The sequence below is a fragment of the Salmo salar genome, chromosome 12 (assembly GCF_965601325.2).
Source record: "Salmo salar chromosome 12, fSalSal1, whole genome shotgun sequence".
NCBI classification, from domain to species: Eukaryota; Metazoa; Chordata; class Actinopteri; order Salmoniformes; family Salmonidae; genus Salmo; species Salmo salar.
In genome coordinates this window covers 24,831,525-24,903,613 of record NC_138302.1, presented here as the reverse complement: position 1 = coordinate 24,903,613, position 72,089 = coordinate 24,831,525, and the positions used below count along the sequence as shown (strand labels likewise).

The 72,089-nt window shown below is 44.1% G+C and overlaps 3 protein-coding genes across 5 annotated transcripts in view; 1 reads left to right on the top strand and 2 right to left on the bottom strand.

The window, feature by feature from the left end:
• Positions 1 to 19,063, top strand: part of LOC106564574 (ral guanine nucleotide dissociation stimulator-like 1) — a 19,171-nt gene extending 108 nt beyond the window's left edge. Inside the window, exons 1-18 of one of the 2 annotated variants that reach the window (XM_045691106.2) lie at positions 1 to 959; positions 2,592 to 2,808; positions 7,774 to 7,944; positions 8,122 to 8,270; positions 9,498 to 9,542; positions 9,634 to 9,803; positions 10,019 to 10,173; positions 10,269 to 10,556; positions 10,724 to 10,827; positions 11,027 to 11,111; positions 12,491 to 12,559; positions 13,516 to 13,602; positions 13,795 to 13,827; positions 13,941 to 14,158; positions 14,766 to 14,901; positions 15,177 to 15,449; positions 15,645 to 15,759; positions 15,995 to 19,063. The exon at positions 1 to 959 is cut by the window's left edge and continues 108 nt beyond it. In XM_045691106.2, the coding sequence (XP_045547062.2) occupies positions 2,623 to 2,808; positions 7,774 to 7,944; positions 8,122 to 8,270; positions 9,498 to 9,542; positions 9,634 to 9,803; positions 10,019 to 10,173; positions 10,269 to 10,556; positions 10,724 to 10,827; positions 11,027 to 11,111; positions 12,491 to 12,559; positions 13,516 to 13,602; positions 13,795 to 13,827; positions 13,941 to 14,158; positions 14,766 to 14,901; positions 15,177 to 15,449; positions 15,645 to 15,759; positions 15,995 to 16,149 (2,439 nt within the window). In that variant the 5' untranslated portion in view covers positions 1 to 959; positions 2,592 to 2,622 and the 3' untranslated portion in view covers positions 16,150 to 19,063. Of the gene's footprint in view, positions 960 to 2,591; positions 2,809 to 5,097; positions 5,507 to 7,773; positions 7,945 to 8,121; positions 8,271 to 9,497; positions 9,543 to 9,633; positions 9,804 to 10,018; positions 10,174 to 10,268; positions 10,557 to 10,723; positions 10,828 to 11,026; positions 11,112 to 12,490; positions 12,560 to 13,515; positions 13,603 to 13,794; positions 13,828 to 13,940; positions 14,159 to 14,765; positions 14,902 to 15,176; positions 15,450 to 15,644; positions 15,760 to 15,994 lie in introns of those variants that run through there. The other variant, XM_045691109.2, reaches the window with a different exon arrangement.
• Positions 19,064 to 46,115: 27,052 nt separating this feature from the next.
• LOC106564531 (uncharacterized) lies at positions 46,116 to 57,008 on the bottom strand. Its single transcript, XM_082958761.1, has 2 exons — positions 56,735 to 57,008; positions 46,116 to 49,747 (listed from the first exon to the last, which is right to left on the bottom strand). The coding sequence occupies exon 2, from the start codon at positions 49,475 to 49,477 to the stop codon at positions 47,828 to 47,830; it is 1,650 nt and encodes a 549-aa protein (XP_082814887.1). The 5' UTR covers positions 49,478 to 49,747; positions 56,735 to 57,008; the 3' UTR covers positions 46,116 to 47,827.
• A 10,818-nt stretch (positions 57,009 to 67,826) lies between these two features.
• On the bottom strand, positions 67,827 to 71,525 carry LOC106564532 (uncharacterized). 2 transcript variants are annotated; one of them, XM_014130661.3, is made up of 3 exons: positions 71,264 to 71,525; positions 70,891 to 71,029; positions 67,827 to 70,330 (listed from the first exon to the last, which is right to left on the bottom strand). In XM_014130661.3, the coding sequence occupies exon 3, from the start codon at positions 70,218 to 70,220 to the stop codon at positions 68,925 to 68,927; it is 1,296 nt and encodes a 431-aa protein (XP_013986136.2). In that variant the 5' UTR covers positions 70,221 to 70,330; positions 70,891 to 71,029; positions 71,264 to 71,525; the 3' UTR covers positions 67,827 to 68,924. The 2 variants fall into 2 exon arrangements, with proteins under 2 accessions (XP_013986136.2, XP_013986135.2); XM_014130660.3 differs by lacking the exon at positions 70,891 to 71,029 and having other exon boundaries at positions 71,264 to 71,523.
• Positions 71,526 to 72,089: the final 564 nt, after the last annotated feature.

The window sequence follows — 72,089 nt, the reverse complement described above, 5'->3', positions numbered from 1 at the left end:
CACACCTTCCAAATGACATTTTTCTTTCTCTTGAAGAGAATGTTCTGACAACCTGACTGAACATCATTCAAGGCATGCTACCTCATGCCCTTATTCAACCTGATGACTTGAGAGAGACCAACAGGTACCCTCCCTCTTTAAGATAATTAGCTAGGCAATCAATTAGTCATTGTACACCTGTGTTTTCCTAAATTGAACTACCCTTCCACTCCACACACTCTGTCAATGAGGCCAGTGTGTATGCATGGACTTCTAATCAAAACAATGTTTATGAAATGACCATCATGTGAAATGATAATGAAACATGCATCAGCCCTGGTTAAAAATCAATGCAAACAGGTAATGTGGGGATATTCGCAGGTAAGAAACAAGCCATTGTCTATATAGTTGACGGTCAAAACTGGTTTCATTTTAATAGTTGTAGGCCTTAGGCCTAGTATTTCCTTATATATTAATTGTCAGAAATACAGGCACGATGCACACAGAGAGCCAGTAGCATGGCTCATCTCTTCATTGTTGATGGTTTGCCAACAAGAAAACAAAAGCGAGGCGGCAGAGTTGGGGGCTCGCTCACTTTTAATGAAGAGATAAGTTAAGCGGAAAGATATTGGACCTGACAGATCTGTAATCAACAGATTACTTATACAGGACCGTATTACACAATGGAGAAGAGGAGAGCAGGGAAAGAGAAAAAAGGGGACCACCCGCCCTTCTTTCTCTCTTTCCCTCTCTCTATCCATAGTTCAGCTGTTAAAGCACCAACCAGTACAATCAACAATCACTGAGTGACCATTCAATGCCACTCTCTCCAGCTCCAAGCTCCCCATCAACACAGTTTCCCTGTATGGAATGCTCTTGTCATCACTCAGAGAGAAACTGTAAAACCATCATGGCTCCAAAGATGAATCTGGGCTGATCTGCCAAACTGCGGTTTAGGAGAAGCTCAACAATCGAATGCAGTAAGTTACTGTACTTTCTATTTGTGTTTCCTAGCCTGGGAATCGAGTCTGTTTTTGCTTTAGCCAACTCCTCTCTGTGTTCATTCATTGCCATGAAGAGTTGGCTACAGAACTCTTAAAGTCTAGGTCCTTTTGGGGGAAGGGACGGGTTGAGATGCATATGAAAAATAGTCAATCAGATTGTGACCAATACTGTCATTCATTCATGTTCATACATTATTGCGGAGCATTATTTAAGTCAACCCAAGTGACAACCAAAATGTAACCATAAGTTGTTAAAGCACCAACCAGTACAATCAACAATCACTGGGTGACCATTCCGTTTTGTCTTCTAAATATTTGATTGTGTATATTTTTGGCACCACTTATGTTAATGACTCAAAGATGGAGGTGTGGAGTCAAAGGATTATATGGATAAAAATGGCTGTGTTGTTATTATTATAGGTCATGCTATGCCTCCTTTCCCTATTTCTCCGTAAAGCTGGTAAAAGAAGCCCCATTTACAAAAGGGCATGTTGTGACAACACATGTTGTCTGGCATCTTCTTGTTGACACAACAGATATATTTTGTACTGTTTGTATTTACTTGATCTGTCTTAGCAAGAAAAGGCTGGGTGGTTCTTAGATCTGTTTGTAGTCTTGCCAAATCATATGGCATCTCAACACAGTTTCCCTGTATGGAATGTTATTTTCATGACTCAGAGAGAAACTGTACAGCCGTCAATCGTGGCTCCAAAGATGAATCTGGGCTGATCTGTTAAACTGTGGTTAAGGAGTAGCTCACCAATCAAATGTAAGTTACTGTTTGTGTTTCCTAGCCTGGTAATATAGTCTGTTTTGTTCTTCAGTCAACTCCTCTTTGTGGCTACAGAACATAGTCTTGCACCAGGCTATGTGTTGTCTACACCTTTGGGTGAAGGGACGGGTTGAGATGCATGTAAAAGACTATAGTGAATCGGATTGGTGTGTATGACCAGCCTCACTCATATTCACACAGTACACTATTGTGGACCATTATTTAGATCAACTTAAGTGACGACAAAACTGTAACCATAATATTTTGTCACTTATGTTAATGCCTCCAAAGGTGTGGAGTCAACAAAGGATTATATGGGTTTAGAGCGAACAAAGCCTGTCGGTAATGGAAAGAGCAGTGATGACGTAGACAGATGGTGACTTGATTGACGTGGTCATGGTTTCAGAGATTGACTGGAGGAGTTGTCTAAAATTATTTTGGGTATTTTTCCTGTTCTTAAAAGTAGACAACATTCCCTTTTCATGGAATTGGGTCAGAAAATGGATGTCATTGTGCTTCTATAAACCAATGAATATGTTAGGGTAATGAACAGGAATTCAATGTTCCAAAATATTTGCTATCCAGCCCTCTAAATGCCATTAAGAAATTCCCATAAAGTACTGTACTGTTGAATGACTCGTCTTCTTTATTGAACGTCTTCCTCGCAACATAAGATTACTGAATTTCCAAGAAAATTGGCAAAGTATCGGAATGTAACATAACAAAGGATGACTTTCATTCTGTCCTGTAGATCTGTCAGTCATTTATTGTCACTTGTCCTTCATAGTTGTACTATAGTGTGGTGGTAAGGGCTCTCTCTACTCTCCCCTTGTCAGGTGAGAACCTTGATGACTCTACTACCTGTGGATGAGGATGCGGTCTACACTCTCTCTCTGTGGAGGAGAAGGGGAGGGCAGGGGCCTGAAAGCCCGGGTAGGCAGGATGAAGAGACTGCTGTGCCTTCGACACACCCACCGTGTGGACGTCCTGACGGACATGGAGCCGGGGCTCTGGCTGAGGCGCTTCCAGCTGCTGGACGCAGAGGTCACTGAGGTGAGTTGGTGGAAAGGTGATGTTTGCTCTTTCGTTATAGCTAAGGGCCAAAGAGAGTGGAGTGGGTTGCATTGAGTGTCAATGCGTAGAGGATTAAAGGTCTGTCTGACTCAGTATTGTGTAATGTATTAATTTAGGAGGTTAGATTTGGTGGCATGGCGTTTCCCCCTTCCAGTTAGGTAAAAGAGTTGCTTGAGTCTCAATGTGTAGAGGCTGAAGGGTTTTGTCTGACTGATACCTTATTTAGTTATTGTGCATACACATTTGAGCAGTCAGTTAGCTTGGTAGCTCCATTAAAACCAAATAAATTTCAGGTATTAGACCTACAGGGACTTGGCAAGTGAAACCAGTGAGCGGGAGCTTCCTGAATATGACAAACACTTTTCTTGTGTCAGAATATCCAGTTGTTGCCTTACTTTTGGAAGCTTCCTCTTACCAGAATTGATTTATAAGAGCCTGACATCTCCAGTGACGTCAGTTGCAGAGCTAGGGTTGAGATTTATAGGGGCCAGCTTTACTGTCTAGGTTACTGCGTAAATGGTAAGAGGGAGGGGTCATCAGTGTGCTGTATAACAACTGTCATGTACCTCAGTGTGAGGTGGTTTTACGTCAGAGCAGATGTGGTTCTCATGTAGGCTGCTGCTTTTGTTTCCTTTTTCTTCAGTAGTTTGGGTTGTTGAACACAGTAGCTATTTTGACACTGAGGAGGAAGGAAGTCCACCAGGAAGTGTGTCTGTCACTTCTGAAGCGTGCTGGTTTTAACATGCCTCTTCTGATAAGGGCTATAATTTGGACAGGACCCACAGTTGTAATCCGTATTTCATACCAACAAAAATATTGTTCCAAAAAGACAGTTTACTCATGTTATCGATTATACAAAATCGAGATGAATTTGTTTTGAAGTCATCTAATTGGACAATTGTTGTGAATTCAGTGTGTCTCATTAACGTTAATTATTCACCCTGCCCCCTCGGCTACCCTCTTTCATTCTCTTTGTGCCTCTGGACTGGCAGAGTGTGGCATTAGATGGTCATGGTTCAGATATTCAGAGGAGAGAGGGGGAAAAAAACTCATTAAGCAACAGTTACCCATTCTCCCCTTTTGAAACCCACAGTTTGCTAATGAGGGGGGTTTATAATAGAAACCGCCATTGATCAAACGCCATCTGCTGAGCTAGAGATGGTTGACACTTTATCATTGGGGCGGTCAAGGCGCTTTCTCATTGGGACAATTTAGGGATAAAAGTAGATTAGACTACAGTGACAATTGTATAATCAGATATGAGTACTGAAAGGTTGGGAGGTCGATCCCTGGCCGAGTCATACCAAAGGCTGTAAAAACGGGACCCGATGCGTCTCGAGTGGTACTCAGAATTAAGGAGATATGTTGGGGGTAAGGCCCTGCGATAGACTAGTGTCCTGTCCAGGGGGGTACTTGTACATTAAGCTGCCTCGCGCTACAGAAACAGGAGATAGGATCCTGCTATATGAGCTGTTCTTTCTGGCTCGCACAAGCCAAGGCTAGAAGAACATTGGGACTATAGACCTACTGATCAGCTCAACAGAAACCCTACATGTTTCTCTTCACCAAATTATAAATATGGTCTGCTTCTACATCATTTTGGAACTTTCAGCCAGCCAGTAGAAAAGGACAGCAACAGGTGACACTGGCTTGGAACACTCAATAGGAACAAAACAGACTAGTTTTCTGTGGAATTTCCAACCATGCCATACCTCTTACAGACACCATGGGTTGAGAGCAGTCCTGAGAACTGTCCCGACTGGATTTTAGAATAGTGGCAGTAAGGTATGAAGGAGATACCAGGAGCAGTCACCTGAGAAGCACATTACAGGCACATGGTTCTTGCCTGAAGAATTTTCTCAGACTTGTGATGGTTTAAGAATTCCCAAAACACTAACAGCAAAAAGCTCATAGTGCCTCCAGTTTTTTTTTTAACATACTGTACCTAGAGAATAGAAAGAGGATTAATGCATTTAAGGAAAAATGCAAATGTTCCCTTTATGGCTATAGTAGGCCTACAGTAATCAGACATCATCTATACCTACTAAGATGGTGCAAATGTTTGTTTATTACATTGTTTTAAATTATTTTAATTTGCCCAAATAATCTGAAAAAAATACTACAAGTGTGAAAGTTGTGACTGACATGGCCTGTTACCGTCTGTTTGTGACACTGCTATCACCAAATATGTTGACGTAAAAGCGCGTGGTATCGAGATTCCCGCCCTGCCCTCACCTGCTAGTACAGTCTCTGCTCTCGCGCTCAGGTGCAATCAGTCACTGCGACTTGCATAGAAACCGGCTGTCGCACAGCTCATAGCGAAGCTCACACAGACAGCCTAGCCGCTACACAGCCTATCGACTTTGAAGCCTGCTTAGAAGTATATTCATCTATTAATGTCGTTTGAGTTGCTACAGTATATAAAATATACTCTATATTATACGCAATTCAGAATTGTTCTTTTGGTCGGATCAGCGACATCCCAGGTAATTTGCGGAACTAGGCTACTGGCTGTGCCATCCAATACTTATTTCGGTCACTCACGGATTACTTCATTGGAATATCAGTACCTACCAGCAGCAAAACAGAAGAAATGGCTCCCTAAACTACTGGAAACTTTACCTTCGTTCATCAACTAAAACGATTGGGAAATATGGGGAAATGGCGTTTGTCAATGGTATTAGTCTTACCTTTATTCATTGCTTACTGTACTTTTGAAATGTCTCTGTTATTTTAGGTTACTTGGTCTACTTTTGTCGCATGCAATCAATTAATTACACAGCCTTTTATCCTGTGAGATTTTACTATTTAAAAAATGAATAGCCTAAAATAATGAAACCTCCTTAATTTATCAAATAATTAATACATTTACTGACAAAGCAAAGAATCAAAAGTATTATTATAGGGCCATATTGTGATTATTATTATTTTTTTCTCCTGCTAATAGTATTTTGTTTTCCATATAGTGTAATCACAACTTTAACTCAGTATTGTCTTCAAGATTTCATATTTAGGTTTTTGTCATTTTTTAAATTATTTTGAAGGTGCTTGAAGGTGCTTTTGTGTGTATGTGTTCACACACCAGACAGGGACAAAACATTGAGGTAGCCTATTGGTCCAGACCAGTGTACCATGGAGAGTTATCAACAAAACTTGCATGTCTGTCATATGGAGGACACAGATATGGAGGGCACAGTAAATAGTGGCCCTTGTTCTTGTTCCCTCTGCAGCCAGCCAGACTCAATTAGGTGTTGTATAATGACAACAGAACACTCATTTGGAGCCTGTCAATGTTCTTTACGACAGACTATGGATATCGACAGGCTTTTAGTGGCTGTGAATAGCATCAACCAGAGACGGATATAGAGAGAGTTTGGACGTTGCCGTCTATATGACTCAGTTCCAATATGTCTGACCGGGTGGAAACTTCCTTGTTTCCTCATCCTCTATTTATGGCTTGATTCTCCATTGTGTGTCAGTGGGATACTAGCTAGAATCTTCACCCTAGAAGTTATTATATGGAATTCATGGGCTCTCTCCAGGGACTGGGAACTGCTAGATGTTACTGAAATGTGTTACTCCGATTTTGTTACCGATGTGAACAGAAGACCGAGATACTGAGAGGTACTGTAGTGCTCTCCAGTGCATGGGTAGGCAGGCCCCATGGATACAGTGAGTTCTGCTTTGTCTAAAAGCTACAGGTCTGGGTAGGGTCTTCTGTCTGTCTACCCACCCAGTCGGGTCAAAGTCTAGGGACTACAGAGCTGGTAGCGCCACACCCTACCCACTCTACACTCTGCCCTATCAGTGAAACTGAAACCTGATCCTCTGGTTACATGGTGAGGGTATAACCTCTGTCTAGTCTATACGATGTTGGGCTAATATGGGCTATGTGGGCCTCTTTCTGTATGTCAGGAAGTGTCTGGCTGTGTCTCAAATGGCACCCAATTCACTATTTAGTACACTACTTTTGCAATTGTATTTATTTGACCATTTAATAGCGCAATTGAACAACACATGGATGCAATGCATTTAAAAAACGTTGAGGAGAACTTAAATGTATTTCCATTGTGGTTCTCTTTGATGGATATTGAATATTATCTTTACTTTGCTCTGGATGATGGAATGGGAGTTGATGTAGTATAGCTTGAGTGGAGGGAGCAATGATGTTGCACATGTCTTGCTAAAAACGTTCCACATTTTAGACATGGAGGTCTATAACTAGCAATTATACATTTCAAAATGTATAATGTGCTCCTATACCAGTCAGATGGGATATAATCATACATTATAGTAAATTCATCTGTTACCAAAAACATGTCTAGCTGAAAACATGCCACATGTTGACATTTAGGTCCCTAACATTGTGAATGTATAATATCTATTTAATGACGTCACATACCTGTTGCTGTACAGGCATGCAGTCTAATAGCAGGCGCCTCTGCAGCATTTACATTTGCATAGATGGATGTCTAGCTAAAAACATGCCACACCTTTTACATTTGGTCCCTTTACATTGTGAGATGTGCAATCAATGTTTAAAAAATTCTCATACCAGCTGCTAGACAGACTAATTGATGCCTCTGCAGTGCCTGCATAGATTGAACTGATAATTCTATGTTGTTTGAAAGCAGCATCTGTGGAACGCTGCTATTGACGTAGCTGTGCTTAACCTTCTCACTTAAACTGCTCATTGCCTGAATGCTTTGAATGTGAACATCTCTACATGTGACTTGTGGTGTTTGTCACAGAGCATGAGGAAAATGTAGGCCACTTCACTGCAGTTGAAGTTGAACGTCTATGTGAATTTAGTGGGACCGTCAAACTATTTTGATTAATTCTGTGTGTTATGGCACTTTTGGCTAATTGGTCAACAACCCTTAATGTGCAATTACTATTCTATTCTATTGAAGTCTCACCTCCACTCCCTTTGTCTCCCACCAGGACCCAGTGCAGGAGTGGGGGGAGGAGGTGGAAGAGGGGGCTGTGTTCGGCATAACGCTATGTAGGGAGCCTGTGCTCCCCAGCCCCTCCACCCAGGACCCCTCAGAGCCTCTCACTATGTCCCCGTCGACTCCATCGGCTTTCAACTTCATCCAGTACCACACAGTGAAGGTAAAAGCACTTTGAGAGAATGAATGATCAGAGAGAGATGTTGAAAGACTGGGGATAGACAAAGGACAAGAGAGGCGGAGAAAGGGAAAGATGTAGGGAGAGGGAGACGAGCACTTTGCGACAACTGCTAATGTAAAAAGTTCATTATGAATGAAGTGGATTTGTATTTGATTGAAGGTGCGTCGGTTGAAAGCGGGGACCCTGGAGCGCCTGGTAACCCACCTGCTGGACTCAGAACACCAGGAATCTGACTATGTCAGAGTTTTTCTGTCCACCTACAGAACCTTCACCACCACCAACACACTCATAGAACTGCTCTTCCAGAGGTGAGACACAGAATAGGATTTCATGGTGGTTGTTGTTTTTTGTTGTTATTCAGAGCAACATACGTTTAACCCAAATGTAATTCAGTATGTGGCACTGTGCTGTTGGTGAGATGGTTACAGAGATCATCTGATGATATGATAATGTGTTTAGCAGACACTTACTGTTAAGATACAAAAACGCATGCATTTAAAAGGTAAGTGGGAAAAGTCATTGAAAACAGTTGACTAAAGACATCTTGTAAAGTAAACCCTTGAGTCTGGCCTGGAGTCCTTGGCCTAGATAGGACCCATACAAAATGACCTGAAATCTTATCAGACTAATAACCTCTGACTAATCTCCGAGGCTGCACTTTGGTTGCACCTCTTTCAACAATATTTGGAAGGCATCTGGCATGATGCAGGACTACCAGTCTAATGTTGTAAGTCTTTCCTAGTTTGAATAATTCAGTTTCACCCCATACATATTTGTGTGATGTTGTGGGAGGCGACAGTCACTCAGTTATGAGTTTGCCTAACCGGTTCCTAATTACCTACCACATGACGGGTCTAACAAGAATGTCTAAAGACTCCTTTTTAAAAATGCTGCCTCATAGGTTATTCATAATATTTTATGTAAAATAAATAACAAATAAAACTGAAGTTTTCCAGATATCGTAGTTGGAGGATTCCTGCATCTCCTGCTTATTCCCTCACGATATCCAGGAATTCTCTAAATGGGATTTCTGGAAAATCTGGGAACCTCATTCTGTGATAACATTGTATTGAACTTTTCTGAGCTATCGACTAGTAAGACCCTTTACCAGTTCAGTAGTTAGCATTAAACTCCAGTAAAAGGCTATCTGCTTTGACCTATGACATTTAGAACCCTAGAGATAATGATTAATTGGTTGTTAAGCTGTCATCCTCATTTCTGCAGCGCTGGTAGCAACAGGCTTCCTTATGAAACTGACGTCACCATATGCTAGCCCCAGGGCACATGGATTGTAATCGACAGCAATGGGCTTTCCACCGAAGGTCAGGTCTCTGTAGTTTATATGTTAGTAAAGGGCTACTCTTGCTTGTCAGATTCATGGTGTGGGAGGAGAGTAGCAGAGGGCCAACTATTTATTTGACAAAGACCATGTTGGTCAAAACATTGCTTTGTACCTCTAAATCCCTTGTAGGAGCAGTAACCATTGAGCAAACATTCAGGTTTTTTCTAAGTACTGCATGTCTCTATTTCCATAGGGATGATATGATTGCCAACCTGGACAACACAGTCTGCCCAAGGAGGTATGAGGAACTTCACTCTCTCAACTACTTCTACAATGTCTTCTTACCATAAAACACCCTTGATATTAATTCCCCCCCCCCCCCCCCCCAGCACCCTGGTGCCCCTGATCAGAACCTGGCTAGAGGAACACAGGGAGGACTTCAGGGAACCCCCTCGGCACCCCTCCCTGAGGCTACTCTGTTTCCACCTCCGCCACCGCCTCGCCTTCCGTCGCCTGGCACAAACAGCTGAGACGCTGCTCAAAAAGCTCCAGGAAGAAGGTTGGTAGCATTCAGTAAGGCAAACTGTAGAAAAAGGTTTTTCAACAGAAATCAAACTCTGGCTTTATATTGGACAAATGTAGGTAGTACCTTGCTGTTTCAAGTTTTTATCCTTGCCCCTTTCTTTCACAAGCAAAAAACTGCATCCTACCTCACCAGTAGAAGTCTTACAAGTTGTGATTTTTGCTTATTTTTTTTGCTTATTTTCTTCCTAGATCGCATTAGTCTGCATCAGTCTGCACCAATAGGCAATAGTGATTGTCAGCAGAAAGAGGAGGGATCAGGAGAGGAAGTACCGAAGGAGGCGACTGGAGACTTTATGGACTTCCCTGTCATAGACGTGGCAGAGCAGCTGACACGATTGGACGCTGTAAGTTTTAATCATCTTTATGACCCAACCCTTTCTGTTCAATCACTCCGCATGAATGACAAAGCTTACAAAGTGTATTTCCCTCCTTCCTATAGGACCTCTTCATCAAGGTTGTCCCGTTCCAGTGCCTGGGCTGTGTCTGGTCTCAGCGGGACAAGAAGGAGAGCCGCAACGTGGCGCCCACCGTCCGCGCCACCATCGCCCAGTTCAACGCTGTCACCAACCGGGTCATCACCTCCCTGCTGTGCTCCTCGTCAACGTCTCCGATCTCTGTCTCCTCCTCAACCCCGAGTCCATCTATGGCCCCTAGCTCCCCTCTCCTCCCCCACACCAGCCCCACCCTCAGGGCCAGGGTGATAGAGTGGTGGATCTCCATAGCACAGGTCAGCAAGCCCAGATGGTATACTTAGAACATATATTTATCTACATTTTGAGATCTTTAGAGACATGTTTAGCTCTAAAAAAATATGTAGATATTTAGGAAAGCAACAGGAAAACTGTTTCTTAAGTGGCTAAATGTAGGCATTGTGTTCGGTCCTGTCCTCTGTAGGAGTGCAGAACGCTGAAGAACTTCTCCTCTCTGAGAGCCATCCTGTCAGCCCTGCAGTCCAACGCTGTGTACCGCCTCAAGAAGACCTGGGCTGCCGTCAACAGGTGAGATATGCAGAGGCACGGTAGCAGGTTTACATTTTGTCAGCCAGTGATTCTGAGGGTAAGTTTTCAGACCCAGATTTACTCTACTTCTGAACTGAAAACCACTTGGATATTCTTCTTTGAGGGGAAAGCAACCCTGAATATGGTGGCTGAGATGCATACTGCACATTTCTGAAAACGGACAATAATTTTATTTTAGGGATTGTATGGCCTGTTTCGACCAGCTGTGTGAGACTTTCCCAGATGAGAACTGTGTTCTGACCAGCAGAGAGATCCTGGTGGAGGTAAGAACCACAGAATAGAACCCAAGTATGGTAGTGGTTAGAGCGTTGGGCCAGTTACCGAAAGGTCGCTGGATCGAATCCCCGAGCTGACAAGGTACAAAGAAATCTGTCGTTCTGAACATGGCAGTTAATCCACTGTTCCCCGGTAGGCCGTCATTGTAAATAAGAATTTGTTGTTAACTGACTTGCCTAGTTAAATAAAGGTTCAATTAAAAAAAATAAACACAGGATGGCACCACAACCGTAGAGTTCTAGTTCAACAGTAAGAACACCACTTAAAAATACATTTTCCACCTGAGTAGCAACATTTACTGTTCTGTTCCATAAGCATTTTTTTTCATTTACATTTTAGTAATTTAGCAGATGCCCTTATCCGGAGCAATTAGGGTTAAGTGCCATCCTCAAGGGCATATTGACAGATTTTTCACTTAGTCAGCTCAGGGATGCGAACCAGCGACCTTCCAGTTATTGGCCCAAAGCTCTTAACTGCTAGGCTACTTTCCGCCTACTAAAAGACTGATATGGGTGTTAATACAGTATAATGATAGGGTTGTTATCATATCGGAAGTGTACACTTCAGCACAAAAGAGCCATTGTACTTTATACTTTGGCTACACAATCAAATAGGGTCAGTCATATCCGATATCACTGTCTATCATATTATATTCACTTTTACTTGTTGGCTTTGTAAACTGCCCACATCTAAAGGTGGCGTAGTCAATATGACTGCCAGTTTGAGGCTGGGTACATTGAGTCACACCGCTTTGACTGAACCCACACACGCCTCCGGGCGTGGTGTGTGTTGATTCCAGTGGAGGCTGGTGAGGGGAGGATGGCTCATAATGGATGGAATGGAGTTAATGGAATGGTATTAAGCACATGGAAAACCAGGTGTTTGATAAAATTCCATTAATTCCGTTCCAGCCATTACTATGAGCCCGTCCTCCCATTTAAAGTGCCACCACTGGCTGATTGTCTAAAGAAGGGTGTTTGCTTGCGTTTTATACGTGATTCAATCTCAGCCTTATCATGACGGGGGACAACCAATCAGACACCACACCCAATAATAACAAGAACTAAGTAGTTATTAATTAACTTAACTATGTACTGCACTCACTGTACAAGGAAGTATTATAGAACAGCTATTTGGCTTGCTATGATTGCCCCACCCATCTCATATCAAACTCCATGTACTTGTTTAAGCCCAAAACAAGTAGATGCAGGTAGTGTGACTGAATAATGCACGCTATTTCAAGCACTCTCATGTGTAGGAACCTTTAGAAGACTTTATTGATTCTTGGCTAATGGATGGCAATTGAATGATTTTCCGTGCCCATTTTAAACCAAGCCTAATGTGACTTGTTTTTGCTGTTCTTTAGGATGGCAGCCAGCCGGATGACAACGCCACCCCCAAGTCACCCCAGCTGTGCCCCATGTCTAAACAGATGGTAAGACTACTTTCTGCCTGTGCTTTAGATGTTCTAACATGATCTGTACTAAAATTGTATAACTTATGTCTGAGCACCTACAGTATATTGTATGAACAGCTAGCATGCTGATAATATTCAGTTACTGTCCACAACAATCGTGCGAATCCATTAAAATCTGCCGACATTATGTGGCTTCCTTATTCTTTGACTTTGGACCACAGAGCACGAGATACATGGAGAAGACTAAAATAATACTGTTAGCTCAGCAAACAAATCTCTTCCTAATGCTTTAGAGCGAAAAGTGGAAGTGAGGTAGGAATACCCCTTAATGGTCCTGACCCGTCCTAGTTTCGACTTCTCCGAAACAAGTTACATGCAGCCTCTGTCTGTGATACTGGATGCTTCCCGAATGGCACCCTATTTTCTATATAGTGCAATACTTTCTGGTCAAAAGTAGCGCACTATTTAGGGAATAGGGTGCCATTTGGGTCACACCGTGATTCCCTAATATAGATCTCTCTCCGTTCCAACCTTCCTCCTTTTAATTTCCGTCCTCTCGTCCAGTGGAAACTCTTAGTCAGCTGAAATCACAACACTTGTCTTTTGCTCACTTTAATGACACTTGAATTTTTGTTGTACAAAGTTAACTTAACTTAGACCCTTTTTAGTCATTTGTGGATCATCATCAGGTCAATGTTATAAAGGTTAGGTGATAATGATTTTGTCTATGCTTTCTGTGTAAACACAATCGCTGTGAACTGTTTTATGACGTACCATCCCATTGTCCTTCACACAATATAAATTGTTTACATTGGTTAGAACATGTCCCAATGACTCCTTATTTAGTGCACTTCTTTTGACCAAGGCTCTGGTGAAAATGAGTGCACTAGGCAGGAATAGGGTGCCATTTGGGACGCGTGTATAATCTAGGATAGGCTGCTGTATGACGTAGTGTCTTATCGTCCCTCAAACAGAGCCCTACCAGTGGTGTAGTCCCCTACCTGGGCACCTACCTGACAGTCCTCACCATGCTGGATACTGCACTCACAGACACAGTAGAGGTGAGATCACAATTCTAATATCTAACCCAATGTATTCAATACGAGTGTGGCCTTCCTAGACCTTTTGGTGGTCAGAACATCCCAACTTTTCACTCCTATTTATATGACCCACTTTCCTTGTCTATTATTTGTCTGCATTTACAATGGTCTGATATGAGCTCATTTCAATCCTATTTGTATCCCAATTCACAGGGTGGCCTCATTAACTTTGAGAAACGTAGACGGGTAAGTGTCACCCCCTAGTGGTTTTTAAAAGAAATGCAACCAATCTCAGTAACCATACAGTACTGTGTGAGTGGGCTGTATCATGACATTCTCACCCTCCCTCCCTCTATCAGGAGTTTGAGATCCTGTCTCAGATCGGCCAGCTGCAGGCGTTCTGCTCCTGCTACAGCCTCCCGGTAGACCAGACCATCTCAGCCTGGCTGCAGAACCACACCATGCTCAATGACCAGGAGAGTTATGAGCTGTCCCGCGCTCTGGAGCATCCGGTCGACCCTTGTCCAAACTCGCCCTCTTCCTGGAGCCAGCGCCTGCTCAACAAGAAGCTCGCCTCGTAAGTCTGACCTTCCTATGGCCAGAATGTCAAGAATCCTTTCTGACATAATGTATTATTTACCCTGTGCCACTGTCTACCCAAATACAATACTCCACTGTGTTGTAGCAAGGGTGGGTACCAGTCTTTTTCTAGCTAACATTCCACTCCTGTCATCTCTTTGTCTTTGGCCAATGACAGGAGTATATTTAGTGATTTAATGGGCATCCTAATAAATACAGAATGCACACCTGTCATTGGCCAAAGACAATATATGTTAGGAATATACTTAATCTATTGAGGGAAAAGAAGTAGCAAGAGTCCTGCAGGTATTCCCAAACAGCAGCAGGTGCTCTTGGAGGGGAATAGTCATTGAAAAGCTAAAGGAAAACTTATATCCACAAATGGTTGTTAAGCGGTGTTAAAAAAATCTAAGTCCAGGCACTCGTGTGGGTTTGAAAGTTAAAAAGCCTTTGTGTGGGCTACAGCATTATTAAAACACACCAGCGCGTCTTGGCTAATGCCTTCATCAGGGTGTCTGTCTATACCTCATCTCTATTGAACATGTGAGTGTTTGAGGTATTTGTGAGCACTTTAATGAACTCTTTACGTTTTCATGTGTGTGTAGGTTGCTGTCGGGCACTGATGTCTCCAGCAGAAGGACCCATTCAGACCAGCTCAGTGTGTCATCATCAGGCTCCAGTGGTTCTGAGATGGAGGATCTGTCCTCACCACAGCCCTCTCCTCTCAGCGTCAAACTCAAGGTAGATAACCATGTCAAGGATTCAATCAGATCTGGGTTCAAATATTTGATTTCTTTCAAATATGTTTTTGCGTTTTGATTGAGCCTACCTGGAGAGCCATTTGGGTGGGGTTTGCACTTTGGGGAGTGTTCTATTGGTTCCAATGTTCCAGGCAAGCTCAAAGCACAGCTAAAGTCTGTTTGAATCCAGGTCTGAAGTTATATGTTGACCTTGTTTATGTATAACAGTTATTAGCCAGTTAGCATGGAGCATTTATTATGCCTCCTCTCTCCCAGTCTCTGTCAGGCTCACTCCACAACGTGTCTGAAGGCCTCTCCTCCAACACCTCCCCCACTCCCTCCAACGCCTCCTGCAGCTCCTCCCAGCCCGACCTCTCTTACTCCTCTACGGCCATGAGCCCTGACTGCTCTTCCTCCTCCTCCTCCTGTTGCTCCTCCTCCTCTCCTCCGTGCTCTAAACCCGTCTATAACAAGCAGGTAGCTGACTCCTGCATCGTGAGGGTCAGCGTGGAGTGCGGCAACAACGGCAACGTCTATAAGAGCATTCTGGTGAGTGAACTCTAACAAATACTCCCTTAAAGTGCGCCAATGTAGATCTCTCTCTTTACTGGTTAGGGATGATAGTTGATTTTCTAGATTGTAATAATAATAATTGGGGTTTCCACCTCATAAGAGTGTACACATCAAGCAGCTTATATGTCCAGTGTGTTCTACTAACCTTGTCTCTCTGTTCCTCTTGTCCAGCTGACCAGTCAGGACCACAGTCCCCAGGTGATCCAGAGGGCCCTGGACAAACACAACCTGGAGAACATGAGCTGTACAGACTTCAGCCTCACACAGCTGCTGTCCCAGGACAAAGGTGAGCTCAGAGTAGGAAAGAAGCTTACTCTCCCTTGTCTCCTTTCTTCCTCTGCACTTTTAAACTACATTTTGCATTGCGTTCCCCTCGGTTGTTGATCAGTACAGATAAAGGAGAGGAGACAAGGAAAAGAAGCCACCATAGACTATTGAGATACACATTTGGGGTGTATGACACTCAATATAATCCCCATACAACCCATACTGATCAATATGTTCCCTTTCTCTCCCACCAGAACTCCAGATCCCTGACAAGGCCAACGTGTTCTACGCCATGGCCACCTCGGCCAACTACGACTTTGTCCTCCGCCAGCGCTGGAGGAGCCACAGCAGACGCCTGGGCGCTTCTTCTAGCCCCGGGGCCCAGGCCAGGGGACGCCACGCCAAGTAGACGGCACCACAGCTCCACCTCCTAGTCTGGAGGGAGAACTACAGCAAAAGAAAAGGGTGGAAATGGAATTGTGCCCCACTGGAACCATGGTGTATTCACTGTATATGTGGACAGTAACTGAGCTAGCTGCTGATGCTTGGTAGAAATGCACATTTAAGCCTTTCATTGGCCACAGCCTGAGAACTTGCATTGTGAACACCATTATGAAGCTTCTGCACCAGGATGTGGTTGACTCATCATTGGAAAGGAGATTATTTTGATACTCATGGATTCAAGGATGGGACTAGATGCATTCCAGGAGGTTCCATATTGAAGGATTGAAAACCAAGAGAGATATGCCAAGAGGTGCCGTTTTGAGGGGATAAGTATGTGGAGGTGTGTACTCAGAGATTGAAACTGAACAGGTGAATTGAAGTGACGCAAGCAGACATTATGTGGCCTTATAACCACTTCGGTGGATTTAAGCCATATGGATGTCAATGGAAGACATGAGAAATCAACCACAACCATTTTTTATTTTCTACACAAGACTAACACCAGCTAATGTCAACAAATATACTATGGCACTTTAGAATGTTGACCAGTGTATCTAACCAACACTCCAAATGCACTGCACGTCATTAATTTAGCTCCGAACAGCTAAGACTATTATCAACACAAGTGACTATGCATCTACTTATTTGTAAAGAAAAGGAACCTGGAGGAAGGAAATCTTCCCTTCTACTCTAAATAGGTGTGTTATCTTCCAACAGAAAGGGCATGCATGTCATTTACCCTGGGTCGTTGGAAGTGTCCAACATGATTGAGTGGGGTGTGTAGGTCTCACATGATGCAGTCTGTATGGGCTGAGGGGATGACCATTCACATGGTCCACACCCCTTGGTGCACGGTCCTAACATTTCAGAAAGTGAGGAAGGAAAGGTGCGTTTAAGTATTGGAGCAGGGTGTGTGCTATAGGCTTTTGATATATTTACACAGACCGAGACAGAAATTAATAACAGTAGATATGATAGTGTTATTAGCAATATGTATATAGACCAGATCGTTTCAGTAATTATTCTCAATGCTATGTTGCGTTTCATCTTTGAGCGAGGGGATTTTTTTAATTTTTTACAAATTATAACGTGATGTTATTTGTAATTTGAGTGATTTGTTCAATGGAGGGAGGGGCAGTGCCTGGTAAATGTACAGTATGTTTAATGTCTTAACTATAATGGGAAGATGGCACTTTAAGTCTCTTATCAGACAGTTATTTTGAATGTCAAATGAAGGATATAAACAGTGTACAGAACATTAAGGACTCTTTCCAAGACTGACCAGGTGAAAGATATGATCCCTGATGTCACCTGTTAAATCCACTTCAATCAATATAGATGAAGGGGAGGAGACAGGTTAAAGGATTTTTAAGCCTTGAGACGTGTATGTGTGCCATTCAGAGGGTGAATGGCAAGATACGAGATTGAAATGCCTTTGAACAGGATATGGTAGTAGATGCCAGGCACACCTGTTTGAGTATGTCAAGAACTGTTACGCTGCTGGGTTTTTCACGCTCAACAGTTTCCTGTGTGTATCAAGAATGGTCCACCAACCAACTTGACATAACTGTGGGAAGCATTGGAGTCAACATGGGCCAGCATCCCTGTGGAAGGCTATCGACACCTTGTAGAGTCCATGTGCCGATGTATTGAGGCTGTTCTGAGGGGAAAAAAAGAGGTCGCAACTCAATATTAGGAAGGTGTACGTGACCACAGGCTTTCTGAAGAAATGTGGAGGAGGGAGAGGGTTTCCCCCAAACAATGTCTGATAATACCCCCCCCCCCCCCCCCCCCGTGGTTAAAACAGGCCCATTTGATTTCAGTGGGGACATAACTACATGAGAATGGCTATTGAATGTGGAAAGACACAGAATGTGATGGTGTTATTTATGGTGAATTCATTAACCAGTGTGAGGGCAGTGGGTGGTTGGTAAATGTGGGTATTGCTGATAGTGTTGTGAAGTGTAGAACTGTTTACAAGTCAGATGGGGAGACAACAGAGAACAAGCATGAATTGACCTTTTGTGCTGCTTAAGATTTAGCTGAAACTCCTATCAGTGTTTTATTCACAGAGCCATTTGTCGTGTGTGTACTTTACTAAACTTGTGAGGACCCGAAGTCCTTACTAGAATAGTAAACCAACAAAACTTCAGAGAAATGATGACATTTGGCCGGTCCTCACTTATAAAAGGCTATATTAGGGTTAAGGTTTGGGGTTAGGGAAAACAGGATTTTGAATGGGAATCATTGTTGGTCCTCACAAGTATAGTAAGACATAGTTGGGTGTTTTAATTCAAGCACTTTTCTTTCAATGTAATTTTGTTTTAAACTATGGGATATTAATTAATAAAGATTAATATACTCAACTCATGTTGACTTTGCATTATATCTTACGCACTAGTCACCTAGTCCATGCTATTTATCACCTAGTCCATGCAAAAAATATAGCTTTATTTTACATGATAGTTGTGATAGGGTAGGAACATCAGTTTTGGTCAGTCTTTCCCCTGGGACTATAAATAGGGAGGGACCGGTTAAAAAGTAAACAAAAAAAAGCATCCCTTAGACCTATGCAGGTGAGCATTTTTGTACCTATAGTTTCAAGAGACTGTGTGGTGTCGTTGTTATGCTGTGTTGAGAACCATTTGGAGAGCCATGCTGTTTGAAGAAATGTTTTGGGTGTGGTAAGGTAATTGCACTGTGTGTTTACTTCGATTGTTAGTGTTTGAGTCTGTCAGACTATTGCATTATTTATTGCTTTCAGTTAAAATACATTACTGTCACTGCAGTAGTATCTTTGTTTTGAAGTTTATTCTGTTTTATAGAGATGTGATATTGAACCTGTCCTCTAAGCGTTGAATAAATAATGTATGACATTTCATTTGGGTTATGCTCTTTCTCGCCACATGGTGGCATTAGTCAAACTATGAAACCGATAGAGCCGGCCGGGGTCAAGTATTATTTGACAAAGGTCCAAATGGATATTGAAAAGTATCGCTGTAGTAAAACACCCACCCCTCGCAAACCATGCCATCCAAAAACGTTTACACCCCTTTTGTTGGCAATTCTACACAGTTGTCCATGTCTTATGTATGTTCATATGATACTAGGGGTCGAAGCCCGACTGAGTTCGCCTACATTTTTTATTTATTTTTAGTCTTGAATCGCGGTCCGTATTGCCCCCCGTTCTGGGTCCGGTTCCGGCCAGCGGTCCGCTTGATGAGTAGGGAGGGGTGATCGGCAGACCAGTCTCCTATCTGCTGACTCCAGTCTGTATTTCAACCACTAGTGGGCAGAAGAGCTTGAAGAGACAAAGAACAATGAAGAGAATGTAAGACTGTTCCAAATCCATTTCAACACCACTGGAATGTACATACACTGAGTTCATAAAACATTAAGAACCCCAGAACAGCCTCAGTTAATTGGGGCATGGACTCTACAAGGTGTTGAAAGCAATGTCAAGTTTGCTGGATGTCCTTTGGGTGGTGGACCATTCTTAAAACAGACGGGAAACTGTTGAGTGTGAAATCCATCAGCGTTGCAGTTCTTGACACTTACCAGTGCGCCTGGCACCTGCTACCATACCCTGTTCAAAGGCACGTCGATCTTTTGTCTTGCGCATTCTCTCTCTGAATGACACACACACAATCAATTTCTCAACTGTCTCGAGGCTTAAAAATCCTTCTTTAACCTGTATCCTCCCCTTCATCTACACTGATTTGACATTAACACTATTGACATCAATAAGGGAACTTAGCTTTCACCTGGTCAGTCTGTCATGGAAAGAGCAGGTGCTCTTAATGTTTTGTACACATTATGAAACTGTAAATCTTGAAATGTTCACCGTTCACCGCCTTATCGTTGTGCTGCCTAAACAAACATCAACAGACAGGCACACCACAACCCCATGAGGGAATGTGGAGTGCACTGTGATCTAACCACTTTGTTCAGCACTGGCTGTTCTTTTTAATTGTACCAGAGAGGACAGACTGAAACAGGGCGAGTCTGGATTTAACTCATGTTTTCTAAAATGGCCTACGGCAAGCATAGCCTTAACATTAAAATGACCAATACATGTGAAAGTGATATTGTCCTACTACATCATCCTTCCTGTTGCTGTCCCCTAATCTTTTGAATGGGTTTGATGATTATATAAAATTCAGGAAAAATCTGTAATTTAATAAAACACGTGTCTGGATGAATTTTATGAAGTTTTGCCACCGAAGTCTATTGCGCAACGTTTTTGCACATTGAATACAATTCAAAAACCATACAAAAGTTAAAAAACGACAAGGCTATTAACTCGAAAAACGATGCGTCTCTTTCACACCGTATTCAAAAAGAAGCCAAAAGACTAGTCAGTCAATTGACGTCAATATTCCATAATTGAAATCATAACACATCCTCAACGATAAGCTGAAGGCCATGGGGGAAGGAGAAAGAACGACATCCGTCTCAGCCACTGGTTAGGATACCAAACAGAGGTCAGAGGTCAAAGTGCCAGATGCTCATGTGAGCCCTTTATAGATAGAAATATACCCAATGACAGTCCGCCAGGGCCGAGACATCACACACCTCTTCTAAGTATCCACCCCAAATAAGGAAATAAGGTCCTCCCTTCCTCCTTGTGACCGCTGTCTGGCGAACCCAGCATTCCAAAGGTTGTGACCCTGTCTAGCACATTCCTTGTGTGGGGGAGGGGGTGGTCCTTCTCGGTGGTGGTCGATGTTGTTGTGGTCTTCACGGGTCCTCATTACCATGAACCAGGCCTCCAGTTTAACCTCTGACCTCTCATCGGGTGTGTGGATGTAAAACATGGGTTTAGGTTAGCTAGGGTTAGGGTTGTTTATGGATGTAAAACATGGGTTTAGGTCTGGTTTAAGGTTAGGGTTGAGTATTGATGTAAAACATGGGTTTAGGTCAGGTTTAAGGTTAGGGTTGTGTATGGATCTAAAACATGGGTTTAGGTCAGGTTTAGGGTTAGGGTTGTGTATGGATGTAAAACATGGGTTTAGGTCAGGTTTAAGGTTAGGGTTGTGTATGGATGTAAAACATGGGTTTAAGTCAGGTTTAGGGTTAGGGTTGTGTATGGATGTAAAACATGGGTTTAGGTTAGGTTTAGGGTTGTGTATGGAAGTAAAACATGGGTTTAGGCCAGGTTTAGGTTTAGGGTTGCAGATGAGTGTGAAAAACATTTTGCATGCTGTTTGAATTTGAAGTTGTAAAAAGAAATATGTAATTGAATTCACGTTTTGGTGTGTTGACGGTAGGGAGGCAGTATGTGTGCAGTTTGTGAGGGTGAGTGTGTGGGTTTACGCAACCCTGACGCAATGTACTTCCCTCTTTACTGTAAACACTTGCCTCACACTCACCCTAGGCACATTGGCGCCCACTTAAAACAGACTTTGACCTCTTGTGTCTTCTCCCCCCTCTAATCTCTCTCTGTCCTCATCTAACATTTCCCCTATCCCTCTCTAACCTTTCCCCTATCCCTCTCTAACCTTTCCCCTATTCCTCTCTCTATCCCTCTCTAACCTTTCCCATATTCCTCTCTCTATCCCTCTCTAACCTTTCCTCTATCCCTCTCTAACCTTTCCTCTATCCCTCTCTAACCTTCTCTAACCTTTCCCCTATTCCTCTCTCTATCCCTCTCTAACCTTTCCCTTATTCCTCTCTCTATCCCTCTCTAACCTTTCCCCTATTCCTCTCTCTATCCCTCTCTAACCTTTCCCCTATTCCTCTCTAACCTTTCCTCTATCCCTCTCTAACCTTTCCTCTATCCCTCTCTAACCTTTCCCCTATTCCTCTCTCTATCCCTCTCTAACCTTTCCCCTATTCCTCTCTCTATCCCTCTCTAACCTTTCCCCTATTCCTCTCTCTATCCCTCTCTAACCTTTCCCCTATTCCTCTCTCTATCCCTCTCTAACCTTTCCCCTATTCCTCTCTCTATCCCTCTCTAACCTTTCCCCTATTCCTCTCTCTATCCCTCTCTAACCTTTCCCCTATTCCTCTCTCTATCCCTCTCTAACCTTTCCCCTATTCCTCTCTCTATCCCTCTCTAACCTTTCCCCTATTCCTCTCTCTATCCCTCTCTAACCTTTCCCCTATTCCTCTCTCTATCCCTCTCTAACCTTTCCCCTATTCCTCTCTAACCTTTCCCCTATCCCTCTCTAACCTTTCCCCTATTCCTCTCTCTATCCCTCTCTAACCCTTCCACTATCCCTCTCTAACCTTTCCACTATCCCTCTCTAACCTTTCCCCTATTCCTCTCTCTATCCCTCTCTAACCTTTCTCCTATTCCTCTCTCTATCCCTCTCTAACCTTTCCACTATCCCCCACTCCCCTTCTCCCTTCATCTTTCTTTATTTTTTTTTTAAATGTAAATGTAAATGTAAATCTTTCTATTTAAACTAGGTGTGTGGGCTTATGAACAGTCTGAGTAGTAGGCAGGTATTCAAGCTTGTTTGGGTAAGAATTGGAAACAAGTTAAAATGGCACTGGAAGGTAATTGATAGGATAATATTCTGTATGTGGTTTGTATTTGTGTTGTGCTTTTGTATTGTGTATTTCTGTGAGGTTTGAACGTGTGTGTGTGTGTGTTAGAGTTTGTGGGTCATATGTAGCCCACTTTATTCTATGGAGAGTGTAACTTTACATTACTTCCTGTGGATCGGTGTGAAGCTGCCCTACTGACACTGAGCCACTGACTACCTGTGGATCGGTGTGAAGCTGCCCTACTGACACTGAGCCACTGACTACCTGGGCCTTTGTAGGAGTAGTTCTGTTCCGTCTGATTGTGTGGGAGTCTGTGTGTGTTTATGTAGCCTACGTTAAACCTCCCAGTGTGTCATTTTACAGATCAGTATCAGGCTGCCCCACTGACTGACTTTGAGTGTGTGTATGGTCGTGAGTGTGTATGTGTGCATCAGTAACAAAAAATAGGTGGGTAAACGCTCAAGGCCATTTGCGGCTTTTCATGGTGAATAAAGCCACCGTCCTTATGTTTTCATAGCAATTTTCCACGATAGGTGGGTAAACGGTGACGGTCAATACAAAAGGTGTGTAAGCGGCATATACGTGCTTTTACCCTCCACTACACAACTGGTGTGTAATCTGTGTATGTAACCTCCTTTATCCTTCCCACTGTGTAACTTTACCTTACTACCTGTATGTGGATCAGTGTCAGGCTGCCCCACTGACATAATGACTAACTGGCCTCCTTCTCGCTCCACGTGAACATGCCTGCTCTAACCCAGTTAGGCTGCTTCCATTACAGGGAGAGAGAGAGAGTGTGTGTCCATCACACACACGCGCCTGCCTCTATTTCCGTCCATAGAGACAGACCGACAGCTGTGGTCTAGAGTTGTGCGTCACCTATTCCAGCCAGTTGGACCCTAACACACTGATCAGGACTGCGTCCCAAATGGCACCCTATTCCCAATATAGTGCACTTCTTTTTTACCAGGGCCAATGTCAAAAGTAGACCAAACATTAGGAACACTTTTCTAATATTGAATTGCACCCCCTTTTGCCCTCAAAACAGTCTAAATTCGTCGAGACGTACTCTGCAAGGTGCCAAAAGCGTTCCACAGGGATGCTGGCCCATGTTGAATCCAGTGCTTCCCACATTTGTGTCAAGTTGGCTGGATGTCCTTTGACTGCTGGATTATTCTTGATACACACAGGAAACTGTTGTGCGTGAAAAACCCAGCAGCGTTGCAGTTGTTGAAACAAACCGGTGCGCCTGGCACCTACTACCATACCCCGTTCAAAGACACTTAAATATTTTGTCTTGCCCATTGACCCTCTGAATGGCACACATACACAATCCATGTCTCAATTGTCTCAAGGGTTAAAAATCCTTCTTTAACCTGTCTCCTCCCCTTCATCTACACTGATTGAAGTGTATTTAACAAGTGACATCAATAAGGGATCATCGCCTTCACCTGGTCAGTCTACAGTGCATTTGTAAAGTATTCAGACCAATTTAATTTCTCTACATTTTGTTACGTTACCGGCCTTATTCTAAAATGTATAACATGTTTTTTTCCCCTCATCAATCTACGCACAGTACCTCATAATGACAAAGGAAAGGTTTTTAGAAATGTTTGCACATTTATTACAAGTAAAAAAAAATCAGACCTTTTACTTATTTTGTTGAAGCAGCTTTGGCAGCGATTACAGCCTCAAGTCTTCTTGGGTATGACACTACAAGCAAGGCTGTAACGTAACAAAATGTGGAAAAAGGGAAGGATTCTGAATGCACTGTATGTCATGGAAAGAGCAGGTGTCCTAAATGTTTTGTATACTCAGTGTATAGGGAATAGAGTGCTATTTGGGACGCTGACCTTTATTTAAAGTAGACCTGTATTTATAATGTCTCTAATTTATTCAACCATGACTGAAAACTCAGGAGCAGTCTTAATCAGAGATCAGTATATGTGCATGCGTGTGTGTGTGTGTGTGTGTTTCTGTCTATGTGTCTGTCCATGCGTGTCTGTAGGCCTGTGTGTGTGAGTGGGTGGTGTGTTTACCTGTGTGTCCCTTTCATGTACATCTGTGTATGCCTGGGTGCATGTGTGGCTGGATACATATGTGACTGGATACTTGTCTGGCTGGATACATGTGTGGCTGGATACATGTGTCTGCTGCTGCTGATGGTGTATGTGCTTGTTTAGTTGCATGATGCAGGTATGGGGCAAGAGCAATACGCCTGTTATGTCCCGTAACAGCAGGTGGTTGGGGGCTGTGGGTGTGTCTTTTCATGACGTGTGTGTGTGTGTGTGTGTGTGTGTGTGTGTGTGTGTGTGTGTGTGGTGTGTGTGTGTGTGTGTGTGTGTGTGTGTGTGTGTGTGTGTGTGTGTGTGTGTGTGTGTGTGTGTGTGTAACAGCCAGATGGAGTAAAAGGCTGAGACTAATCTAAACAGCTAATCTGGTTATAGGCCCACCATGGTGTCCATCACTGACTGTCAACACGCTGGTTACTACTTCAACACATAAGCTACTGCTGGCTATTAAGTTGACTTGTACTGTGCATACAAATATAGTCCATCACTGACTGTGTACAGGCTGGCTACTACTTAACCATGGAATATACTGTGTACTGCTGGCTAATAGGTTGAGACTTATATTGTACATACAAATGTACTGTAGGCCTACTTAGGCTTATAGAGAATTCAGCGAACATCATGGATTCCATCACTGACTGTCAACACGCTGGCTGGTTACTACCAGGGCCGGATTACTGAAAGGCCAAGCAGGGTTTTTTGTTGACGGTTGGGGGCCACCCAGATAGCATATGAACACGTCATAAGCAATGGCAAAATGTGTAGAATTGCAGGAAATTAGCTTAAAACGGCAACATTTTCTCTCCGCCTCATGACAAAATGTGTAGAATAGCATTATACAACTGCAATTTTCTCACTCTGCCCAATGGCAAAATGTGTTGAAATGCAGGAAGTTTTGGGAGTTGGGGGGCCCTCTGGAGGTAGATGCCCCGGGGCCCCACATACGTTAGTCCGGCCCTGGTTACTACTAGTACTTCAACACATAAGACATAAGCTTCTGCTGGCTAATAGGCTGATTTATACTGAAGGCCTACATGTACTTAGGCTTTTGGAGATAACATTGCATAACCTCATGGAGTCCATCACTGTCAACAGGCTAACACTACTTAGACACATGACTATTAGCACACACTTACACTTACTGGGCTTACTGTAGGTTGCTGTTGGCTAATAGATGGAGCCAAATCAAATTTTATTGGCCGCTTACACATGTTTTTCAGATGTTATCACCAGTGCAGCGAAATGCTTATGTTTCTAGCTCCAACAGTGAAGTAATACCAAACAATACAATACACACAAATTCAAAAAATCGAAATGAAGAAATATCAGAATGAGCAATATCAGAGTCCAGAATATATGATGGTGTGTATATACTGCATGGACAGTATATGAATAGAAAATGTGTGTACAGCATTAGTTATATAGGATGAGCCTTCACTAGAATACAGTATAAAAATCAGTTGGTAAACCAGTGGGTAAACCTTATTAAAGTGACCAGTGTTTAACGACTGCAGTGCCTTCAGAAAGTATTCACACTCTTTGACTTTTTCCACATTTTGTTGTGTTACAAGTGGGATTAAAATGGATTTAATTTACGTTTTTCGTCAACGATTTACACAAAATACTCTGTCAAAGTCGAAGTAAAATCTAACATTTGTAAAATAAAAGATGAAAAATAAAACACTGATATACTGTATCTTGGTTAGACAAGTATTCAACCCCCTGAGTCAATACATGTTAGAATCACCTTTGGCAGCGATTACAGCTGTGAGTCTTTCTGGGTAAGTCTCTACGAGCTTTACACACCTGGATTGTTTAACATTTGCCCATTGATTATTTTCAGAATTCTTCAAGCTCTGTCAAAGAGGTTATTGGTCATTGCTAGACACCCATTTTCAGGTCTTGCCATAGATTTTCATTGAAGATTTAAGTCAAACTATAACTCGGCCACTCAGGAACATTCACTGTCTTCTTGGTAAGCAACTCCAGTCAAGATTTGGTCTTGTGTTATAGGCTATTGTCCTGCTGTAAGGTGAATTCTTCTCCCAGTGTCTGGTGGAAAGCAGACTGATCCAGGTTTTTGCCTGTGCTTACCTCCATTCTGTAAAATATGTTATCCAGAAAAACTCCTCAGTCCTTAATGATTACAAGCATACTCATAACATGATGCAGCCAACACTATGCTTGAAACTGCAGTACATCACCAAAATTATGTGGACGCCTCGTCAAATTAGTGGATTCGGCTATTTCAGCCACTCCCGTTGCTGACAGGTGTATAAAATCAAGCACACAGCCATGCAATCTCCAAAGACAAACATTGGCAGTAGAATGGCCTTACTGAAGCGCTCAGTAAATTTCAGTGTGGCACCGCCATAGGATGCCACCTTTTCCAACAAGTCATTTCGTCACATTTCTGCCCTGCTAGAGCTGCCCCGGTGTAATGGTTTTTCTTAGAGAAGTAGAGGAGTCAGGCGCAGGACACAGGGATCAATGTAAACAAACGTGTTTACTTGAAAAATTCAATAAATCTTCTCATAGAAAAAAATACATATCGCGGAGAAACACCTCCAACCACACAAAACAGGAAACAATCACCGACAAGACAAACAGGAAATGCAGAGCTTTAAATAATGAAAATAATTAGGGAAAATCAAAAACAGGTGTACACAATAAAGACAAAACCAAACAAACAGTGAAACATCGATCGGTGGCAACTAGTAAGCCGGTGACGTCGACCGCCGAACGCCGCCCGAACAAGGAGAGGAGCTGACTTCGGCGGGAGTCGAGACAGTACCCCCCTCCTGACGCGCGGCTCTAGCAGCGCGCCGACACCGGCCTCGGGGACGACCCGGAGGACTGGGAGCAAGGCGATCCGGACGGAAGCGGTGAAAATCCTGGATTAATGATGGGTCCAGGATGTCCTCCGCCGGTACCCAGATTCGCTCCTCCGGGCCGTACCCCTCCCACTCCACGAGGTACTGAAGACCCCTCGCCCGACGTCTAGAGTCCATAAGGGCTCGTATTGTATACGCCGGGGCCCCCTCGATGTCCAGAGGGGGCGGAGGAACCTCCCGCACCTCTGACTGCTGGAGCGGACGAGCCACCACCGGCCTGAGGAGAGACACATGGAACAAGGGGTTAATATGATAATCAGGGGGAAGTTGTAACCTATAACAAACCTCGTTCAATCTCCTCAGGACTTTAAATGGCCCCACAAACCGCGGACCCAGCTTCCGGCAGGGCAGGTGAAGGGGCAGGTTTCGGGTCGAGAGCCAGACCCGATCCCCCGGTGCATAAACCGGTGCCTCACTGCGGTGGCTGTCGGCACTCGCCTTTTGCCGCCTGACGGCTCGTTGAAGACGTACATGGGCAGCGTTCCACGTCTCCTCCGAGTGCCGAAACCATTCATCCACCGCAGGAGCCTCGATCTGGCTCTGATGCCATGGTGCCAGGACCGGCTGATACCCTAGCACACACTGAAAAGGGGTAAGGTTAGTGGAAGAGTGGCGCAGGGAATTTTGGGCCATCTCTGCCCAGGGGATAAATGATGCCCATTCTCCCGGCCGGTCCTGGCAATAGGACCGCAGAAACCTACCCACCTCTTGGTTTGCTCTTTCCACCTGCCCGTTACTTTCGGGGTGGAACCCTGAGGTAAGACTGACCGAGACCCCCAGGCGTTCCATAAACGCCCTCCAGACTCTAGACGTAAATTGTGGACCCCGATCAGACACTATATCCTAAGGCACCCCGTAGTGCCGGAATACATGGGTAAACAGGGCCTCCGTAGTCTGTAGAGCCGTAGGGAGACCGCGCAAAGGAAGGAGACGGCAGGACTTAGAAAACCGATCCACAACGACCAGGATCGTAGTGTTACCCCGTGACGGGGGAAGATCCGTCACGAAATCCACCGATAGGTGTGACCACGGTTGTTGCGGAACGGGAAGGGGTTGTAATTTCCCTCTGGGCAGATGTCTAGGTGCCTTGCAATGTGCGCATACCGAACAGGAGGACACATAAACCCTCACGTCCTTGGCTAACGTGGGCCACCAGTACTTCCCCGTAAGGCAGCGCACCGTCCGCCCTATACCAGGATGACCAGAGGAGGGTGATGTGTGGGCCCAACAGATCAAACGATCGCGAACATCAAACGGCACGTACACGCGCCCAATGGGACACTGGGAGGGGGTGGGTTCAGCACGTGACGCTCGTTCGATGTCCGCGTCCACCTCCCATACCACCGGTGCTACCAGGCATGAAGCTGGGATTATGGGAGTGGGCTCTGTGGACCGCTCCTCTGTATCATACAGCCGGGACAGTGCGTCTGCCTTGACGTTCTGGGAACCTGGTTTGTAAGAAAGAGTAAAATTAAAGCGTGTGAAAAACATGGCCCACCTAGCCTGGCGAGGGTTCAGTCTCCTCGCTGCCCGAATGTACTCCAGATTTCGGTGGTCAGTCCAAATGAGGAAAGGGTGTCTAGCCCCCTCGAGCCAATGTCTCCACGCTTTCAGAGCCCCGACAACAGCTAACAACTCCCTATCCCCCACATCATAGTTTCGCTCCGCCGGGCTGAGCTTCTTCGAAAAGAAAGCACAGGGGCGGAGTTTTGGTGGTTTACCCGAGCGCTGAGATAGCACAGCCCCTATTCCAGCCTCGGATGCGTCCACCTCAACTATGAACGCTAAGGAGGGATCAGGATGCGCTAGCACTGGAGCTGTGGTAAACAGAGCCTTCAGGTTACCAAAAGCTCTGTCCGCCTCAGCCGACCACCGCAATCACACCGGTCCCCCCCTCAGTAAGGAGGTAATGGGAGCCGCCACCTGGCCAAAACCCCGGATAAACCTCCGGTAGTAGTTGGCAAACCCTAAAAACCGCTGCACCTCCTTTACCGTGGTTGGAGTCGGCCAATTACGCACGGCTGAAATGCGGTCAGTCTCCATCTCCACCCCTGACGTGGACAAACGGTACCCAAGGAAGGAGACGGACTATTGAAAGAACAGACATTTCTCCGCCTTGACGTAAAGGTCATGCTCCAACAGTCGACCAAGCACCATTCGTACAAGAGACACATGCTCTGCGCGGGTAGTGGAGTATATTAGAATATCATCTATATACACCACTACACCCCACCCGTGCAGGTCTCTGAAGATCTCATCCACAAATGATTGGAAGACGGATGGAGCATTCATTAACCCATACAGCATGACGAGGTACTCATAGTGCCCAGAAGTGGTGCTAAATGCCGTCTTCCACTCATCCCTCCCCTGATACACACCAGGTTGTACGCGCTCCTGAGGTCCAATTTTGTGAAGAAGCGTGCCCCGAGCAATGACTCTGTCATACTGGCGATCAGAGGCAGCGGGTAACTGTATTTAACAGTGATCTGGTTCAAACCTCGATAGTCAATGCACGGGCGTAAACCACCATCCTTTTTCTTCACAAAAAAGAAACTCGAGGAGACAGGTGAAATGGAGGGCCGAATGTATCCCTGTCCCAGAGATTCAGCGACATATGTTTCCATAGCCGCCGTCTCCTCCTGTGACAGAGGATACACATGACTCCTGGGAAGTGCAGCGCCCTCCAGGAGATTTATCGCACAATCCCCCGGTCGATGGGGTGGTAATTGAGTCGCCTTCCTTTTACAGAAGGCGATTGCCAAATCGGTATATTCGGGAGGAATGTGCATGGTGGAAACCTGGTTTGGACTTTCCACCGTAGTGGCACCTAAGGAAACACCTAAACACCTCCCCGAACACTGACTGGACCATCCCTTGAGAACCCTCTGTTGCCACGAAATAATAGGATCATGAGAAGCCAACCAGGGAAGACCCAACACAACGGGAAACGCAGGAACGTCAATCAGAAAGAGACTAATACTCTCTTCATGACTCCCCTGCGCTACCATAACAATGGGAGCTGTGACCTCCCTAATAAGCCCCGACCCCAACGGACGACTATCTAGGGCATGTACAGGGAAGGGAACATCAACAGGAACAATAGGAATCCCTAATCTATGGGCTAAGGACCGATCAATAAAGTTCCCAGCTGCGCCTGAATCTACTAGCGCCTTATGCTGGGAATGCGGGGAAAACCCCGGAAATCCTATAGATACCCACATGTGAGCAACAGGGGGGTCTGGGTGAGTCGTGTGCCTACTCACCTGAGATGAACCACCAGTGTTCCGCCTACCACCTCGACTCCCTGGAAAACCTCCCCAGCACCGACCAGCAGTGTACCCTCTGCGGTCACCTCTAGTGCCTGGAATGGTCTCCCCTCCGGTCTCCCTAGTCCCAGCCCCTCCCAACTCCATAGGAGTTGGATCTAAGGGACTGGGGGATGGAACCAACGGACCCCGATCCGGACGTCCGCGGGAGGCCAGCCGATTATCCAGCTGGATCGATAAGTCCACCAGCTGGTCCAGGTGGATGGTGGTGTCCCTGCAGGCTAGCTCCCTACGAACGTCCTCTCGCAAATTACACCTGTAGTGATCGATCAGGGCCCGTTCATTCCATCCCGCACCAGCCGCCAGAGTCCTAAAGTCCATTGCAAACTCCTAAGCGCTCCTCATCTCCTGTCTTAAATGTAACAAGCGCTCTCCCGCCGCTCTCCCTTCCGGTGGATGATCAAATACTGCCCGAAAGCGGCGGGAGACGTCCTCGTAGTCCTCCAGAGTCGGGCCTTTCTCTTCCCAGATGGCGGTGGCCCACTCCAGGGCTTTACCAGTCAGACAGAAGATGAGAGCGCTCACTCTCTTGCTTCCCGAGGGTGCCGGCTGGACAGCCGCCAGGTAGAGCTCCAGCTGGAGTAGGAACCCCTGGCACCCGGCAGCTGTTCCATCATACGCTCCTGGGAGCGAGAGCCGAATCCCACTGGATACAGACGGAGGATGGGTAGAAATGTGTTCATCAGGAGAAAGCAACTGGTGGTGGTGTGACTGGTGGTGGTGTGGCTGGGTTGATGGGACATCTTTTCCTCTCCACTCTCTCCATGGTCTGCAGCACGCAATCCATGGCAGTCATGAGACTCTGAATCATGTTCTCTTGCTGCTGAACGCCCTCCTCTATATGAATCGGAGGGCTGGCTGCTCCTGCTGACTCCATGCTGGTCGGTGATTCTGTAATGGTTTTTCTTAAAGAAGTAGAGGAGTCAGGCGCAGGACACAGGGATCAATGTAAACAAACGTGTTTACACTAAAAATTCAATAAATCTTCTCATATAAAAAATACATATCGCGGAGAAACACCTCCAACCACACAAAACAGGAAACAATCACCGACAAGACAAACAGGAAATGCAGAGGTTTAAATAATGAACATAATTAGGGAAAAATCAAAAAGAGGTGTACACAATAAAGACAAAACCAAACAAACAGTGAAACATCGATCGGTGGCAACTAGTAAACCGGTGACGTCGACCGCCGAACGCCGCCCGAACAAGGAGAGGAGCCGACTTCGGCGGGAGTCGTGACACCCGGTCAACTGTAAGTGCTGTTAATGTGAAGTGGAAACGTCTAGGAGCATCAACAGCTCAGCCGCGACGTGGTAGGCCACACAAGCTCACAGAAGGGGACCGCCCTGTGCTAAAGCGTGTAGCGTGTAGAAATTGTCTGTCCTCGGTTGCAACACTAACAACCGAGTTCCAAACAGCCCTGGAAGCAACATCAGCACAATAACTGTTCATTGGGAGCTTCTTGAAATGGGTTTCCATGGCCGAGCAGTCGCACACAAACCTAAGATCGCAATGCCAAGCATGAGGCACCAGTCTCTAAGGTGCAGGGTGGAGTACCGGGTGGTAGCTGAGTAAGTTCAGGGCAGGTTACTGGGCGGAGGCCGGCTAGTGGTGACTATTTAACAAGCCTGGAGATAGAAGCTGTTTTTCAGTCTCTCTCTCCCATCTTTGATGCACCTGTACTGTCTCTACCTTCTAGGTGGTAGCAGGGTGAACAGGCCGTGGTTTGGGTGGCTGAGGTCCTTAATGATCTTCTTGGCCTCCCTGTGACAACAGGTGCTGTAGATTGGGGGTTCCCAAACTGTTTCTCTCAGGCCCCTATTTTGCGCACATGCATTTCTATCGGCACAAGGACTGTTCATGACACAAACTGTTCACATCCCTTCTATTGGTAGAAAGAACATTTTTCTGGTTTATAGCTTATTTCCTGCAATTCTACACATTTTGTCGTGGGGTGCCAAATTTTTTGCCATTTAAAAGCTAATTGTCTTGCAATTCTATACATTTTGCCATGTTTAATGTGTATTCATGTGATATTTGAGTGACTCAAACATTACAACAAAATCTGTGGGCTAACAAATCTAGCTAAAGAATGTTAGCTGACATGGGCTAGTTGATCTGGACAATTCTGACAAGTTATGAATAGCTCTCTAAGGTATGCAATGGCTGACAGTTTGGGAACCACTGCTGTAGATATCCTGAAGGCAGTGTTCCCCTGGTTATACGTTGGGCTGACCGCACCACCCTCTGGAGAGCCCTGCAGTTGCGGACTGCCAAATTGCCATACCAGGCGGTGCTACAGCCCGACAGGATGCTCTCAATGGTGCATCTGTAGAAGTTTGAGGTTCCTAGGGGGTCCTAGACAGTGTGGTAAAGAAGGCGCAACAGCTCTTCTTACCACACTGTCTGTGTGGATGGACAATTTTAGGTTGTCAGTGATGTGCTTGAAGGGGACTATGGTGTTGAACGCTTAGCTGTAGTCATTGAACAGCATTCTTAGATACTGTAGATATTCCTCTTGTCCAGATTGGATAGGGTAGTGTGATGGCGTCATCCTTGGATCTGTTTGGGCGGTATGCAAATTGTAGTCGGTCTAGGGTGTCGGGTAATGTGGAGGTGATATGATATGATCCTTAACTAGCCTCTCAAAGCACTTCATGATGACCGAAGTGAGTACTACGGGACAATAGTCATTTAGTTCAGTTACCTTTGCTTTCTTGGATACAGGAACAATGGTGGACATCTTGAAGCAGGTGGGGACAACTGATTGGGATAGGGAGAGATTGAATATGTCCGTATCACTCCAGCAAGCTAGTCTACACATGGTCTGAGGATGCGGCTTGCGATGCCATCTGGGCCGGCGACGTTGTGAGGGTTAACACGCTTAAATTTCATAAGTTACAGTACGTTCCTGTCTTCACACTAGCATGCCACTTAAAATACATGCAGCGGCATGCCCAATACATTGCTTCATTCAAATGAATATGCTAGTGTAGATATTGGAATGGGGTCATACTGTTACTGTACATACAAATATACTGTATATATGTCAATGGAAATGCAATGCATTACAGACCTACCGGTAAATACATATTAATATCTACACATTACAATTGTATAATACAGCAGATATGTTGGTTACTATTGACAATATACAGCAGATTGAGTCGTATAGGCATATACACTGACTGTACAAAACATTAAGAACATGACCAGGTGAATCCAGGGGAAAGATATGATCCCTTATTGATGTCACTTGTTAAATCCACTTCAATCAGTGTAGATGAAGGGGAGGAAACCAGTTGAGCTGACAGCCCTATTGCACTGTTTTGTTATGGTTTTAGTCATCAATCTAGCAAGAGGGCAATATTTTATGAATGAATTAGTGTCCCCCCTTCATCTGCCTTTTCATACTTTATAATATGTCCATATATAGTTATAATCTGTTTTAGAAACATCTACATCTATCTACCTTTATTACTTTACCAAACATATCATGACATGAGTGATAGTCAAAATCTATCCAATTTGTGAAAGTCTAAACCAACATTTGGGCCATTTAAACAGCATTATTTCCTCCTATAGACAAGGGGAGAGGTGCTGTGTAAAGGGCTTGATTTTGTCGTTCTGCCGCCAACATAAAACAATTGATTGACTTCCACACAAAATTACTTTTTTACCTATTTTAGGTTTAAGGAAGTTCGTAGGTGGCGTTGTTTCTTGTAGAGCTATGAAAGTTATGTATTTAGATCCACCTGCTCGACCGACTCCGGGAAGGCCAGCATCCCGGAGTCGCCTCTTCACTGTTGACGTTGAGACTGGTGTTTTGCAGGTACTATTTAATGAAGCTGCCAGTTGAGGACTGAATATTAAGAAAGTGTTGTTAATGTTTTGTACACTCAGTGTATATGCCAGGGCTCTCCAACCCTGTTCCTGGAGAGCTACCATCCTGTAGGTTTTCACTCCAACCCTAGTCTAGCACACCTGATTCTAATAATTATCTGGTTGAAAAGCTAAATTAGGTTAGTTTCAACTGGGGTTGAAGAGAACCTACAGAAGGTTTACTCTCCAGGAACAGAGTTGGAGAACTTGGTATAGGCCATATACAAACATATAGTAGTAATATGTTCTAAAAACGTAAAAACACAAATCAATGTTTGGAATGACAGAACTGGGTCATTCTCTAAACACTTTCCTGCTGTAGTGACAGAGTAGAACATACAGTTGATTGGCAGTCCTAGAGGCAGTAGGCAGGGAATGGGCACTGTGTGAGTATCATGTGTTGGATCTGTAAATGCCAACATACCTAGGATGGTGTTAGTGCCTCTCCTTGACATACTACACACACACACACACACACACACACACACACACACACACACACACACACACACACACACACACACACACACACACACACACACACACACACACACACACACACACACACACACACACACACACACACACACACACACACACACAAACCAGCAGTTAGCCCAGTGGCCTACTTCCTGTTCCCCTAGTTCTATTTTTGCAGTCTCAAGTCTCTGCCACCCGCTGTCCTTTTTGATCCCACTCCCACATTAAGTTGAAAGTGTTAGAGTCAAAATGCTTTTTAGTCTGGCGTGCTGGTTTTAGTGTTTCCAGATTATGTCCATAGTGTCACAGAAAGTTAATGCCTCTCCATCTCCGATAAAATGTAAGGCCTGATGAGGGTTGCCTGGTTAAGGTCTTTCTCCCCCCCTCCCTCTTTTCTCCCCCTCTTCCCCTTTTCTTTCTCTTAATGTAATAGACAGTCATGGAGATCTGTCGACTGTAAGGTCAATGTAGGCCCTGAAGGGGTGTTTGTGTGTGAAGGGCCAAGATTGACCTACATTCCACTGAGCACTTCGATCCCCCCCTCCTCCTCCCTCTCCCTTCTATCCCCTTGCCCCTCCCTCCCCCAAGGCCTTACCCTCCTTAATGCTTTTATGAGACACTATCTCTCTCTCCCTCTACCTCTTTCCCTATCTCTTTCTCTCCCTCTACTTACCTCTACCGCTCTCTCTCTACCTCTACTGTACCCCTCTACCCCTCTCTCTCCCTCTCTCTCTCTCTCTCTCCCTTTCCATCTCCCTCTCCCCATTAGTTTCCTTCATTCTCTCTTACTGTTTCTCCTTCTCTCTCTCTCCTCCTTTCTATCAGTATTGGTTGTGGTATGAAAACAGCCAGTCTAAGCCTCACAGCTACTTACACAAACACCCCCAGACACACACCTACACTCTTAGAAAAAAGGGTTACAAAAGGGTTTGTCAGCTATCCCCATAGGAGAACCCTTTTTGGTTCCAGTAAGAACCTGCTTTGGTTCCAACCCTCTGTGTGAAGGCTTCTACATGGAACCAAAAAGGTTTCTTCAAATGGTTTTCCTATGGGGACAGCCTAAGAACCATTTTAGGATCTAGATAGCACCTTTTTTCTAGGAGTGTAGCCATCTAACCTAATTCTTACAGAAAACTGTTTGGGGGAATGGGAGGTGCTAGGCAGCAGACAGGGGTAAGCTGAACTGCTCAGCAGACAGGGGTAAGCTGAACTGCTCAGCAGACAGGGGTAAGCTGAACTGCTCAGCAGACAGGGGTAAGCTGAACTGCTCAGCAGACAGGGGTAAGCTGAACTGCTCAGCAGACAGGGGTAAGCTGAACTGCTCAGCAGACAGGGGTAAGCTGAACTGCTCAGCAGACAGGCATGTAGCCACGCATGTTGGAGAGGCATGTCTCTATTTCTACACAACAACAACCCCTACCCTCCCTGACCCACATCTACACTACACCAAGAGTGTGTCCCAAATGCCACCCTATTCCCTTTACAGTGCACTACTTTTGACCAGGACTTGATGTTTTAATACTGAAGCTTATATGCTACAATTAGAAAATAAAGCTTTTACAAAAGTTAGTAGATCTCGCTCCCTCTCTCTCTCTCTCTCCCTCCCTCTCTCTCTCTCTCTCTCCCTCCCGCACTACCGCACCTGCTGTCTCAACCTCTGAATGATCGGCTATGAAAATCCAACTGACATTTACTCCTGAGGTGCTGACCTGTTGCCCCCTCTACAACCACTATGATAATTATTGGCCATGTTCTGTTATAATCTCCACCCGGCACAGCCAGAAGAGGACTGGTCACCCCTCAGAGCCTGGTTCCTCTCTAGGTTTCTTCCTAGGTTCCTGCCTTTCTAGGGAGTTTTCTACATCTGCATTGCTTGCTGTTTGGGGTTTTAGGCTGGGTTTCTGTATAAGCACTTTGTGACATCTGCTGATGCAAAAAGGGCTTTATAAATACATTTGATTGATTGATGACCTGACAGCCTGATGACCTGACAGCCTGATGACCTGACAGCCAGATGACCTGACAGCCTGATGACCTGACAGCCTGATGACCTGACAGCCAGATGACCTGACAGCCTGATGACCTGACAGCCTGATGACCTGACAGCCAGATGAGAGTGGAAACTGTTGGTTGTGGAAAGAAGTAACTATTGCGTAACACACACCCCTGTCACATGTAAGATGAGGCAGTGGCAAAGATTGTTGATTTGAGAGAACACGCTTCGGTTTAGATTAGAAGGAGGGAAATATGAGAGATAGAACAGAGTACAGCATTTACTTGTGGTTCATTTACTTTCCTGCATCGAGTCACACCCATACAACATGTAGAAACCCAAAATGCATACGCACTCACTAACTCCCTCACCCCCTCCACACTCACTCACTCACCAACATATAGTGTTAACACTCTGTGTTTTTCCTCCCTGCCTCCCTCCCTCCTCATTCCATCCCTCCCTCCCCTCTGACCTACATCCAGCATCAGAGTGCTGGTTATGTAACTCTGGGTTGTGTTGTTCACCACAGGCTCAGACCCAGACCCATTGCATTGGCTTGGCTTCGCCGAGGGGCGGACTCTATACACTCTGCAGTCACACACACACACACACACACACCACACACACACACACACACACACACACACACACACACACACCACACACACACACACACACACACACACACACATATATATATACACACACACAACCTACAGTCAGAGCTGCATTGTGTTCTACGGTATTAAACTGTATTTCCAGACAGGAAGTTGGGTAGACCGGAAGCCCAGAAACCACACCAGGGCCACTAATGCTATATTATAGGCTACTGTACACGTGTGTGTGTGTGTGTGTGTGTGTGTGTGTGTGTGTGTGTGTGTGTGTGTGTGTGTGTGTGTGTGTGTGTGTGTGTGTGTGTGTGTGTGTGTGTGTGTGTGTGTGTGTGTGTGTGTGTGTGTGTGTGTGAGAGAGAGTATAAAAATAGCAGAATATAATCTTTCTTCATGAAAGAAAACAGTGTTCTAGTGCTGCGTATCCCAGGGTAACAGGGCGGGACAGTGGTAGACCTATTACCTTATTTCCTGCTACTGGTCATGGCAACCATTTCAAATCCCACCTGTGGCTGTTCTACACAGGTTACTGTTTTTTGTCATGAATCTTGTTCTGGAGGCAGCTCTGCAGAGTGGTCACTAGCTGGCACAGCCACAAAATCTGATTTTAAATCTAACCGTAACCACACTGTTAACACTAATGCCTAACCCTAACTTTAAATTAAGACTAAAAAGAAAAAAATAATCTCATGAATTTTTACAATATAGCCAATTTTCCTGACGAATGCCATCAGCTGAAACGTGTCGGAGTTTTTAAACTTTGTTTCCATTGAACATGCCATGCAAATAAAGGCACTTTCTTTTTGATTACCAATTCACCACTTTTACCTTCTGTCTATAAAAACCTACTATTGTGTAACTTAGCAGGACTTCCCTTCCTTCTTTTTACTACATAGGTCAGTTGCAAAGTCAAAATTGTCTATCTAAGGGGAAATTGCTCAGTTCTTACTCCAGGACAAGACTCATGACAATAAACGTCAACCTGCCTGTTCTACAATGATGACACGTCTTTGCACCAAAATGGTGGCACTCCTTACTACCTTTTGCCCTTAGCTTCAAACCGCTCAAGTTTCTTTCCTTCAAGCCTAATCAAAACGTGCACGAAAAACATGCACGAGCTTATCAGATGGCATCAGTGTGAACATCAGACTCCCATGTTTTGTTTTGCTTTTACTTCAGCTGAAGTTACGTCAGTAACAATTTAGTTACATTTAGGTCATTTAGCAGACACTCTTATCCAGAGCGACTTACAGTAGTGAATGCATACAATTCATTTCATGCATTTTTTTTTTTGTACTGGCCCCCCGTGGGAATCGAACCCACAACCCTGGCGTTGCACACACCATGCTGGCGTTGCAAACACCATGCTCTACCAACTGAGCCACAGGGAAGACCAATAGCAGGAAGTCAACAAGGTCTGTGGCCTCTGGCATTAGGTAGTTCTACCCATAGTGATTTGGCTATGTACAATGTGAGGAGGCTGTGTTTAATATGGGTTGAGTCACTGGTGTGTGTGTGCGTGCGTGTGTGCGTGCGTGTGCGCGTGTGCTGCTTTGATGAGTTTGTCCGAGTTGACACTGCAGAGGCATGTGACGTAACCTCCCTCCCTCCCTCCCTCCCTCTCCACTCCTCACTCTGAATTCCCCTTCTCTTCCCTCAACCCTCATCCTCCTCTCTGCCCCTCCCTAATGACCTACTTTCCATTGAGCTGCTTCTGCATACTACAGCTTTTGAAAAAAAAGGGTTGAAAAAAAGAGAGGGGGAGCGATGGGGGAGAAAGAGGGAGCGAGAAGGGAAGTGAACCAGTAGTCTATCTATACTTACATGCACAAAGCACTGCGGTTTTCTACGGAATGTCACCTTGAGTACGTCCCAAACGGCAATCTATTTCCTATATAGTGCACTACTTTTGACCAGAACCATATGGATTATATAGGGAATAGGACACCATTTGGGACAAAGCCTTGCTATGACTGACTGGCTGCCGTGGCAACATCTATAAGCCCAGCCAGAGGGGAAATGTACAAGCTAGGATAGAGCCCACAGCTCTCTGGTAACTAATCACCAACAGCAGGGTGTCTGTATTCCTGAACAGATGCACAGAACACCATTAGGTCTTTAGATCTCTCCTATATCTATAGATTCACTGATAGAAGACTGAGTGATGTTATTCTTTTTTTTTTTACAGGAAATGAGTGGTTAATGGTTGTGGTGGTTAGGCAATGACTTGCATTTACATGTTTGCTTATTACGCAATGATTTGATTGTTGTAATTATGTTCAAGGCTTGTTATAGAATGTATTATGTAATACACCTTTTTAGGGTATATATTACCATATTCCCAATAGATTGATTATAAATATCATGCTGTATTGACTTGTGAATGGCACTTGGACTGTTTCATTTATTTTATTTCAAGTAGTGAATTATTAATATCAGAACCTATAAATACTAGCTAGTCATAGTCACTGTTATTCTCATCATGTAAGAATACTGTGAAATATTACCACCGCATCAAAGTGACTTGTAGAAGGCACTTGAGAACGATTGATTGATATTATTGTACATCATTTATTGAGAACTTACTCATAATTGCTAATAGTCTATTTATAATGTTTATCAGGTAACCATACTGTGAAATATCATCTTGTTCCTGACATCCCAGTGAAAGGAAGAGCTTGTGCTATTTCTCTACATCGGCAGCATGTTCCAACTGAAGTGCCAACCTACTCAAATTCCTCTAGAGGCATTTTTTTCATCCAAGCTGTTATATAATTTGTTATCCGCGCTGTGGTGGGGTGCATTCTGGGACGGATCCCAGTCGGTCACGTAAAAGCCGTTACTGTTTCAGAGCTAGTGACCCTTGACGATCGTATACGAAAAATCGAATCATGATGTAATAGGGGGTAAAAATATATATATACACATGTGTATGTGGTGTGTGTGTGTGTATATATATGTATATATGTGTATGTACAGTGGGGAGAACAAGTATTTGATACACTGCCGATTTTGCAGGTTTTCCTACTTACAAAGCATGTAGAGGTCTGTAATTTTTATCATAGGTACACTTCCACTGTGAAAGACGGAATCTAAAACAAAAATCCAGAAAATCACATTGTATGATTTTTAAGTAAATAATTTGCATTTTATTGCATGACATAAGTATTTGATACATCAGAAAAGCAGAACTTAATATTTGGTACAGAAACCTTTGTGTGCAATTACAGAGATCATTCGTTTCCTGTAGTTCTTGACCAGGTTTGCACACACTGCAGCAGGGATTTTGGCCCACTCCTCCATACAGACCTTCTCCAGATCCTTCAGGTTTCGGGGCTGTCGGTGGGCAATACGATCTCTCAGCTCCCTCCAAAGATTTTCTATTGGGTTCAGGTCTGGAGACTGGCTAGGCCACTCCAGGACCTTGACATGCTTCTTACGGAGCCACTCCTTAGTTGCCCTGGCTTTGTGTTTTGGGTCGTTGTCATGTTGGAAGAGCCAGCCACGACCCATCTTCAATGCTCTTACTGAGGGAAGGAGGTTGTTGGCCAAGATCTCGCGATACATGGCCCCATCCATCCTCCCCTCAATACGGTTCAGTCGTCCTGTCCCCTTTGCAGAAAAGCATCCCCAAAGAATGATTTTTCCACCTCCATGCTTCACGGTTGGGATGGTGTTCTTGGGGTTGTACTCATCCTTCTTCTTCCTCCAAACACGGCGAGTGGAGTTTAGACCAAAAAGCTCTATTTTTATCTCATCAGACCACATGACCTTCTCCCATTCCTCCTCTGGATCATCCAGATGGTCATTGGCAAACTTCAGACGGGCCTGGACATGCGCTGGCTTGAGCAGGGGGACCTTGCGTGTGCTGCAGGATTTTAATCCATGACGGGTAGTGTGTTACTAATGGTTTTCTTTGAGACTGTGGTCCCAGCTCTCTTCAGGTCATTGACCAGGTCCTGCCGTGTAGTTCTGGGCTGATCCCTCACCTTCCTCATGATCATTGATGCCCCACGAGGTGAGATCTTGCATGGAGCCCCAGACCGAGGGTGATTGACCGTCATCTTGAACTTCTTCCATTTTCTAATTATTGCGCCAACAGTTGTTGCCTTCTCACCAAGCTGCTTGCCTATTGTCCTGTAGCCCATCCCAGCCTTGTGCAGGTCTACAATTCTATCCCTGATGTCCTTACACAGCTCTCTGGCCTTGGCCATTGTGGAGAGGTTGGAGTCTGTTTGATTGAGTGTGTGGACAGGTGTCTTTTATACAGGTAACGAGTTCAAACAGGTGCAGTTAATACAGGTAATGAGTGGAGAACAGGAGGGCTTCTTAAAGAAAAACTAACAGGTCTGTGAGAGCCGGAATTCTTACTGGTTGGTAGGTGATCAAATACTTATGTCATGCAATAAAATGCTAATGAATTACTTAAAAATCATACAATGTGATTTTCTGGATTTTTGTTTTAGATTCTATCTCTCACAGTTGAAGTGTACCTATGATAAAAATTACAGACCTCTACATGCTTTGTAAGTAGGAAAACCTGCAAAATCGTCAGTGTATCAAATACTTGTTCTCCCCACTGTATATATATATATGTGTGTATATATACACTGCTCAAAAAAATAAAGGGAACACTTAAACAACACTTCCTAGATCTGAATGAAAGAAATAATCTTATTAAATACTTTTTTCTTTACATAGTTGAATGTGCTGACAACAAAATCACACAAAAATAATCAATGGAAATCCAATTTATCAACCCATGGAGGTCTGGATTTGGAGTCACACTCAAAATTGTGGAAAACCACACTACAGGCTGATCCAACGTTGATGTAATGTTCTTAAAACAAGTCAAAATGAGGCTCAGTAGTGTGTGTGGCCTCCACGTGCCTGTATGACCTCCCTACAACGCCTGTGCATGCTCCTGATGAGGTGGCGGATGGTCTCCTGAGGGATCTCCTCCCAGACCTGGACTAAAGCATCCGCCAACTCCTGGACAGTCTGTGGTGCAACGTGGCGTTGGTGGATGGAGCGAGACATGATGTCCCAGATGTGCTCAATTAGATTCAGGTCTGGGGAACGGGCGGGCCAGTCCATAGCATCAATGCCTTCCTCTTGCAGGAACTGCTGACACACTCCAGCCACATGAGGTCTAGCATTGTCTTGCATTAGGAGGAACCCAGGGCCAACCGCACCAGCATATGGTCTCACAAAGGGTCTGAGGATGTCATCTCGGTACCTAATGGCTGTCAGGCTACCTCTGGCGAGCACATGGAGGGCTGTGCGGCCCCCCAAAGAAATGCCACCCCACACCATGACTGACCCACCGCCAAACCGGTCATGCTGGAGGATGTTGCAGGCAGCAGAACGTTCTCCACAGCGTCTCCAGACTCTGTCACGTCTGTCACGTGCTCAGTGTGAACCTGCTTTCATCTGTGAAGAGCACAGGGCGCCAGTGGCGAATTTGCCAATCTTGGTGTTCTCTGGCAAATGCCAAACGTCCTGCACGATGTTGGGCTGTAAGCACAACCCCCACCTGTGGACGTCGGGCCCTCATACCACCCTCATGGAGTCTGTTTCTGACCATTTGAGCAGACACATGCACATTTGTGGCCTGCTGGAGGTCATTTTGCAGGGCTCTGGCAGTGCTCCTCCTTGCAGAAAGGCGGAGGTAGCGGTCCTGCTGCTGGGTTGTTGCCCTCCTACGGCCTCCTCCACGTCTCCTGATGTACTGGCCTGTCTCCTGGTAGCACCTCCATGCTCTGGACACTACGCTGACAGACACAGCAAACCTTCTTGCCACAGCTCGCATTGATGTGCCATCCTGGATGAGCTGCACTACCTGAGCCACTTGTGTGGGTTGTAGACTCCGTCTCATGCTACCACTAGAGTGAAAGCACCGCCAGCATTCAAAAGTGACCAAAACATCAGCCAGGAAGCATAGGAACTGAGAAGTGGTCTGTGGTCTCCACCTGCAGAACCACTCCTTTATTGGGGGTGTCTTGCTTATTGCCTATAATTTCCACCTGTTGTCTATTCCATTTGCACAACAGCATGTTACATTTATTGTCAATCAGTGTTGCTTCCTAAGTGGACAGTTTGATTTCACAGAAGTGTGATTGACTTGGAGTTACATTGTGTTGTTTAAGTGTTCCCTTTATTTTTTTGAGCAGTATATATATATATATATATATATATATATATATGTATGTGTATGTATATATATATATATGTGTATATATATATGTATGTGTATGTATATATATATATATGTGTATATATATATATGTGTGTGTATATATATATATATATATGTATGTGTGTGTGTGTGTGGTGTGTATATACTGTACAGTATATAGGGTGTATGTGTATAAGTAGGTGTAGATATGTAGCACTTTACTAGACATATTAGTTTTTATCAAGAGACATACCTTGTACAGCATAGCATCTATGGTGTTACATAACCTGACCTGAGACCAATGAGTTTACATTAATAACTCATGATTATAGGGCTCTGTGGACACCCTCATTCTGTAGATGTATTTCTTTACAAAGAGACACACCTTGTACAGCATAACCTGACCTGAGACCAATGAGTTTACATTAATAACTCATGATTATAGGGCTCTGTGGACACCCTCATTCTGTAGATGTATTTCTTTACAAAGAGACACACCTTTATATTGTAGCTGATGCAGTGATATATAAACGGTGACAAATTAGTTTATTCTCTCATGAGATGGATTATGTGGATATTTCCATAACAGCCTAAACCTACTGTAAAATATATATTATGTCACTTTGTAAGATGTGTGAATTACATGTAGTAGCCCTTTCCTGCAGTCAAATGACCTAGTGGCCTCATGGGTGGAATGTTATTCATATTTTTCATAATTCATAAACATTATTTTTTAAAAGCAACCGAAAATCCGGTGTTTCTATGTCAAACGGTTTTGTTTTATTTCAGTCTTCTGTGATGAGTAATATTGGGATGCAAACTCTAAATGTAATACATTTCAACTGTATATCTGACATGGTACAGGTGTCTTCTGTTTTTAAGCCCATAACCATGTGTGTGAGGTGTATACTTTTGTTTCAAGAAAATAAACACTAGGTGTGACCCTGATTTACTGCAGTAAAAGGTTCATCTATTTAGAGATGAGCTTTATACTATTGCCAAATTAGTTTATGTGGATATTTCCATAACAGGAAGCCTGGGCCTATAGTGTACTATATTATAACTGTGTTAGGCATATTTGTTTATCAAGAGACAGATGATGCACTGTAGCAACACTATTATATAAACTGAACCCAAAAGTTTTCTGCAAAATGTTGAGGAGCAAAAGCCTCTCACCCATTATGTGATTACTGACTAGAGTGTGAGAGTGTGTAGTAGCTTAGTGTGTGTTTATGTGTTGTACTCAGGACTCTGCTGCCCGGCGGCTTGTGTGTGTGTCCGTTGGTGGAGTTTAGAGTTTATGACATGAGTAAGTAGGTCACCACGGTTACGTCATGGATGTTAGATTCCGGTGCCCTAACTAGCATGGCCGTTGGGACACAGTGTGCTTGTGTGTGTGTGTTTGTGTATTTCTGGCCGTTGGGACACAGTGTGCTTGTGTGTCACACTGATGCTCCTCACATTACTATTAATCCTCTTTGCCAGGAAAGATGGGAGGGAGAAAGGAGAGGAAAGAAGGAGAGGAGATGGGGAACACTAGAATACTGAAGCTATTTGTGTTTGTATCTGTGTAGATTTTGACGGCCTCGTTTTAAAAGTTTTGTTCGGTACAGAACTGGACGAAGGGAGGAATGGACAGAGGAGAAGAGGGGAGGAACACTCAAATACTGAAGATATTTATGTTGCAGATTTGTAGCTGTGTTTATAGGAGTACAGGACAGAGTCGAAATGATCAGTGTGTTCTGTGCCTAGATGTGTCCTGTAATAAATCATATTTTGGGGTGTTTTCTACATGTATATGTTTTATATGTCATATAATATGTCTACTTTTAAACTGCATAAGTCATCTGCCAACTTGATTGAAATATATTTTTTCCCCCTCAACTTCAGTGGTGTTCCATTTATGACCATTTTATCATGTGTTTGTGTGAATGATGTTTCAACATTAGACCAGAAAGAGCGCAACAAAAGTATAAAAATCACATGAAACAATACTTTTAATTTATAATGTCTTTTTCAACATCCTTTTATTTTTCAATGTTTTCAATCTTTCAACAATCAGAATGAGTTGTTGTCATTATAACCATTGCATTACCCATTTCTGGACAATCAATTTCCTTAACCATCCGGCAAACCACAAACGTTGAACAATATCACAGAGTACAAATGTCAAGGGATAGGGACATGGGTAAAATACATACATTACAGTATCACAATTAGGAAGATACAAGGGGACGGAAAAACACACAATAACCCCCCAAAAGAACTGAATAAAATAGAAAATAATAATAAAATAATAATAATAACAGTATCCAAGAGAGATCGAGAACTTTACATTTATACAGAACGGCCAGTAGGCAGGCACGTGGATGTGAGACGTTTAACCAGTACAGCCTGTATGATCCACAGCTGATAAAGCAACTCAATGTAAAGGCCAAGATTGGGGATTGGTTCTTTTGACCTATGAAAAGTAGAGGCACCTTTGAGTGAGAAGAGAGTAGTTTCCCCATTGCTTCTCAAGTGCAATTACTACTTGATTCCTATGATCAGTAAGTCTAATGAATTGAGAATTTGTTGAGCTCTGGATTGCAATGTGCTTTTGTATTCATGGTTTCACCGTTCAAAAGGTGTTGTGTGTAGTCTTGTGATATGTTCATAACTGGCCTTAACAGGGGCTTTCTGTATGTATGTGTAAGAGGTCAGTAAAAGGTCAATTGACGGTAGGTTGCTCCAGGCATTTGCTAGTGACATGGAATCTAAAAGAAAGAGTTTCTTAAAGCGGTGGTTCATACAGACATTTAAGAAAACAACTTCAGGCATTTCATTGACATTGAGAACGGACTGTACAAACACTTTCTCACAAGGACAGACTGATAACTTTTCTTTTTCCACTTCCATTTCTCCTTGTTATTTTTTGTTGTTTTTCATTTTTTTCTTTGTAAAATATATTTAAATATATGTACATTTTATATATCACAGTTATGTACAATCCAAGTGCTTGAAAAATGATTGGGTGTCCTATTCTGCATAAAGCAGGGATAGGTGTTTAGGGAGTAACGGAAACTGGTACAGCTGTTTTGTTGGTGGGGAGGAAGAATGGAACTCATTGTCAGGGGGGTTGGACGTGTTTCTTTGGTCATGGGAATGTTCCCAGAATGCCTTACCACCCACAAAGCAATTGGCCATTTGAGAGTTCAAATCAGAGCCTGAAAACAGCCTTACATTTTAACGTTTATTCTAACCTTCCATTGTGATGTGATGTTTGTCTTTTCCCGAAGGAAACAAAATGTGAGTTCCATTTATTCCATTCCCCTCATTATTTTCACTCCATCACATTTGCTGAATCAATAAGTGATCTATTATTATCATTGTTCATGGATTGGATAAATGCATGGCGTGAGGGAAGGGTCCATATAAAAACATGGTGACACAGTGAACCAAGTCTTTTGAATCTGTCTGTGGTGATTGTGAACATCACTTTGACTGTCCTTGTTATTATCATCATCATCGAAGAGGAGTGTCTGTTGGCATAGTGGTAGGTGAAAAGGAGCGAGACACCTGATGATGAAGCAAAACTGAGGTTGGTTGTTGGTCGCAGTATCTCAAAGAGTCTTTGGTGCTCCCTTATTCACACCTCTTATTCTTCCTCCCTGCGTTGGATTCCTTTTTAGTATTCCTTCCACACCTCTTTCTCTTGCTTCCCTCTGCTAGCAGAACTCTGACTCGTTCTCTGCCTCTTTGTTTTCCCCATTGCTATGGCCGCCATGTTGGTGGTTGCTAGGCAGGGCCAGGTAGGGATGCTGGGGATGAGAGGGGGAGGGGGATGTGGAGGAGGCGGGGCTTCTGTTTGGCGCCTCCCCCTGATTGGACAGCGCTCTGTATTTCAGGCGGAGCTTGTGGGGCAGGTAGGTGGCCTGATCGTCTCCCCTCTGACTCTGTGGCACCGACATCTGTGATGTCGCCCTCTGGTTGTAGCTTCCGACCTCGGAAGATGACGGTGACTCGTCATCGCTAGTGGAACCACCTTCTTTGTCTGAGCTCCTTTGATCACCATCACTGGACGAAGTGTCTTTCCCAGAGTGGGACTCTGTGTAGTAGTCCTCTCCGGCCCTGGGGCCGCCCTCGTAAGTGAGCACTGGGGGCTCCTCCTCATCCAGGGTACTGAGATAGGTGTTGTTGATGTGGTGCTGGTTGGAGGAGTGGCTTGACTTGTTGCATTCTTCTCTACTGTGGTGGAGGAGCTCTGGGGCGAATCCTTCCTTGTGGCCGTCATCTTGGGTCTGATAAGAGCTGTACTGGCTTCTCTGTGTCTCCTGATGTCTTTGCTGCTCCTTGCGGGCTCGGTACCTTTGGACCTCCTCTGTAATGGTTTCTGTGTTCTCGGACTGTCTGCTTTGTTGGACCTGGGACTGTTGTTGTTCCATGTCCTCTGCATGCCTCTGGTTCTGGCTCTCCATATAGGAGGAGCTGGGGGAGCGGTACATCTGGATCACACTCCTCTGGGCTGGGGCCGCTACCTGCTGGGGTGCTGGGCTGGCAGACTCCTGGCGGTAGTCGTTCTGATGGTTGTGGTGGAAGTCCATGGCACAGTCGGCCTCTTGGGACCTGTGTTGGTGGCCACCGTTGAAGGAGATCCCAGTGGGGAGACCAGCATCCATGTCAGTGTCGTTGGACTCCATCTTGATCTCATAGCCCATGGGCTCAGGGCTGGAGGAGTCGTCAGACATGCACCCGTCGGAGAGGGATCCTCTTGGGGAGTATTTTGGGAGTGGGGTGTGGCGTTCCCCTCTTGTGGACTGTTCTGCTTCGGACGAGTCGGAGTTCAGCAGAGTGTTACCACAGGCACTGGAGTACCCGCTACTGGAGAAGTAGGGGTTACCAGCACTGGACTGTCCATTTCCGCTGTTGGAGAGCTGCTGGCTCTTCTCCATGTAGGAAGCAGTGCTGATGAGGCCGAAGCGAAGCTTCAGCTGCAGGAGTTCCGTCTTCAGGCGGCTGTTCTCATCATTCAGCGCCATCACACGGTTCTCCAGCACCATGTCGTTCATCCTCCTCTTCTCTCTGGAACGCTTGGCCGCCTCGTTGTTCTTGCGCCGCTTCTCCCAGTAGGAAGCGTCCTTCTTTTCGTCGGAGATGAACTCCCGCTTGCGACGGCTGGACATGCTGTTCTTTGAGCCACCTTTGGTCTGGCGGCGCGGGACGTCATCGTCACCGGGTCTGGGAGACAGTGGCGGGAGGCTCTCGCTGTAGTTAGAGTATGTGTCTATGTCCAGGTCGTTGTTGTTGTTGGGAGATGCAAAGTGAAGATTCAGGCTTTCCATTGTTGAGTCCTTTTGACCAGATTGGTGATCTGGCATTAAGGCCAAATGGGGGTAAGGGAGAGGACTTATTTGTATTAACTTTCTCTTTAAGTCGCAGGATCTGCGAAAAACTCGGGGTGAGGTATTTGTGCTTCTCTAAGGCTGAACCTCATTGGTTAAATTATGTGACAAAGTTTTGTGAAATTTGAGTTTCACAGTAGGTTCTTCTATAATCGTTGAAGTCTCTAGGATGCAGAAGTGAAGTAGGTCAGTTGGTCTACTGGAAGACTTTTTCTTGTAGGCTGGGATCGCTCACGAGGAAACGCACTATAGAAAGAGAAAGAATAAGAGAGAGAACATTCATTAGTTACCATAAATACTATGCCTTCCCACTGTGACATACATTAGGCACTCAATGTTTTTCAATGTTACTGTACAATGGTGATGATCGAGACAGAACATACAGGCCTAGAAACTCATGATGTGATTAGTTCAGGGTATTCTTGAGTTCACATGACTTCATAACTGCAAATTTGACACTTGATCCAAACTGCAATGGATCTGCCATCACTCATACACTGGCATGTCACCATTTGCTTGTGCCCAGAAAGTATACGAGCTACTATGACATAATCATAACATTATGTAAGAAATGTTTCATCTTGGATTTGAATCTGAACATTCCTTTTATCACCTTTCACAATCCCTCATACTCAAAAGGACTTTACTTTGCTAGACGTAACCCTTATTGGAGTTCTGTGGAGGAGAAGGCGGGTGGGCCAGCCTGGGTGTATACAGAGAGGGAGGGTGAGTAGGGCAGCGGCACGACCGGTACCCTTTCCACTCCACTCACAGGAATATAGGTCAACTCTGCTCAGAGGGTGCTAGGCGGCAGGTAGCCTAGTGGTTAGAGCATTGGGCCAGTAAAAATCTTCCGTTCTGCCCCTGAACAAGGCAGTTCCCCGGAAGGCTGTCATTGCAAGTAAGAATTTGTTCTTAACTGACTTGCCTAGTTAAATAAAATAAAAAAATAGGCAGGTGGTGTGGGTAAGGGAGGTTCTGAGCTGCAGTGTCTAAAGCTCTCTCTGTACAGTGTTGTGTAACAGCGCTGCATCCAACAATCACATAAGAGGGCCAGTCTGACCTAGTGCCAGGGCTGCAGTTACTGAGCGATGGGCAATCAGGGAGGGAGAAAGGGAAGGAGGGCAAACCGTCTATGTATCGACCTCTAATAATGTCCCTCTATAACCTTTATCAGTTGCCAGGTGGGATATTTGTAAATGTAGCTATAAGGTCACATTGGTCTCTTATGGCACAATTGTCTGCAATAATCTATCAAAGAGGTCAACTCAAAGAAATACACCTCTGCAAATCACTAACTTAGTCTGTCTATGTGTCATAACAGTGGGCTGATGTCCCGAAGCTGACATATCACTTGTTATTCAAGTATGTATCGAGTGCATTCTGTGCCTCTACCGACGGGAAACATTGCTCAACATCCCCTTTTCTCACAAGTCACCAACATCGGTCGGTGGTGTTGCTGCATACGCAGTTCAGTTGACTCATATAGATGTTACATAACGTAAATGCGCTAATTCTAGATCTGTTGCGCTGATGATTCAGAGACATTCATTATGCATCACTTAACAGGGCACTGTGTGTCCTATCTAGATTTTCTATTTCTCCACCAGAAAAACAGATCTGTGAGGATTCAACGTAATAATCTATCTAGGTCATTACTGTGTTACAATTACTAGTTCATTCTTTTTTTCTGAAGCAACTCCCTGAGCCAACAAGACTGCATCAGTCAAAACATTGACAGAGTCCGTTGCCGTTTGTGATTCTGATAACAGATCAAACAGAACGCTGAGGTAATCATGATGGCCTGTTCTGATTGGTTGCTGTCTTATTGATTCAAATTTGAGTCAAACAGGAAAACCCGTAGATCAGTAACAGAAGCTTTTGGTCAGTTATTGTTTTCTTATCTCTTTTTTCTATAGATTCAATATTGTTTCTAATGTTAGGTATTTAATCTGTTCATTTCTGGTCTTTGCTACCACTATCAGGCTACCACCACTATATCTAACAATAGCTCAAGTAAGACTAAATAAGGTCTGGTTTTATTTTTGGGATCTAATCTAAAGCTGTCTCTACTCCATCTGTCACTGACACACTAACTGAACTCAGTACAAGTAGAGTACTTTCTAGCCACTTCATTTGGCTCTAGAGCTTGTCTGGGTTACACAACCTGACCTAGTATAAACCTCATCATAACAACCTGACCTAGTATCAACCTCATCATAACAACCTGACCTGGTATCAACCACATCATAACAACCTGACCTGGTATCAGCCTCATCATAACAACCTGACCTGGTATCAACCTCATCATAACAACCTGACCTGGTATCAGCCTCATCATAACAACCTGACCTGGTATCAGCCTCATCATAACAACCTGACCTAGTATAAACCTCATCATAACAACCTGACCTAGTATCAACCTCATCATAACAACCTGACCTGGTATCAACCACATCATAACAACCTGACCTGGTATCAGCCTCATCATAACAACCTGACCTGGTATCAACCTCATCATAACAACCTGACCTGGTATCAACCTCATCATAACAACCTGACCTGGTATCAGCCACATCATAACAACCTGACCTGGTATCAACCTCATCATAACAACCTGACCTGGTATCAACCTCATCATAACAACCTGACCTGGTATCAGCCTCATCATAACAACCTGACCTGGTATCAACCACATCATAACAACCTGACCTGGTATCAGCCTCATCATAACAACCTGACCTGGTATCAACCTCATCATAACAACCTGACCTGGTATAAACCTCATAACAATATAGATCTAGTCTCAACCACATCATAACAACCTGACCTGGTATCAGCCTCATCATAACAACCTGACCTGGTATCAGCCTCATCATAACAACCTGACCTGGTATCAACCACATCATAACAACCTGACCTAGTATCAACCTCATCATAACAACCTGACCTGGTATCAACCACATCATAACAACCTAGACCCTAGTCTCAACCTTGTCATAACAACCTGACCTAGTCTCAACCTCATAACAATATAGATCTAGTCTCAACCTCATCATAACAACTTGACCTAGCTTCAACCTCATCATAACAATCTAGAGTATGACCATTTTATTACATAATAATACTAGTTTACAGTATATCTTTCTCACAGTGGCAGCTCCCTTCCTCATTTCCTCATTTGCATAATAGTTTTAGTGGTTACACCTTCCAGGACACTTTTCTCTGTCTTTTTTTCACAGTGAGAGACAGACAGCTAGGAATTCCCTCCTATTTTGCTCTGCTCTTTCTTTCCCCTAAAGAATCACCACAGCCACCAGATGAGCCATCTCTTCCTCTGTCTCGGTTTTCACCCAGACACAATACTAGAGGGTGTAGTATGTTTTAAAAACAAAGTTGCGAGGGAAAACTGAAAACTAGAATGTCAGGAAGGTCACAATGTTTCCACTCGTCGATCAAAAGAAGGGAGAGAGCGCCATTCCGTGTCCCACTGACCTAAAAACGGAGCGCTGCGCATTTTCATCTGCCTCATTGATATACTACTGGTACTCCCTGTATATAGCTTCATTCTTGTGTATTTTATTCCTTGTGTTTTTTTTTTATTACTCTGCATCGTTGGGAAAGGGCTCATAAGTAAGCATTTCATGGTAAAGTTCTATCCGGCGCATGTGACAAAAAAACGTGATTTGATTTGAACAGAGCTTGCTCTCTGCCTTTGACTGCGTGCCATAAAATAGGTAAATAGAGCTGGAGAGGGAGGAAAATGGAGAGGGGGAGGGATTACAGTGCGCTCTAAAAATAGAGCGATAGAGAAGGGGTATTGGGGAGGAAGGCTGGCGAGAAAGGCTTAGATGAATTCAATTGGTGGACACGACATTAAAGGAATTTTACAGACACTGCGGTACGATGTAAAAAAAAACAATTTTTTAAAACTTGAATAGCCTACGTCAGCAGCGCAAAATCGGATTATAAAACCCCTGGTGATTGATACGCAACATTAATTCCTGGATACTCTATTTGACACCGGGAGGGGTCTCTATGCTACTCTATCTCTATGCAGACGATAAACAGCATGCATTTGTGAAATATATATATATATATATATATATTGACGTCAGAAGGCACACACCCATGTTCCATGTCAAAATCCGACAGAACATATTTCATAGAGCTGTGAGCGACCGGGCTGATGTGCTCGTGTTCTGAATGTCATTGTGACAAGTTTACAAAGCAGAGCTTGCTTAATGCTGAAATACTAGCCACACCTACAGGTTACACACTGGAGGTCAGGGTGAGTACATTTTAGAGGTTGAATTCTCTCTGTAATATTGCAGTAAATACTGGATGCTAAAGCCAAATTATCATTCCAAAGGGATAATACAAAGAAAAAAGCATTGAAGATTTTCAAAAGCCAGAATCTCCCTTGCTTCCCACACAATTATCAAGCTGTAGGAATGACTCACTCACAGCTAGTATTTCACCACCAGCGAGTTTAGCTGGGGGGAGATGTTAAAGACGGATGGGAAATGTTAGCACTGCCAAAGCCGTTCTCAGGCATTTCACCACCACCTTTGACCCCCGAAGGCAAGACTGAGTAATGCAAAGCATCTCTTTTCCCCTCCATCTCCAAGACATGATGAGCCACCCACATAAATGGACATGTGGTGGAGAGGCCGGTCAGGGCGCCTCCATTTTGGGTTCTGGCTTTGTCTTCTAAGAAAAGGCACCTAGAATCTAGGGAGACCTTCTAGGTCAACTCTGAGTTCTATTTAAGCATATCGTCCTCTCTGTCACATGGTCTTGGGGACTAGGCTGCCCCCCTTCTTTTCCATCTGCAACTAGGGAAATGCACTTTATTTATGTTCAATGTTCCTTATCAATGTCCATTTAGGATGTACTTATCATCATTTGAACAGGCCAATACGGTCCAATTGACCAATATAGATGGCACCAAACCTGTGCCAAACATCTCTAATCCCTCTACAACTTCCTACCCATAAAGATCTGTAATACTGTAACATGGACTTCTGCTCTCCATTCACTTGCAATAAAATGAGGGTGTTGTTTGCTAGGTGTAAGTCCAAGCATCCTTCAAGGTTATAGCCTAGATTAAAGTACCCTAAAAGTGACTTCACTATCGGGCAGCCAAAGTGTTCAGCTACTTCAGATTCCACAGAGGCTAAATCTAAGAGTGGCGTCAACTAAGTACTACGAACCCTCAGAACGTTTGCCTTCTAGTGTTTTTAGATATGGCCAGCTTGTACCAGGCAGGTACACACTTAATAAGAATTCTGTCAATGAGGCTGTGTGGCAAAGTCAAAGAAAAGCCCTCCTGATTATGTTTGATGTTACAGTGAACCGAGTTGTAGACCAAAATGTAGCTCTAGGTCTTTCCACACATCCTGCTTTCCCCCAGTCTGAGTTAGACTGGTTTGACCAATATTCAAATTGGGAAAGAAAGGCTGTTCTGTAAACAGACCAACTGGCAGCAGCCTAAAAAGCTCAGTGACTGCAGCTCTGCCGACTGAGGGGTTTCCCTCTATTGCATCATGTCCTGGAGTTGGACAACTCAACACACACAAGCCCTGTTTTTGGTTATTATTTTAATTACGCAATAGAGCTAGTCTCATTAAGATCCTATGGGAACAAGCAACTTTATACAGACTGCCGGAAAATACCAGAATTAAACCACCTGATATAATTGGTGTAATTACATCTAAATAGGATTTGAGTGTTTTGTTTTAGTACAGATTTCGCAAGAAATATATAAATAGAAAATATAGTTGTACTGACTGGGAGATGACTGTAAAGCAATCTGCTTAGGCTATGGGAAATCATGTACAGGCTAGTGATAAACATTAAACATATGGCCGGTGAAAACCTCAGGGCACAAGTCTTGATTGGCAACACCTGCTTTTACTTTGCAACAGGTCAATCAAATACAAATACCTCTAGATTACATTTTTTTTTAAATTAAAAATACATGTGATATTCCTAATTATTAAATATCAAGGCACATGCTTGCAGATCTTTGTCTATGAATTAATTCTGCAAACTTTCCCCCAGCCCTTATGAAAGACCATGATTCTATTCATTCTCCTCCTCTCATTCTACTGCGTAGCTTACTAGTGCATAGCTATTATGTCATATGCCATACCACCCCTCAGCCCCCCCCCCCCCCCAACTAAAAAAAACTCTATGGACTGCTTATAGATGTGTAATAACATGATTATAACTATCCTTTATGCCAAAATTCCATGACATCTAATTTTGACCAAATATTTATCACATAAAATGACTAATGGCATAGCATGGAGGCAAATGCAACTTATAGCTAGTAATCACTCTTGTTCCAAGTTCCAGAGAAAGGCGGCCGAACATCCTCGCCAGGCACATGGAATGTCTGAGGGTCTGACTTACAACACGACAAAAGGAGGTCACCGATAGGAACGAAATCAATAACTTGCCTGCACCAGTAGACCATTTATTGCACTGAAATAACAAAAAAAATGTTCTATTCGTTTTCAGTATACTTTGCCTATAATTAACCTACCTGTATATTATTAGACGTATCAACGCTATTAATGACAACTTCATATATAAAATATAGGTCACACACCTGCTATTTAGATTTAGCAACATGTCAATAAACCAAATATTTAAATAAATATGAAACAAATATTTTTAAGTAAAGAAAGAAAAAACATGTTTTAAACTACAATAACTCCAGACAATGCTCTTCACAGCAAGAGGCCAACCCCAAAAACGGTTTGATATTCCTATCTATTGCACAGTGGATTTACTACCCATCCATTGAACAAATACCATGAGGGAAAAACGCCCGACCTGACATTGAGCGCATTGAGCAATGTGAATCGGCTTCTTTTTACAACAGCATCCAGACTTTACAATACAATGCCTTGATTAAAACAGAGAATTTGCTAAGCTTGAGGAATATACAGTATGAATGAATAATTGGGAAAGGGAACTGGTTTAAAATAAACCACAATGACTACACATAACTCAAAGTCACACATACAGTGGCTGTCTACCGGTAGGGGCGAGTCGCCCGCATGTGAACAATACCCATACCTAAAAGCATAATGAGAATCTGAATCCGCAAGTGTTGCACTTTTAAACAAATATCAAATTCGAAATAATTCGTTATCCAGCATTCAAACCAATCGAACATTTACGCACAGAATTAAGCACATCAATAGGACTCCAACGCACCTTTTACGAACAAGTGACGTGTCTCCAGCAAAAAATGCACAATGCCGGACACAAAGCAATCGCCTTCCGCAGTTGAAGTTGGCTCGTATCCTCTATTTCTTTCAACAGAAATGGTCAAATAGCTAGATGTTTCAGTTGTCTGAGAGAATTTTAAAAAAGCGTTCGGGAGCAGCTCTAGCTCCTCTTACTTGCTCTGAGGTCAGTCTGTCTGGTTGTAGCTTACTAGAAGCAGTGTCTCCCCCTTTTGCATTGAGTCCTGACTGTTATGTTGGGCGCTTGCTCCAGTTTCTCTCCCTCTCCCCTCTAGAATGTGTGTTAGTGGGTCAGTGGTTGCGTAACAACTCATAGGCTGCCTCGTCACGTCTTTTTTGTTGGCGCGCGCGCTCCCTGTTTGCCCCACGGTACTGATCCCTATTGCTTCGACCTGATGCAACACAATTTGGCAGGATCGGGCCACCGGACCAGTGATATCTGAAGTGACTAGCGCCAGACAGAATTAGATTTCGGTCAAAGATTTGGTTAGGTTGCCCAAAGGGCGAGGTGAAGACAAATAGCCTAAAGCGTGTTTAGCCTACCTGTGCGTGTGTACACATTTTATTATACTTGTAAGTACCAAAGTCCTCACAAGAATAGTAAACCAACAAAAATTCAGAGAAGTGAGGCCATTTTGCTTTACTTGCAAAAATTGTATTTTAGGCTTAACAGTTAGAATTAGGATTCAGGTTTACATTTAGGGTTTGGGATTACTTTCAGGGTTAGCGGTTAGGGAAAATAGGATTTTTAATGGAAATCAATTGTTCATCCCCAAAAAGTCCTCACAAGGTGTGTGTGTGTGTGTGTTTGTGTGCAAGATACAAGATATAACATACCATATGTGATTGAAGTGGATCATTGCATTGTGTGTGTGTTATTATAGGTGTGTGCATAAAAGAGCCAGAATGGGGGCATAGAGAGAATTAACGCAAGGATGAGGTCATCAGCCTCATCACACAACTAAAATTACATCAGTTACAACCTGCTATTTAATTCAAGGTTGTGTTCCAAATGGCACCCTTTTTACCCCATAGGGCTCTGGTCAAAAAAGGTGCACTACATAGGGAACAGGGTGCATTGGGATGCAGCTGTCACATTCTTGAAAATGATCGGACCAAGGCGCAGCGTGAGTATAATTCCACATATTTATTTAAGTGAAACTAACAAAACAAACTAACAAAACTTACAAAGACCGTGAGGACGTAGTGCCCAAACACACTAACAATCAATCTCCCACAAAACACAGGTGGGGAAATAGCTACCTAAATATGATCCCCAATCAGAGGCAACGATAAACAGCTGCCTCTAATTGGGCACCATATTAGCACCAACATAGAAATAGACATACTAGATCACCCCCTAGTCACGCCCTGACCTATTACACCACAGAGAACCAAGGGCTCTCTATGGTCAGGGCGTGACAGCAGCCCAAGTCATTTTTCATAGCAAAAGCACTCAGGGCTGAGAGAGATATATTGTATAAGAAAAACAAAGTGTTTATCCCAATTCAGCTCGCGTCAATATACATTCAAACTAAACTCATCAATCACAATGGGCATGAGTGTTCAAATAAACCACTCTAGATAAAATAATGACATTAGTCAATAAATCGCTAACTTTGACCTATTAGGTGATGTGTTACATCTTAAACATGTATAATCCTCAAAATGATGCTTATAACCATATCATTAATCTGTTTTTATGTACATGCTTCCCCCCTTTTGAGGGTTATATATAGCATCACAAACTTCTACCTTTTTGAATATATACAGTTGAAGTCGGAAGTTTACACACAATTAGGCTGGACTCATTAAAACTCGTTTTTCAATCACTCCCCAAATTTCTTGTTAACAAACTATAGTTTTGGCAAGTCAGTTAGGACATCTACTTTGTGCATGACCCAAGTAATTTTTCCAACAATTGTTTACAGACAGATTATTTCATTTATAATTCACTGTATCACAATTCCAGTGGTTCAGAAGTTTACATACACTAAGTTGACTGTGCCTTTAAACAGCTTGGAAAATTCCAGAAAATGATGTCATGGCTTTAGAATCTTCTGATAGGCTAATTGACATAATTTGAGTCAATTGGAGGTGTACCTGTAGATGTATTTCAAGGCCTACCTTCAAACTCAGTGCCTCTTTGCTTGACATCATGGGAAAATCAAAAGAAATCAGCAAAGACCTCAGAAGAAAAATTGTAGACCTCCACAAGTCTGGTTCATCCTTGGGAGCAATTTCCAAATGCCTGAAGGTACCACGTTCATCTGTAAAAACAATAGTATGCAAGTATAAACACCATGGGACCACGCAGCCATCATACCGCTCAGGAAAGAGACGCGTTCTGTCTCCTAGAGATGAACGTACTTTGGTGCGAAAAGTGCAAATCAATCCCAGAACAACAGCAAAGGACCTTGTGAAGATGCTGGAGGAAACAGGTACAAAAGTATCTATATCCACAGTAAAACGAGTCCTATATCGACATAACCCGAAAGGCCGCTCAGCAAGGAAGAAGCCACTGCTCCAAAACCGTCATAAAAAAGCCAGACTACAGTTTACAACTGCACATGGGGACAAAGATCGTACTTTTTGGAGAAATGTCCTCTGGTCTGATGAAACAAAAATAGAACTGTTTGGCCATAATGACCATTGTTGTGTTTGGAGGAAAAAGGGGGAGGCTTGCAAGCCGAAGAACACCATCCCAACCGTGAAGGACAGGGGTGGCAGCATCATGTTGTGGGGGTGCTTTGCTGCAGGAGGGACTGGTGCACTTCACAAAATAGATGGCATCATGAGGCGGGAAAAGTATGTGGCTATATTGAATCAACATCTCAAGACATCAGTCAGGAAGTTAAAACTTGGTCGCAAATGGGTATATATACACTGCTCAAAAAAATAAAGGGAACACTTAAACAACACAATGTAACTCCAAGTCAATCACACTTCTGTGAAATCAAACTGTCCACTTAGGAAGCAACACTGATTGACAATACATTTCACATGCTGTTGTGCAAATGGAATAGACAACAGGTGGAAATTATAGGCAATTAGCAAGACACCCCCAATAAAGGAGTGGTTCTGCAGGTGGGGACCACAGACCACTTCTCAGTTCCTATGCTTCCAGGCTGATGTTTTGGTCACTTTTGAATGCTGGCGGTGTTTTCACTCTAGTGGTAGCATGAGACGGAGTCTACAACCCACACAAGTGGCTCAGGTAGTGCAGCTCATCCAGGATGGCACATCAATGCGAGCTGTGGCAAGAAGGTTTGCTGTGTCTGTCAGCGTAGTGTCCAGAGCATGGAGGCGCTACCAGGAGACAGGCCAGTACATCAGGAGACGTGGAGAAGGTCGTAGGAGGGCAACAACCCAGCAGCAGGACCGCTACCTCCACCTTTGTGCAAGGAGGAGCAGGAGGAGCACTGCCAGAGCCCTGCAAAATGACCTCCAGCAGGCCACAAATGTGCATGTGTCTGCTCAAACGGTCAGAAACAGACTCCATGAGGGTGGTATGAGGGCCCGACGTCCACAGGTGGGGGTTGTGCTTACAGCCCAACACCGTGCAGGACGTTTGGCATTTGCCAGAGAACACCAAGATTGGCAAATTCGCCACTGGCACCCTGTGCTCTTCACAGATGAAAGCAGGTTCACACTGAGCACGTGACAGACGTGACAGAGTCTGGAGACACCGTGGAGAACGTTCTGCTGCCTGGAACATCCTCCAGCATGACCGGTTTGGCGGTGGGTCAGTCATGGTGTGGGGTGGCATTTCTTTGGGGGGCCGCACAGCCCTCCATGTGCTCGCCAGAGGTAGCCTGACTGCCATTAGGTACCGAGATGAGATCCTCAGACCCTTTGTGAGACCATATGCTGGTGCGGTTGGCCCTGGGTTCCTCCTAATGCAAGACAATGCTAGACCTCATGTGGCTGGAGTGTGTCAGCAGTTCCTGCAAGAGGAAGGCATTGATGCTATGGACTGGCCCGCCCGTTCCCCAGACCTGAATCCAATTGAGCACATCTGGGACATCATGTCTCGCTCCATCCACCAACGCCACGTTGCACCACAGACTGTCCAGGAGTTGGCGGATGCTTTAGTCCAGGTCTGGGAGGAGATCCCTCAGGAGACCATCCGCCACCTCATCAGGAGCATGCCCAGGCGTTGTAGGGAGGTCATACAGGCACGTGGAGGCCACACACACTACTGAGCCTCATTTTGACTTGTTTTAAGGACATTACATCAAAGTTGGATCAGCCTGTATTGTGGTTTTCCACTTTAATTTTGAGTGTGACTCCAAATCCAGACCTCCATGGGTTGATAAATTGGATTTCCATTGATTATTTTTATGTGATTTTGTTGTCAGTACATTCAACTATGTAAAGAAAAAGGTATTTAATAAGATGATTTCTTTCATTCAGATCTAGGATGTGTTGTTTAAGTGTTCCCTTTATTTTTTTGAGCAGTATATATATATATACACACATTTGAAGTCAGAAGTTTACATACACCTTAGCCAAATACATTTAAACTCAGTTTTTCACAATTGCTGACATTTAATCCTAGTAAAAATTCCCTGTTTTAGGTCAGCTAGGATCACCACTTTATTTTAAGAATGTGAAATGTCAAAATAATAGTAGTTTATTTCTTTCATCACATTCCCAGTGGGTCAGAAGTTTACATACACTCAATTAGTATTTGGTAGCATTGCCTTTAAATTGTTCAACTTGGGTCAAACGTTTTGGGTAGGCTTCCACAAGCCTCCCACAATAAATTGGGTGAATTTTGGCCCATTCCTCATGACAGAGCTGGTGTAACTTAGTCAGGTTTGTAGACCTCCTTGCTCGCACACACTTTTCCAGTTCTGCCCACAAATTCTCTATAGGGTTGAGGTCAGGGCTTTGTGATGGCCACTCCAACACCTTGACTTTGTTGTCCTTAAGCCATTTTGCCACAACTTTGGAAGTATGCTGGGATCATTGTCCATTTGAGATCCCTTAAGCTCGAATCCCGTTACCGTGATAGATTTGACAACATCCGGTGAAATTGCAGAGCGCCAAATTCAAACTACAGAAATATAAATATTTAACATTCATCTAAATACAAGTGTAATACATCAAAATAAAGCTTAACTTCTTGTTAATCCAGCCGCTGTGTCAGATTTCAAAAAGGCTTTACGGCGAAAGCACACCATGCGATTATCTGAGGACAGCGCCCCGCATACAAAAACATGAAAACCATTTTTCAACCAGGCAGGTGCGACACGAAAGTCAGAAATAGCGATATAATAAATGCCTTACCTTTGAAGATCTTCATCTTTTTGCAATCCCAAATGTCTCAGTGACACAATGAATAGTCGTTTTGTTCGATAAATTCCTTCTTTATATCCCCAAAATGTCAATTTATTTGGCGCGTTTGATTCAGAAATACACCGGTTCCAACTCGCCCAACATGACTATAAAGTATCTAATAAGTTACCTGTAAACTTGGTCCAAACATTTCAAACCTCAGGTACCCTGAAATGTAAATAATCGATACAATTTAAGACCGGATAAACTGTTTCTAATACCGGAGAAAAATTATGAGGAGCGCGCTCCTGTTTACTCGCACCAAAAGACTTGAGTCCATCTGAGTGACACATGGAAAGAATAGGACTACTTGTTCATTTCTCAAAAGAAAAACATCAAACAATTTCTAAAGACTGTTGACATCTAGTGGAAGCCATAGGAACTGCAATCTGGGTCCTAATAAATCAGGTTTCCCATAGAAAGCATTAGAAAACACAATGACCTCCAAAAATGTTTTCCCTGGATGGATTGTGCTCAGGGTTTCGCCTGCCAAATCAGTTCTGTTATACTCACAGACATTATTTTAACAGTTGTAGAAACTTTAGAGTGTGTTCTATCCACTACCACCATGCATACGCATACCCTAGCTTCTGGGCCTGAGTAACAGGCAGTTTACTTTGGGCACGCTTTTCATCTGGACGTGAAAATACTGCCCCCTAGCTTAAATCCCCGTCAATCAGTGAAGATGAAAGGGAGGAGACAGGTTAAGAAGGATTTTTAAGCATTGAGAGAATTGAGACATGGATTGTGTATGAGTTCCATTCAGAGGGTGAATGGGCAAGACAAAATATTTAAGTGCCTTTTAAATGGGGTATGGTAGTAGGTGCCAGGCGCACTTGTTTGAAAGTGTCAAGAACTGCAACGCTGCTGGGTTTTCATGCTCAACAGTTTCTCTTGTGTATCAAGGAAGGTGTTCCTAATGTTTTGTACACTCAATGTAGATTTGAATCGCAAGGACACTCATTTGGATTACATAGGGAACATAACGATTGAGCCCTGAAGCTCCGTTTTATGTCGTAACGATTGAGCCCTGAAGCTCCGTTTTATGTCATAAGAGAAGCTGTTTCCAAGGAGATTTTTGTAACAACATCAAGAGTCTCTCTGGATGTCCGTGGTGATAGATAACTATAGTCAAGGACAGCTTCAGTTATTCTATTGGCGCTCTGAATGGGTTTTTATTCTCGGTCCATAGTGTTTTCTCTATTGTATCATAGAGCAGGCCTGCCATTCACAATGACCTTGGAGATAAGAAAATAACAGCCACTGGCGAAAGCAATGATGTTGTTTTCAATGGAAGAAGGTTATCACACATTCAATAGAAGTGGTTATTCTCTCACATTTTCTCTAATACAATACTGCTGTCCCTTTCATCTCCCATTTCAGAGTTATAAAAATGGGGGAAAATCGAATTACTTCTTATCATATTGCCTTTAAGCATTTTTGGATATATGGAATTTGTAAACTAACCTGTTGCACTACAAGGGTGAAAGACACATGAACACAAAGAAATCCTGTTCTCCATAGACATCAAACATCAAATACTTATTTATGCTTATTACTTGATCCCTATCACACACACACACACACACACACACACACACACACACACACACACACACACACACACACACACACACACACACACACACACACACACACACACGTCATTCTTCAATCTAATGGTAATCTCTTCATTGCCTCCAATAAACCTTCGACAAGTAGTGTTGAGGAGAGTTTCTATCTCTGTAAGACAAAAGAGGAAAGGCCATAAAGCGTGAATAGTATCGTTATCAGTGTCAGTAGAGTGTTTAACCCGTTGAACTTTATGGACTATAACATTGGTCAGCTCATCATTTACTCCTACGTCCTCTGCGCTGGTTAGTCATCTCTCTTATTAACCCTACGCACACAGAGAAGAGAGAAGGGTATCTTACAGTAGATCTGACTCTATACTCCAATATCCAGTTGGAATCCATTCAATTCCAATGCCAATTCAAATGCTTTTTCTTGCCACTTTTTTAGTGTGCATATGTTCATTAAAACTTTTTTTTCACAATGTTACATAATTGCTTTTACATATGTCATGGAGAAGCCCCTTTGGCCACATGGAATAGAGGAATCAATTGGAAAGGATTAAGAAAGAACAGATTCATATACATCCCTTCTTCCACTCCCCTTTTCTTCCATTCCCCTCTCTCCTTCCATCCCCCTCTCCTTCTCTCTCCCTCTCCTTCCCGCCCCCTCTCTTTGTTACCACACCACCGTCAGTCAGACAATCTTGGGGAGACGTTGACCTTAAACTTGGTAGCTCCTACCCCCTCTACTCCGACAACAACCACCCAACCCCCAACGCACTCCCCCCAGAGCTGCGTCTGCTGCACAGTGTTCCCTTGGCAACCGTCATAGCCAGCGTCTGCCTAGCAACCAGCAACCAGACTGTCTTTATGGTCTATGGATTATAGGAATGGGGGTTGGTTGTAGACTAGACTAGAGGGAGGGGAGTTGGGGACTGGGGTAGTGTAGACAAAACAACTGATGTGTATCTATTGGGCTATTCAGTGTTATTGTTAGGCAGGCGGGGAGGAGACAGACAGAGGTAGACTCAGTGAACTGGGGGGTTACCATGTATGGAGTCCATGCCTGTCAAAAACAATATCTGGGGTGTCTCACTCACACTCTCCATGTTATCACCAGTTATCTCACACTCATTTTTTTTAAAGAGTGAAAAGGAAAGATGAGAGAAAAAGAACCAGAATATAAACATAATAAACCTATGCCAGGAAATACGTTAAATACGTACGAAATACGTTAAATACGTCTAAGTAACCAGGCTCACTACTGGAACGATAAGTACTGGTGTAGCATGAGGCATGTGTTCTGACAAATACACTGTAGAGAGTCTACTACTGGAACGATAAGGACTGGTGTAGCATGAGGCATGTGTTCTGACAAATACACTGTAGAGAGTCTACTACTGGAACGATAAGGACTGGTGTAGCATGAGGCATGTGCTCTGACAAATACACTGTAGAGAGTCTACTACTGGAACGATAAGGACTGGTGTAGCATGAGGCATGTGTTCTGACAAATACACTGTAGAGAGTCTACTACTGGAACGATAGGGACTGGTGTAGCATGAGGCATGTGCTCTGACAAATACACTGTAGAGAGTCTACTACTGGAACGATAAGGACTGGTGTAGCATGAGGCATGTGCTCTGACAAATACACTGTAGAGAGTCTACTACTGGAACGATAAGGACTGGTGTAGCATGAGGCATGTGCTCTGACAAAAACACTGTAGAGAGTCTACTACTGGAACGATAGGGACTGGTGTAGCATGAGGCATGTGCTCTGACAAATACACTGTAGAGAGTCTACTACTGGAACGATAAGGACTGGTGTAGCATGAGGCATGTGCTCTGACAAATACACTGTAGAGAGTCTACTACTGGAACGATAAGGACTGGTGTAGCATGAGGCATGTGCTCTGACAAAAACACTGTAGAGAGTCTACTACTGGAACGATAAGGACTGGTGTAGCATGAGGCATGTGTTCTGACAAATACACTGTAGAGAGTCTACTACTGGAACGATAAGGACTGGTGTAGCATGAGGCATGTGCTCTGACAAATACACTGTAGAGAGTCTACTACTGGAACGATAAGGACTGGTGTAGCATGAGGCATGTGCTCTGACAAATACACTGTAGAGAGTCTACTACTGGAACGATAAGGACTGGTGTAGCATGAGGCATGTGCTCTGACAAACCACTGTAGAGAGTCTACTACTGGAATGATAAGGACTGGTGTAGCATGAGGCATGTGTTCTGACAAATACACTGTAGAGAGTCTACTACTGGAACGATACTGACTGGTGTAGCATGAGGCATGTGCTCTGACAAATACACTGTAGAGAGACTACTACTGGAACGATAAGGACTGGTGTAGCATGAGGCATGTGCTCTGACAAACCACTGTAGAGAGTCTACTACTGGAACGATAAGGACTGGTGTAGCATGAGGCATGTGCTCTGACAAACCACTGTAGAGAGTCTACTACTGGAACGATAAGGACTGGTGTAGCATGAGGCATGTGCTCTGACAAATACACTGTAGAGAGACTACTACTCGATTTGAGAACCTCAATGGATATTTCTGCTGTCGGTGAAGCGTTCAGCTACAGAGAGTGCCAGATGCCACCTGGTGTTGGGTTTCGATCATTGAAGAACAACAGCTTCCAGACCTGTTCTGTATGTATCTCTGAATATCACCGAGCCAGTGGTGAACAGTTAGCATCTCTTACTCTATACGAAGTGTATAGTCTTCTACACTATCTTCATATCTCCTGTGTTAGTGTCTCTCCCCCTCCCTCCTTTGACCTCCCTACTTCTATCTACTCTTCTTCTCTCTCTACCCCTCCTTTCCTCTCCTTCTTTCGTCTCTAAGTCTTTCTTTCTCTCCGTCCCATTCATATTCAGGTCCAGAAGTGCGTCCTGACATGGGCCAATCAATATCCTGTCCTCTCCTTGAAGCTTAAAATAACTTCTCCTCCTGCTGCTGCTGACGTTGTCTCTCTCTCTCTGTGTGTGTGTGTGTGTGTGTGTGTGATGCTACTGCTGACGTGGTACGTATGAGTCACTCAGAGACCCACTCTCTCCCCCCATCCCATGACTGAACAGAGAGGGAGGCCTAGATTATGCCCAAATCTCCATTTTTATCCATTTTATTATATTTTATTGTAACACATTTGCACTGTCCGTACTTTACCTTCATGTAAATATTGTAGAGATGCATTGTATCTACAGAACCCCTCCTTTTCCCCCCTTTAACGCCTTGCTCTGTTCAGCTGTGTGCACTGCTGTGTCGTGCTAGTGAACCTTAGGCCATCACAGAGCTGCAGAGAGTGAGGGAGGGTAGAGAGGGATGGGAATGGAGGGAGGAGAGGGAGGTAGTGAGAGAGTACGTAAGAAGAGAGAGAGCGAGGGGGGGATAGAGAGGAGGGAGGTAAAGAGAGGTAGAGGGAGAAAGAAATCACCCGTTCATCGTTGGTGAGAGAGAGAGAGAGAGAGAGAGAGAGAGAGAGAGAGAGAGAGAGAGAGAGAGAAAGACAAGAGACAGAGAGCGAGAGAGATGCAAGGCCTCTGTAGCTCACTGGGGACCCTGCCTGTCTCATTAGGTTCAAGCACGCAAACAGTAGTGTATATATAGAGGGTTGGAAAAGAGCACAATTATAGTCTATCACTGATGCAGAAAACACGAGCTGGGTGGGAAGGCTGCTATATATATTCATAGTGGATGAGGATATTTCCCTCCATTACAATGTAAAGCACTTAAACAATTCAGGTGGAAAGGTGGTCTGTGTATACTGTCAATCCATTTAGATCAGCTGTTAGTGATGTATTTTGTGTTGGTGGATCTTTATAATGCATGCTTTTAGCACAGTAGAAACACATTGGTTTGTTCAGGAATACATCATGTTTGTTTTTTACTCTCTATCTCGATCCCTCATATGACTCAGCGGAGACTACTCGTCATGTGCTGCGAGAACACTTCATATGAGCGTGTGGGGTCGTAACCTCGTGTACAAGGCTACTAGTAACTTCAGACTCCCTGCATTTCTAAGAGAATAGTGGATGTGAGACTAGCGGTGTAAGACACACGTAATAAAGTATCATAAATGTGTATTAGTCAGGTAATAGAAACTCATAGACACAAAACACTGATTAAGAAAAACGGTTTATTTATTTACGTAAATGTACAGTATGAAAGAATATGTACATAGAATCTGTTATTTTTCTATTTTTTAGCCAAACCGTTTAAGTCAAACTGTGTAGAAACAAATCGAGGTGAGGAATACCATGTCCTACAGCAGCAGGATAATCAGACATGTAAAGTAATAATGCAAACAGAATGGGTTTACAAATGATCTATCTATGACATCAGTGTGTGTACCGCTGCATGTACTCGTGTTTACCAGTGTAATCCAGTGTTTTAAGACCTGTTCAATAAAAGTCTCTAAAGAAAGAATGTGAAACTATATCAAAGAAACAGGACAGATCAGTGTACAAAAAAAAGAGTATTTCAGATATCATACAAAAAGAATGAAAATGTATGCACTCACTACTGTAAGTCGCCCTGGATAAGAGTGTCTGCTAAATTACTAAAAATATAAATACAAAAATGTATATCATATAAGTTACCCATAAATGCTGTTTTATAGTACTTTAAATCAAACAGAGTATCCTGAAGTATTGCTTTCGACTGCTGATTGCTATTGTAACTGGTATTTCCTGTGCTGGTGTGCTTTTATAGTGGTGAAGGCCACTGTATCGTAGTATCTGGAGAATGTGTTATTGAAGTAGGTTTCAGGTTGTCATATGGTTCGCTCAGCTTCATCACAGTTGATGTAGCTGTTTGCTTGAGCTCAATGGGGTGGCAGGTAGCTTAGTATTTAGAGCGTTGGCCAGTAACCGAAAGGTTGCTAGATTGAATCCCCGAGCTGACAAGGTAAAAAATCTGTTGTTCTGCCCCTGAACAAGGCAGTTAACTCACCGTTCCTAGGCCGTCATTGTAAATACGAATTTGTTTTTAACTGACTTGCCTAGGTCAAATAAAAATGGGCAGTGCTGTGCCCTGTGAGTCAAGTTCAGCTGAGACACAGTGAAAGTGTCCTGTGAGAGTCAATGTTCAGGTTGAAGTGAATGTAACTTTCTTTGAGTCTATACCCCTTTCTCCCCTTCTCTCTGTTGCTCTTCTCTGTATGTAAATGTAAAAAATGTGTGTAAGGTGAGGCTGTGAGTGTGTTCAAGCTGACCTCAGACCAGTTTGGAGAGCAGCTGCTGAGAGAACAGCTTCTTGAGCTGGGCCACCTCCTGCGATAGAGAACTGAGCTGGGATTTGAGGGCGCCATTCTCCACCACATACTGGGAGTCTGTGGTAGTGGTGGGGCTGTGTGGAGACCCTCCAGAGAGGGAGTAGTGGTGCTGCTGATCATGCCCAGCACGGGCCTCCTCCCTGGGCCATGCAGCCTGGCCCTCTCCCCTATGACTGTACCGTCCAGCCTGGCTCCTCTGGATGTTTGGTCCGACTGTAGCTACGGGGCAAGGGTGTTTACTATTAGGGGACCTTGCTGGTATCTCCCCACCTTCGCTACCTCCACCGGGGGTTTTGAAGCGCAGTTTGTGTGGTAGGCTAGAGTCCTGCCTGCCGTGGTACTGTCCTTCTGCCTCCAGGGAGGCGCGAGGCTCATAACGCCCCTGTTCCTCTACCGTTCTGGGGGAAGTTCGGCTGTGGTCCCCTAGTCCATCGTCAAAGAACACAGGGCTGCCGATGTTGGAGCTTCCAGGGGAGAAACCAGAGTCCTTGGATATACTACTGCCCACATCACGCCCTGCTGGCAGCCCAGTTCCCCTCACCTCGTATGAGGATGAGTGGTGGGGATGGTGGGAGGTGGTGGCGGCGGTGTTATTGGGGTAGGAACCATCATCGTGGGGTAGGTAGTACCTCGGTTCAAGATGGTTGGGTGGAGGCACGGACAGCGGCATTATGGCTATGTCGGAGGTGTCCTTGACTAGGCCAAAGCGGAACTTGAAGGCCAGGAGTTCGGCCCTTAGCCGGGCGTTCTCCTCCAACAACCCCAGAACCCTCGTCTCCAGGACCATGTCATTGGCACGTCGTTTCTCACGCGACCGTTTCGCCGCCTCGTTGTTCTTCTTCCTCTTATCCCAGTAGCCGTCGTCCTTCTTCTCATCGGGAGTGAACTCGCGTTTGCGGCGCAGAGCACTGTTGCCATCGTCAAAGTCATCCTCACCGTCATTGTTAGAGATAGCATTAGCGTTAGCATGGTTAGCGGTGGCGGCTAGGCTTTCTTTCCGCTTCAGGGCAGAGGTGCAGCCCAGGAGGGAACGGGCTAGCTGGCTGCTGGAGGTCAGGATGGAGACCGCCTCGTCAGTGAAGGACATTGCCTCGCTCAGAGGCCTCGGGTCCAGGCCTTCCAGTCCCAACAGATGGGAGGGACCACAAGACAGATCCTGGAGGACGCTACTGGTGGGTCTAGTATGGTATTTCATGCTTGTATAGCCCTGGTGTGATAGGGTAATTGCCAAACTCATAGATTGTGTGCTTGAGTTTCGTTTAATAGCTCACTTTAGAAATACGCTCTCTGGTTGTTTTGATAATGATGCTGGCTCGAGTGGCTGTGATCACGTTGCAATGCCACCATCTAGTGGACAGAGAGAGAAAAGGCAGCGAGGAGGTTAATGAGATTTGAGTAAACCTTATGTAAGTTCAACACAATGTTATATCATTCTGTCACAGCTCCAAACATTCCTGTAGTGTACAGTGTACTGAACAGATGCACATAGATGGTTAACACGCAAATATTTGTCATTATGAAAAACATCCCTAGGCCAATTCCATTTTGCGACATGCTAGAAGGATATCAGCAAGTTGAGGATGGAAGTAAGCTGCTCATTTGTGAAGAATATTCTATCCTATACTATTCTATTATTTCTATGTTGACTATACAGTTATATGCAATACATTCCTGAATGTTTTATTGGGATGAGGGAATTTTCAAAGAATGTCAAACACAAGGCTACTCGCCTATAATAAAGCCTATAATAAAGCGTCTATAGGCTATAACAGAGGTTGTGTAAAGGAATCCAGTGAACTTTCTGTCTATTCAACAGTACGCTGAATACTGTAGTTTTCACAGCAACAGTCTTTAACAACTATTTGCTCCCACACACAGTCTGAACAAGTTTAATTAAGTGCACCCACCGAGAAGGCAGCCGCGAGGCTTGTCATCATTCCCTCGCGTTACGCAACGTTACAGACATGCACTTATGCATGATTTGACCCGGTGTCCCTGAGAAACAGCACTGGCGGATGAAGAACCGCGGCAGCATGCGCAGGGTAACTGAGAATCGAACAAGGGAGTCGATAAACTTGATCTGGTTTTGATATGCTGCATAGTGCCTAGTCCTAACTTTAGACTACATTTCTTTATCAACCACTTTTTATATTTTCCCTATCCACCTTAAATAACTCGTTCAGCACCACACACAATACAATTATTAAAAAACACATTTTAGTCACATTTCTATATAGCATAATACATCCACATTTTCTTTTCCATTTGAGATGAGGTTACCTGTCAGTGAAATAGCCAGATGAAGTTCCTCTTCTTCATGTAAATCTCCTCCAAAGTGCTTCAAAGTGGTCTGAAATGGCCACAATGTTATTAGAAAGACTGCATATGCTCAATAGATTGGATGATAGGGCGCGTCTCTCCCAGTTCGCTTCGCGCTTGTTTCTGCTCAGCGAACACTGCCGCTACTCATATTTGTTTCTTCACCCAGTATAGGTTCAACTAGGTTTGTCTCCTTACCTCGCCTGAACCCGCGTCCTCAGCCTATATAATAGAACCACCACCAATGGAACGCAAAGCCGCCTCCTCCTCGGCCTGGAAGCCAATGCGCCATTCAGTCACAGCAGAGCGAGCCTATCCGCTTTCAGCTGCTACGCGTCACACACTATTTTTCTCACCCCAATCCACCTCTCTCTCTCTCTCTCTCTCTCTCTCTCTCTCTCTCTCTCTCTCTCTCTCTCTCTCTCTCTCTCTCTCTCTCTCTCTCTCTGCTCTCTCTCGTCTCTCTCTCTCTCTCTCTCTCTCTTTCTCTGATTTTCAACCATGTTTTCAACATCTTTGATCATATTACTGTATGTTAATGTCTCCAAATAAGTTGCAAATCCAGTCCACCATCTCTCCAAATATCCTTTTGCAAGACATTGACTGATAATAGGGGTTGGATTCTGGTTTTACAGATACAGATGTCTCATGATGTCTCATGCTGTCTGTCCATACACCTCCAATCCCTCATGTTGATTGACCTGAGAGCTCTCTCCTGAACTGGGATACCCACTGACTCAGTGCTCAACTGGACTTGACATTTATCCATCCATCCATGGAATTCACC

Coding starts and splice junctions, on each gene's coding strand:
- LOC106564531 (XM_082958761.1), bottom strand. CDS start 49,477: ATGCCAGATCACCAATCTGGTCAAAAGGACTCAACAATGGAAAGCCTG.
- LOC106564532 (XM_014130661.3), bottom strand. CDS start 70,220: ATGAGTTTGGCAATTACCCTATCACACCAGGGCTATACAAGCATGAAA.